This window comes from Capra hircus, chromosome 26 (assembly GCF_001704415.2).
Source record: "Capra hircus breed San Clemente chromosome 26, ASM170441v1, whole genome shotgun sequence".
Taxonomy (NCBI): Eukaryota; Metazoa; Chordata; class Mammalia; order Artiodactyla; family Bovidae; genus Capra; species Capra hircus.
Window position 1 is genome coordinate 36,359,590 of NC_030833.1, and position 57,997 is coordinate 36,417,586.

General features: G+C 38.6%; 1 protein-coding gene across 4 annotated transcripts; it reads left to right on the plus strand.

Annotated features, from left to right (window-relative positions):
* On the plus strand, nucleotides 17,836-57,793 carry LOC102177399 (protein FRA10AC1). Of its 4 annotated transcripts, none has more exons than XM_018041562.1 (15): nucleotides 17,836-18,078; nucleotides 18,185-18,254; nucleotides 20,009-20,085; nucleotides 21,691-21,786; nucleotides 21,899-21,944; nucleotides 24,956-25,032; nucleotides 26,068-26,151; nucleotides 26,728-26,812; nucleotides 32,455-32,500; nucleotides 34,395-34,508; nucleotides 36,258-36,300; nucleotides 38,558-38,676; nucleotides 46,269-46,307; nucleotides 55,390-55,468; nucleotides 57,606-57,793. In XM_018041562.1, exons 3-15 carry the CDS (start codon nucleotides 20,009-20,011, stop codon nucleotides 57,646-57,648), a joined length of 948 nt encoding a protein of 315 aa, XP_017897051.1. In that variant the 5' UTR covers nucleotides 17,836-18,078; nucleotides 18,185-18,254; the 3' UTR covers nucleotides 57,649-57,793. The 4 variants fall into 4 exon arrangements, 3 of the variants coding, with proteins under 3 accessions (XP_017897051.1, XP_017897052.1, XP_017897053.1); XM_018041563.1 differs by having other exon boundaries at nucleotides 17,836-17,995; XR_001917325.1 differs by lacking the exon at nucleotides 36,258-36,300.

The window sequence follows — 57,997 nt, forward strand, 5'->3', positions numbered from 1 at the left end:
AATGTAAAGCATCTATTGGTGGGCTGATAGTACAAAGACTTCTCAGGAAAATGTGCTTGATTCTCCCCCTTGAAATTCATGTTTGTCAAGTGTCTTTTATGAAAGTGGCACGGAACAAGGTGCTTTACATGCATTATCTCATTTAGTCTCATGTAAGCCCCTCAGTTGCCTCTGATGTAGCATCGTTAGCCAGCGTTTTCAGACGAGACAAAAGGGAACAAGGAAATGTTCGCTCAGGGCTCTGCAAGTGCTAAATCACTTCCAGGGGGTGAATACGCTTACGGACTAGTTTCTATTTGATGGATTTTCATAAATTTTTAAAATATTAATACCTATGTCACATTTGCAAAATCCTTTCAACTTTCAAAGCACTGTCACCTCGTTCACATGTCATCTGATGCTCATGCTCTCCTGTGCTGATCATGGTTGAGAACTATTTCATGGCTTTTGTTTTTTTAGCCTAAATCTCTGCAGAGCAGCTTGCTTTGGTTGCCATAGCTAAGGTTCAGAATGAAACCAATAGAAATCTTGCTTTCAGAAATCGAATCCACATTTTCATTTACAGGGTCTCCCTGGGAGGGTGTGATCGGTACAGCAACTCACACTGGTCCTCACCTACCAGAGCCGATTGCCCTGGTTACATCTGCCGCCTAGATTTTAGAAATTTAAGTGTCTTTACCACCCTGTCCTTGTTGGGATCTTCCTTCCAGTTTGCCCCAGTTAATGACAGCCAAAAAGAAAGAGAGAAAGAAAAATTAGAAGGAAAAAAGAGGTTTGTGTGCCTGTGCAATGAGGTGCATTTATTCTAAAAAAAAATCCAGAATCCAGCCTAAATGAAGTAGGGAGGGGGTGATGGCAGATGAAGCCTAAAGCAGGTGCTTGCTTAATTGCTGCATCTGGAGCCAAGTATTTGGCATAATTTTTCTCCTCATTTCCAATTATTGGCACTGGTGCCTACTTTACTTTTTAGCTGAAGCATCTGAGAAGAGTCTAGGAACTGCTCTGCCTCTCTTACTTGTACAGGCAGTTTTCTGACAAATATTGTAAGTGAACACAGTCCTGAGGTGTTTTTGTTTGGTTTGTTTTTGCCTCAAAATAACTCATGGATTATGGAAAGAGAGATTGGGCAAGTTAACATGTTATCTGATTCTGCCCAAATTGCCATGGGTTTAATTTTTAATTTGTTTCGCAAGACTTGACTCAACCTTCCAGACTCATCTGTGATTTAGATTTCAGAATTGTAGGTCTGAGTCCATAGCTTCCTCAGGTGTTTTCTTTTAAAAAGTAGGTTGTTAAATTCGCCAGTTGGGGTGGCACATCCCTTTTACTATTGGACTTTTCTTCTTTAGCTGAGGAAGGGAAATATTGCAAAAATATTAGATGCAAGTTATTTGATGCCCTGTCATTCTGCAAATGTTTAGGAAAGGGCCTCCTTGGAGACTGAGTGGGAAAGAATCCACTTGCCAATGCAAGAGACATGGGTTTGATCCCTGGTCCAGGAAGATCCCACATGCAACTATGACTGTGCGCCACAGCTGCTGAGCCTGTGCCCTAGAGCCCTCGAGCCGCAGCGCTGAGCCCACGTGCTGCAAGTTCTGAAGCCTGCATGTCCTAGAGCCTGTGTTCCGCAATAAATGAAGCCACCTCAATGAGAAGCCCATGCACCGAAACTAGAGTCGCCCCTGCTCACCACGACTTGAGAAAAGCTCTCGCAACAAAGGCCAGTTCAGTTCAGTTCAGTCGCTCAGTCGTGTCCGACTCTTTGCGACCCCATGAATCGCAGCACGCCAGGCCTCCCTGTCCATCACCATCTCCCGGAGTTCACTCAGACTCACGTCCATCGAGTCAGCGATGCCATCCAGCCATCTCATCCTCGGTCGTCCCCTTCTCCTCCTGCCCCCAATCCCTCCCAGCATCAGAGTCTTTTCCAATGAGTCAACTCTTCGCATGAGGTGGCCAAAGTACTGGAGCTTCAGCTTCAGCATCATTCCTTCCAAAGAAATCCCGGGGTTGATCTCCTTCAGAATGGACTGGTTGGATCTCCCTGCAGTCCAAGGGACTCTCAGGAGTCTTCTCCAACACCACAGTTCAAAAGCATCAATTCTTCGGCGCTCAGCCTTCTTCACAGTCCAACTCTCACATCCATACACGACCACAGGAAAAACCATAGCCTTGACTAGACGGACCTTAGTTGGCAAAGTAATGTCTCTGCTTTTGAATATACTATCCAGGTTGGTCATAACTTTTCTTCCAAGGAGTAAGCGTCTTTTGATTTCATGGCTGCAGTCACCATCTGCAGTGATTTTGGAGCACAGAAAAATAAAGTCTGACACTGTTTCCATTGTTTCCCCATCAAGCACAGCCAAACTAAATAATAAATTAGAAAAAATGTTTATGAAGAGTGAACACTGTGTCAGAGCCTTATGAAGAACAAACAGTTGTTGCCCCAAACAATGCCAAGAACCATGAGGCAAGCAAAGATAAATACTCTAAGCTCTTTTCCTTTCGGCAGTTTTGGTCCGTAAGAAAAGTGAGACAAGAACAAGGAGCAACACAACGCAACTCTGAGGGGAGGAACAGCAATACGATTAAGAAAAGCATGCGGATCTATCACTTCTGATGGCAGATACAGCACACAGGAGAAAGGTCTTCATTCCCGTGCCTTAAGGGAATTTAACTGTGTGGATGTGGTTCAATTACTGTATTTAAGGTGATATTTGATTTCTATGCATTTACCTGACCTTTACCCTTTATCTCCTTCTATTGACTCTAATCTATGTGTGAATATATATATATAATTGTATATATACATGGCTTCCCAAGTGGTGCTAGTAGTCAAGAACCCACCTGCCAATGCAAGAAATATAAGAGACTCAATTTTGATCCCTGGGTTGGGAGGATCCCCTGGAGGTGAGCATGGCAACCTACTCCAATATTCTTGCCTGGAGAACTCCATGGACAGAGATGCCTGGCAGGCTACAGTTCAGGTGTCACAAAGAGTAGATCGCAACTGCAGCCATTTAGCACACAAAATAGCACTAGATTTAGAGATCACTTGGGGGTTTCCCAGGTGGCGCTAGTGATAAAGAACCTGCCTGCCAATGCAGGAGATGCAGGAAACACAGGTTCGATCTCTGGGTCAGGAAGATCCCCGGGAGGAGGGCATGGCAAACTACTCCAGTATTCTTGCCTGGAGAATCCCATGGACAGAGGAGCCTGGTGGGCTACTCCTAGTTTATAGGGTCACAAAGAGTCAGACATGGCTAAAGTGACTTAGCATGCATGCAGACACGTGTATTTGTGTGTGTATACATACAGAAAGATATATAGTACAATTTTGAACTGAAATTTTTTAAAATTTTTGGAACTTTATTTCAGATTGTGCTTCAGGAAGTAGGAATGAAAGAGGAGAGAGAAGTTGTAGTTCAGAGAGGGCCTCAGGACAGCTGGGTTACGGGCTTGTTTCCACCTGGCTCACCTGTGTCCCCAGGTCCCTGGGGACTTAGCCTGGGTGACCCCCAAGGTCCCTTTCAGTATAAATGGTCTACATGTGATGCCTCCCACCCCGTGCTGATGGGAGCAAAGGATACTGGAGGCCCGAGGGTGTATCAGAGGTGCTGGAATTGAGACAGAAAGAATGGTATTTGGGTGAGACACCTCGGCCTCTCAGCTTCCTATTTAAATGCCACATCATTTGTAGAAAGCCGTTAAATTCAGAGCCACTCACTGTTTACAGGCGACTTGATTCCCTTTAGTTCCCAATGGCACTGGCCCTGAAGAGCGTAGAGCGTGGCCAAGCAAAAGCATGTCTAAAAGACCAACACGCTGGCCGAAGTCTGTGCTGAGTGAGGTCCACAGATAAGCCTTGAAGGCGATAAAGTGAGTTATGAGGAACAGACAGAAGGAAACTGGGGAAAGTGTGCCATGGGGGACAGCACGTCTCTCTGTGGTTCTCTCCTGTCTCATTTCACAGCCAGTAATCGGGCCCAGGCCCTAATCGGCCCCACACGCAGAGGTTGCTACCGGCCCCCCAATAACCCTCTCCCATCACACTCTTCCTGTCCAGTTCACACATCACTGTCCTCCCCCAAACAGTCCACTCACCCTGTGTGGTGATTTATTACAAGTCCCTGTTACCTGTAGCACCTCATCTCAGCCTGGGGTTCTGGGTCCTTTATCCAGGAAGCATGGTATTAAAACAGGTGACCTCGCCTTAGCCTTGGCCTTTGCAGCATTAAAGCTGTGCGATTATTGTTGTTGTTTCATCTCTAAGTTGAGTCCAACTCTTTTGTGACCCTATAGACTACAGCCCGCCAGGCTCCTCTGTCCATGGGATTTCCCAGGCAAGAATACGGGAGTGGGTGGCCATTTCCTTCTCCAGGGGATCTTCCTGACCCAGGGATCAAACCTGAGTCTCCTGCATTGGCAGGCGAATTCTTTACCACTGAGCCACCAGGGAACCCCTGGCTTTTCACAAAGTGTTAAACTCCCCTTGCCTTTATTTTCCTTATCTCTAAGATGACTGGGGACTGAGGTCTCCAACTGTAAATGATCTCTTGGAACTGCTGTTCTAGCATGACGGCCCTGGTCTCACACGACCTTGGAGTGCCCAGATTCTAATATGTTGGCTCACAAGTCCTAGGGGCATCTATAATCTTGGCAGGTCTTGGGTCCCAGGTTTTGGTTTGGGAGATGTCATTGTACTGGTTTTCAAGGCCATCTTCTGGTATTCTCCATAGCATTTCTCTGCTCCAAACGAGTCTGTGTCTCAGGAGCTCTGCATAAGCCTAAATGCTTCCATCCCGTCTGCTCTGGCTCTGTGCCACTGCCACCGCCAGAAAGCTGCTCGTGATCCCCTACACTACCCCACAGCAGTCAATTTCCAGATTAAAGCCCAGCTAATCCTGACACCCCTCACTGGGTACCTACATCTAACAACAGCCCCTTCTTTCCATGAGGGCAAGTCTAATGGCCATAGCCATGGCCTCAGGGGCCTTTGGTAATCTGTGGATTTAAAACTTCCAGTCATTCCCCCAAGAGTGCCTTTTTTCAAACATAATTGTCGTTGTGCAGCCATTCAGCATTGTATCATGGATCTTTTCTCTCATTGTCTCAGAGTCTTCGCAGGGTGTTCATGAATGCCTTGGGACTCTGCTAACTTTTCCCCTATTATTGTTAGGCAAATGCTTAGTCTTTCAATATCATAAATATCTCAGTGTGTGCGTGCGTGTGTGTTTCACTCATGCCCAACTCTTTGCAACCCTGTGGACTGTAGCCTGCCAGGATCCTCTGTCCATACACCCTGCTTTTTGAATACTTGGCATTATTTTTCTAGTCCACTCAGAGGCATTGTCATTGTAAAACCTAAACTTTGTGGTGTCTTGTAGTTTGGCAGTCCTTGTGTCTGACTCTTGTGTATTCACCTACATCAGGTGTCCCAGACCTCCTTCTCTGTGCCTTCAGCCTCCACTTAGTCCCCCCGCCGCCCTTACCGCTCAGCACGTGGTCTTGCCTAAAGCACTACATAGTTCTGTCTCAGACATCTCTGCCTTTTCAGCTATTCCCTGATTCAGGGGTTCTCAAACTCCAGGTGCACTGAATTGCCTAGAAGACTTATAAAGACACAGATTGGTGGCCCCTCCCTGAGTTTCTGACACAGTAGGTCTGTGCGGACTGGAGAGGGAAAGTTGCATTTCTAATAAACTGCGGTGTCCTGATGCTGCTGGACCACAGTCCACACTCTGTAACCTCCTGCGTGGATTCTTTCCTCATGTTTCAGGGGAAATGGGTTAGTTTCCCTAACTTGTATTCCATGCCTCCCACCCCACCCCACCCCTGACTACCTGCCCTCTGAACCATCTTCCCATCTTCTCCTGGACTAGTTCCTACTCTCAATCTCTTTTCTTCTAGTGCTTTCAATCTGCACCATTGAAACTTCCCTTACACCATCCTTTAAGAACCCTCCCATCACTGCTACTTTAGTAAGACCTTTCTCTTATTATTACCCAGTTCTACCTAGCAACCCAAATGTCTTTCCTCCTGTTGCAAATTTTTCCTGAGCTTGAACTTGATCTTCATTCATTGCTTCTACTTCTTATCCATGTATTTCCTTTCTAATTCCCAGAAATTTCCCAAGCTGCTCTACAGAAGCTATCTGGAAATTTTAAAATCGCCCTTCTTCCCAAATCAAGCGACCTTTCTTTGTTAAGTAATAATAGCAGTTAATGTTCATTGACTTCCACCTGTGTTCCAGGCATTGTACTAAGCACCGCATATATATATATACACACACACATTATGTATATATATACATTACATATATATATACATTATGTATATATATACACATATGTATATACAGGTATATAATCTCACGTGAAGATTATCCTTATATCAATTCTATGTAGAAGGTATTATTAGAGATTTTAAAAAGTTACAGCTCATAGAATTTAAATAATTTGCCCGACAGTTTAAGTGAAAGAACCAGAATCAGCTCTAGTTCCACATCCCATGTGCTTAAACACGACCCTGGAAAATACATCAGAATCTCTGAGCACCTAAAAAAATGACAATTACTAGCTCCAGTGACAGAGGTTCAGGTATGGCTGAGGCCTAGGAATCTGAATTTGTAAAAACACACCCCCACACCCCCACCCCACATGGTTCTGAGGTGGGTGTTCCCAGTGACAGATACATTTTGAGGTGCAGTCCCTCTGTATTGGCATAATTGGCCACTTCCTTTCTTTAAACACTTCCCTCAGTTGCTATGATACAACATTTTTCTCTGGCTCTGTGGGCTCTTAAGTCTGCCTTTCTTGTCTCCTGCCCAGATCAGTGCCCCAGCTCTGCCCTCCGCCTTCTCCTCCCTCTCCTGACTGTCCCTGTGAGCCCGTCCACTCGCAGCACTCAACTCGGGCAGATGGTTCCCAGCCTTGCCCTTCTTGTGCCAGCATCCTGGTGAGAGTCGTAGAGCAGCAGGACATGATTCTGGAACATGATGAACTGTTGCGCAGACCGTGGGCAAACGGGTGAGGCAGGTGACATTGACTACGGCGCTGCATCGCCCCACATCGCCCTTGGTCTTTCCTCTTGCCTCCAAGATCCCTATCCTTTATAGCTTTCTAATCAAACCAGTTCAGCAAAAGAGCTGGTTGCTTTACACAGTTGCACTAATATTTTACTTCTCCCACTCATTTGCATTTTTAAAGCCTTTTTTTCTCTTTTTGTTTAACTTGGGTTTAACTGTTGTTTGCATGATGAAGACATTTCAAGCTTCACTTAGCAGATGGGGGGATTTAGACGGAAACTGGGACCTAAGAGGAAGGGAGGAGGGCCCCTTCTCTTTGCCTTCAAATTGTTTGAACCTGAGATGCAAAGGCAGCTGAAAATACCACCGGAATGGCAGGCCTTGTCCTTTCTTGCCTCCTGTGTACCTAGGCAGGTGAAAGTGAAAGTGAAAGTCACTCAGTCGTGTCCGACTCTTTGTGACCCCATGGACTATTCAGTCCATGGAATTCTCTAGGCCAGAATAATGGAGTGGGTAGCCTTTCCCTTCTCCAGGGGATCTTTCCAACCCAGGGATCGAACCCAGGTCTCCCGCATTGCAGGCGGATTATTCACCAGCAGAGCCACAAGGGAAGCCCAAGGGGTGAACAGTAATTGCAGCTGCTGCAGACCTGTCCCTAGAAGAGCAGAAGGTATTTGGCTGGCTTCCTGCCACGCTCCACGCTCGGAATGGCTGACTTCTCTTCATCTTTCAAGTCTCAGCTTAAATGTTCTCTTCTGAGAAACTAGTCCTGACTCCCTCCTTACTTACATAGGCCCTTCTGGGTGATTCTCTGTGTTGGCAGCTGTTTCCCTTCATTGCATTTATCGCAGTTTGTAATTATTGTACTTATTTATTTACTTGCTCTTCCTGTCCCCATTTGGACAGTAAACCTCAAGAGGATAGAGACCAGTTGGCCTTGTTCCTCACTATGCTTGCAGCATAATGCAGGCTTACAGGAAATATTCAGTGTTTGTAGCCAGAGTGGCTGGATAGCTACACCTCCACCACCTGGCACTTAGTGATTAGTTCTTTACCTGAGCTAACTGCCCCCAGTAGCTATCCCAGTGCTGAAAGACTTGAGACAGTTGGAGAACAGCTGGTTCACCTCACCACTGGGATAACAATGTGGGGTGGCCTGGAGGTGGCATTAGGAAAATTTATGAAAGACTTTGAAAAAGACAAAATGAATTACTAGGTATCCTGTCTAGCACCCAATCAAGTTATGAGACTTTCAATGTCTTTGAGCTATTTTATACAACTTTTAAAGTCATGTAAAACTGATAGCAATGCAAATGATTCCTATCAGTAGTGATGTGAATGAATTTTGTCTGGTGGAGGTACAACTGATTATTGCCCTGTGGATATTAATCAGGCTTGCTTCCATGTGTAAATTTATATTAATTTTCCTGATTGCCTATATATGTGTTCTTTGCATTTTCCTTTGATCTGGGGGGTAATATTTTGCTTATTGCCTCATGACTTAGGTAAGTAAAATCTCTGATGTGTGTTCATTTTATATTTGTACAAGAGTCATGATTTAAGCCTTTAAAAATATCTTTTTCAATTGAATTTTAAGAAAAGCAAGAACTATCAGGCATCAAAAAATGCCATCAAGAAAGTGGAAAACAACCTATATGATGGGAGAAAATATTTTCAAATCATTTATCTGAAAAAAAGATGAATATCTGGAATCTATAAAGAACTGAAACTCAACAATAACAACAACAATGGACTTGAATAGACAGTTCTTCAAAGATATAGAATGATGAATGCACATGAAGTGATGCTTTATATTATTAGTCATTAGGGAAATCAAATCAGAACTATAATGTGATACCACTTCACACCTACTAGGATGGCTATAAATAAAAAAGAGAAGAAGAAAAGGGGGAAATAACAAGTGTTGGTGAGGATGCGGAGAAGGTAGGAATATTAAATGGTAGCTATTGTGGAAAACAGATGGTGATTTCTCAAAGATTAAACATAGAATTCCCATTTAACCCAACAATTCTGCTCTTAGGTATATATTAAAAGAATTCAAACAGGGACTCAATCAAATGTTTGTATACCAGTGTTTATAGCATTATTATTCACAATAGCCAAAAGGTAGAAACAACCCAAGTGTCTGTCAACAGATGAGTGGATAAACAAAAAGTGATATATATCGATAGATAATGATGAATATTATTAAGCCATTAAAAAGCTATAAACTGGGGCACATGAGCATGTAGATGGTCCTCTGAGCCATGGAAATGACTGATAGCATAAGGAGAAAGGAACACCCAGCCCCAACCCTGCAGAAAATCAGATCCTGGGAAGACATAGAATGAGAAAGAAAGCTGAGTGTGATATCATGGAAACCAAGACAGATAGCAACCTTGCAGCAGCTCACTGTCCAGTGACTTGGGGTCACTTCAGTGACTGCTTAATTCTTGTCCTGTGAGAGGGCATCATCCACTAGATAGTACTTCTGTTCATAAACAACATTTTCAACAGCACACTTTATTGTCAAAAATTGTGCAAGATAACATAGGATGCATAATGACATGGTCAAACACAAAACAAATCTGGACTTAGTTGGGAGAAACTTTTATTCAAAAATATTTTGCCAGGCAGGAAAGGGACTATTGTGATAGGGAAGGACTTGGTCTTGTTTTAATAGAGGGGCATGAACAGGGCTAGAGAGAAGCAAATGTGGGAAACTGGGGTGGAAGGGTGGCATGATCAGACATTAGATCAGAGAAAATTATATGCTGAAGCCAGTCTGTTCTCTGTGTGCTGCTTCAGACTGAGGGTGGGCCAAAGTTCAGGGGCTTGGAGGAAGGAAAGAATCTGAACTGAAGTTTGGTTAACAAGCATCTTGATCCAATTGATCAGTGGGGGTGAGCAGTTCAACTCATCATTTATGAGACAATGGGAATTTGGAGGGTCTGTGTGTAGCTTTGTCATAGGTTAAACAGGGGGCATCTAAGCCTTATCTAAGTCATATGGGAAAGAGAAGTTCTTTGCAGCAAGCTGTTTTCCATATCACAAAAACTGGGGAATTCCTTTAATTGGTACTGTTTTCCAGGAACAAAGGGCTCAGGCAAAATTCAGCATTGTCACTAAGCACTGGGATGTGAGTTCCACGTGCCCAGTCTGGGTGACACCTGGGGCTTCTCAGTTGGTGTACATGTTTCTGCCCAGGGATGTATAGATCACCTGTTGATGTGACTAGGCTGTGAGCCTCCTTTCCAAAGTGTTCCAAAGGCTTTTGATTCCTTTCTTGAAGGAGTCTCCATGCATGACTTACCAAGAGCCTGTTTTATTACCAAGAGATTCATCCAAGACAGACTCAGAACCTCTGCTTCCAAACTACCACCTCCAAAATGCACCATACACCTAATATACTAATCCATACACCTCCTCAGGTGTATGGATTAGTCCTTAGAAATCTCATCCCATGGGCTGCATTCAGCTCACAGAAGTGCTTTAGTCCAAAGTGTTTGCTTTGATTTTTAAACATGAATTAGATGCCAGTGTTAAAACTCAGAATACTGAATCTAAAAATTCAGCTTGCTAACTTCTCTAGAAAAATAGATTGCTCTAGAAATTCTGGCCTACATTACTATTTTATGCTTCCTATACTATTGAAAAAATTCCTGACAATAAAGTGTGCCATTGAGAAAGTTCTATTTATGGATCCCAGTATTACTTAGATTGCTCTTGCTTTTTATGTGGCCCAAGTAAGGAGAGGCATGAGCCACCCCCATCCCCCCATCTCCTGTTTACCACTGTTTCTCAGAACCTATTCAGTCGTTTAGGTTATCTGTCTATAAGTATTTGCATTTCTGACAATCAATTATCACCTTCAGTATCAGGAGAGCTAAAGGTAAAAAGGGTTTTACTTTCAGAAAATATGTTAATTAAGACATTATTTAGGAAAATTGCTTACTATTTCAGAGAAGGCAATGGCACCCCACTCCAGTACTCTTGCCTGGAAAATCCCATGGACAGAGAAGCCTGGTGGGCTGCAGTCCATGGGGTCGTGAAGAGTCGGACACGACTGAGCGACTTCACTTTCACTTTTCAGTTTCATGCACTGGAGAAGGAAATGGCAACCCACTCCAGTGTTCTTGCCTGGAGAATCCCAGGGACTGGGGAGCCTGGTGGGCTGCCATCTATGGGGTCACATAGAGTCGGACACGACTGAAGCAACTTAGCAGTAGCAGCAGCAGCTTACTATTTACATCCAGTTGCCTGACCACATAGTGATGATAGTGTGTATCCTTAAATACACAACATACGTACTTTCCTGGATGTTTCACTTGACTATACAACATGCTCTGTACACATTTAACTTGTGTTCATGGATTGTGAAATCATGTGATATGTATTCTTATGAAATCCTGTACATATGTACTTAAATATAACTTTCTCCTAGTAAACTATCTCATCAATTTAATGTTTAGGCCAGCCAGAAGAACTTACAAGGGTAGAGGTTTTCTTTCCCTCTTTATAGCCTCAATGAGTGGGGGGATTATGTTTCCCATGATTGTAGGCCCAGTCAGCCCTTGAAGAAGGATCCAGAGTTACAGCAGCCATCAACTTTCATTATTATAATGAGTCTCCCCACTTTGCAATTTCCTGAATGAGACCTGAATCTTGATACCAACAGATATTATATGACAAAACATAAATGCATCAGTTTTCCAGTGACATTAATATTCCTGGTCTCTGCTTCTCATCTCATTGACTTGGTAAGTGTCTCCCTATCTCTTAATCAGAAGCCTCCTTATCCACCACTACCTCGGAGAGGGGTTTTATAGACATCCTGTCTCTGTTCTTACCTCCTGGGAGCAGGCCTAAAAATGACAATCAATTCATTTGGCTAAGCAGTATGTTGCTGTCTCTCCACTCTGCTTCCCATTGTCCATCCAGCCACAGTATTCGTGCTCCGGTTGCCTCTTCCAGGCACTTTCACAAGTGAGTGGCTGACCTTTGACTGCATTGCAAAAGATAAGTATTAGATTGGGTCTCAGTTCATGGGCTGAGTTGTACATCGGAGGTTGCAGAGTTGCCTTCTGCCAGATCCTGGCTTATAAGTGTACAGGAAGTACAGCTGACTGTGCCAAGTGTTCAAGGCCTGGGTACTCTCAGTCCTTTGGGTGCTGACTAGAGTCTTTCTCAGCACTTACAGAGCCCCCTGTCTGTCTCCATCTCTGTGCCTACAGGAAATTCATCTCTGACTACGCAAGCATTTATGTGGTATGAATTCTGAGACCCCAAGAAAACCCATCTATCTACTCCCCAGCCTGTTCTGCCATGCCTGAAATCACTTTAATTGCTAAAATTTCCATTGATCAATTAAAGTTTTACAAACCTCTAAGAACAGTTAAATTTTGTAAATATAAACTCTTTATTGAAGCATAACTTGCAAACATAAAGTACACAAGACATAGGTAGAAATGAATCACTCATGCAGTGAATGCCAGGGTCAAGAAACAGAATATTAATATTGCCATTTCCCCAAAAGTCCCCTCCCACTACTGCCTTGTGCCTGCTTCCAGTCACCTCGTGTATGCCCACCAGGGGAATCATTGTCCTAACTTGGACCAGATTACTTTTGGTCTTATTTTTTATATGAATAGGATTGTGTGATATGTATTCTTTTGCATACACAAAGCTTCTTTCGTTCAGCATCACACTGATGAGATTCATCTATGCTGCTGCATATAGTTGCCATTTACTTGTTTTTATTGCTGTATAGTATTCCAAGGTGTGAATACGTTATTTAATTATTCTAATCCTGCTGACCGTTTGGGTTGCTTACAGCTTTTTACTTATAAATAGTGCTAGTGCTTTCTAAGTCAGGTGCTTTGATGAATATATGTACACTTTTCTGTTGAAAGTACACTGAGGAGTGGAACATATGAGACATAGGACATATGTATTTGGCATTAGTACATACTATCAAACATATTTTCCAAGGTGATTGTACCAATTGACATTCCGACAACAGCATGCAATTCCTGTAGTCCTACCATATCTCCATCAGTACTAGCCTGGTCTTCTCCAGGTAGTTATTCTCTTAGGTGTGTAATGGTGTGCACTGTGTTCCTAATTTTCATTTCTCTGATAACTAGTGAGAATGAGCACTTCACTTTATGTGCACTGGCAATTCAGACATCTTGAACTGTCTGTTGAAGCCTTTAGCTAGCTTTTCTACGGTTTTTTTCCCCTTATTTTTCAAGTTCTTCATATAATCTGACAGTTTGTCTACTGCAATATATTCTCCCACTCTGTGGCTTAACTTTTCACTTTTTAATAAAGTGTTTTAAATGAACAGAAGCCTGTACCTTATTTTTGTGCTTTGTGGTTAGCCCTTTGTATATCTTATGTAAGAAAATCTCTCCTGCCCTAAGGAAGAGATCCTGGAATATCATGAAGAGGTTTTCCTACCTTATTTTTGAAGGTGACTAATATGTGTGGTGTGAATCAAGTTAGGAATGAGGGGTTTGTTTTTTTTTTTACCATAATATTAAATTTGCTCAGAACTATTTACTAAGAAGTTCATACTTAAACCGATGCCATTAATCATGATATTATATAAACGTGGATCTGTTTCTAGGCCATACTCCAGAAGCAGTTAATTGTTAAATCACAAGAGTTTCCTCAGGAACTTCCCTGGTGGTCCACTGGTTAAGACTACATGATTCCAATGCAGGGGGTGCGGATTTGACCACTGGCTTTCCTGATAGCTCAGCAGGTAAAGAATACCACTGCAATGTGGGAGACCTGGGTTTGATCCCTGGGTTGAGAAGATCCCCTGAAGAAGGGAACGGCTACCCCTTCCAGTATCCTGGCCTGGAGAATTCCATGGACTGTATAGTCCATGGGGTTGCAAAGAGTTGGACACGACTGAGCGACTTTCACTTCACTTCAGGGAACTAAGATCCCACATGCAGCCAGTAAGTTAAAAAAAATAATAATTTCCTCAGTAAATGCTACTTTCCTCAAGTAAAACATTTATTATATTCTTAGTATGAAGTATGCATCATTCTAGGCATTTTAGCTGCATTGTTTTGTTTCAAACCTCATAACCCACTATGAGATAGGTAGTACTATTATTTCCATTTTATAGGTGAGGAAATTAAGACTTAATTAAAAACTTGCCCAAGATCTCCTGGGCCTCCCTGGTGGACCAGTGGTAAAAGAATCCACCTGCCAATGCAGGAGAGGCATATTTGATCCCTGAGTCAGGAAGATCCCCTGGAGAAGGAAATGGCAACCCACTTCAGTATTCTTGCCTGAGAAATCCCATGAACATAGGAGCCTGGAGGGCTACAGTCCATGTGGTCACAAGAGTCAGACACAACTGAGCGACTACACAACAGCAACAACCAAGATTTCCTAGCTAGTAAGTGACAGAAACCTGACTTGATTGTGGCTCTGGTTGACTTTGGCATTCTTTACTATACTGTTTCTCAAAGCAGCATTCCCACCACCCCACCCCGCCGTCAGGCATTGGGAGCGGCAGGGAATAAGGGTGTGTGTGTAGGGGAGAAGGGTGACGGAGTGGAGTGGGGACCAACTTCCCTCACCCCCACCACATACCTATTGTAGTGTTTTTGCTTTGAGTTATACAACATTGGTGTCCATATAAATTTTCATATTCATTAAAACAGCACATTTTATAGATTGGAAACTATAGGTTCATGCCATTTACCAGGCACTTCATATTGATAGACTATTTTGTTGTTATTTTTCTATATATTCTTTCCTTGTTACTATTCATCCTTGGAGAGTAAGGAGTGACTTTCACGTATTTGTAACCCTGATGACTAGGACAGTGCTCTGTCCAAGCAGGCACATGATAAATATTTGTTGTTTTTTTTAGTTGTTGTGTTGTAATGGCTAACTTGAGATTTCCTGATCAGGTAGGTTGTCTCTCCTCTATTAATTGGTTTTAGTTCAGATTATGTGATCTGTCCCTAACATACATTTTCTATTTTCTCTCTTTCAATAACTGCTGCCTCAAACAGAGACATGCAAATCTTTGCCTGAATGATCTGGTAACAACAGATCTGAAATTCTTCAAATGTTAGAACCAGAAGCTATTTCGCATACAATTCAGTTCAGTTCAGTACAGTTCATTCGCTCAGTCGTGTCCGACTCATTGCGACCCCGTGAATCGCAGCACTCCAGGCCTCCCTGTCCATCACCAACTCCTGGAGTTCACTCAGACTCACGTCCATCGAGTTGATGATGCCATTCAGCCATCTCATCCTCAGTCGTCCCCTTCTCCTCCTACCCCCAATCCCTCCCACCATCAGAGTCTTTTCCAATGAGTCAACTCTTCGCATGAGGTGGCCAAAGTACTGGAGTTTCAGCTTCAGCATCATTCCCTCCAAAGAAGTCCCAGGGCTGATCTCCTTCAGAATGGACTGGTTGGATCTCCTTGCAGTCCAAGGGACTCTCAAGAGTCTTTTCTAACACCACAGTTCAAAAGTATCAATTCTTCGGCACTCAGCTTTCTTTACAGTCCAACTCTCACATCCATACATGACCACTGGAAAAACCATAGCCTTGACTAGACAGACCTTTGTTGGCAAAGTAATGTCTCTGTTTTGAATATACTGTCTAGGTTGGTCATAACTTTTCTTCCAAGGAGTAAGCATCTTTTAATTTCATGGCTGCAATCACCATCTGCAGTGATTTTGGAGCCCAAAAATGTAAAGTCTGACACTGTTTCCAGTTTCCCCATCTATTTCCCATGTGCACAGTACATCATGAGAAATGCTGGGCTGGAAGAAGCACATGCTGGAATCAAGATTGTCAGGAGAAATATCAATAACCTCAGATATGCAGATGACACCACCCTTATGGCAGAAAGTGAAGAAGAACTAAAGAGCCTCTTGATGAAAGAGAAAGAGGATAGTGAAAAAGTTGGCTTACAGCTCAACATTCAGAAAACGAAGATCATGGCATCTGGTCCCATCACTTCATGGGAAATAGATGGGGAAACAGTGGAAACAGTCTCATACAATTAGTGAGTTAAAAAAGAGAGAGAGAGAAAGACAGATTTTGATAGAGAGAGAGAAAACTGGGTCTTGTAGAGAAATAAGTATTCCCAGTTCTAACCCCTCACCAGGCCTGTGGCTCTGAGTTTTGTGCTTTTATTTTTTAGGTGCAAAATGGGGCTAATAATACTGCAAGCAGCACAGGTTGTTAAGAGTGAAATGAAGCAACAGACAAAAGAATACTAAGAATGGTAGAAAATGCTATTAAAGATCAAATATTGGTAGAAAGTAAATTGAATACCAGGTGGTGCTAGTGGTAAAAAATAACCTACCTGCCAATGCAGGAGACATAAGAAATGTGGGTTCCACCCCTGGGTCTGGAGGATCTTCTGGAGGAGGGCATGCCACCCACTCCAGCCCATGGACAGAGGAGCCTGGGGGGCTACAGTCCATAGGGTTGCATAGAGACCAACTCGACTGAAGCAACTTAGCGAGCACACACAGTTGTGTTCGGTTTTATCAATAATAAATAAAAGAACTGAGTAGATATTTCAGATATTTACTAAAAAAGGAACTTCTTGACAAAATAATTCAATATAGTTTAATGTTAAATCATGAAGCTTCCTGCTGCTTTAAATATTTTAAAATTTATTTGTAATTGGAGGATAATTGCTTTACAAAGTTTATTGGTTTCTGCTGAACTGCTTTAAAATTTTAATAAACATTTTACTGAAGTTTAATCCGATTGCATTTTGAAATTGAATTTACAATAATTTAAGTTACAGATTTTTTAAGATCATATTCATTGCATGTGTAAAGCAGGATGAATCTGTAATTACTCTCAGGGATAGATGTGGCTTGAACGGATAGATATTGTTATCTACCATTTAGTTCAAAAGATGTAAAGTGGTGAGAGTTATGTGCTAAGGTTTTCGCTATAATGAGCCCCTCGGGAAAGTCAGTGGCATGCCAGTTCAGTTTTCAACAAATATCTAATTGACGCGCGTAATTTCCAAAGAACCGTGTTGGGTACCAAGGAGGACGCAAAGATGAATAGCATGAGCCGGAGCGGGGATAAGACACGAATCCAGTAACTAAGCTGCAAAACAGAATGGGGCATCAAAATTTAGAAAAGGTAAAACACAGGGAAAACACGACAGAGCTTAAAGTGTTTCCCGTCTGCATTTTTTCTTTTCTTTCTTTTTAAAGTAACTATTTAGATCCCTTTTCACCTGTGCCAAGTCACTTGTCTGCAGAGAATTTGCGAGCCTGTGCAATCGGCCCTACCCGCTCTTTCTTCTTTCTCTCCTGGCATATTGGATGAGCTCCTCTGCCATCAGGACTACATTTGGAATGGCATCTACTGTGTGGGTGGTGAAGCGATGAAAAGCTATTTTTGTTCTAATTATGAGAACTGTTGCGGGGGGTGGGGGTGGCGGGGAAGGCAGAGACTGAGACGCTCAGCGAGGGTGCTGAGAGGAGGCGTTACTAAGGTTACTAGAAAGAGGACGGCAGGTAATATTCAGGAAGAGTTTTTTCCTACAACGAAACAAATTTTCAAACGAGGGGCGTGGGCTTAGTATGAGCAGTGCCACGCGATATTAGATGCTGGGCTCCCAGAGAGAAATGAAAAGAGGCCCAGGAGAAAAAAAACCAATTCTGGGACTTCGGGGAAGCCGGAAGCCTCTGCCTTCCCTCCCGGCCCTGTTCTTCCAGTGCCTTTGTTTCCCGGGGCTGTTCTAGCTGTAGCACAAGGTCTGCGCGCCCGGGTACGGTGTCATTTAAGTGAAACACGCAGCCGAGCCGAGCCGGAAGCAGCGACCAGTCGGGACCCGTAGGGAGAGGCGGGAAGCGGCGGCGGCGTTGGCGCTGACTGTGGTGGCTGTTGTGGAGAGGCTTCACCGCAGGGGCGACGCGGCTGGCGCTGCAGCGGCTCGCTCAGGCCGTGGGTTGTCGCTGCAGACGTGGGCAAAAGAGGGAACGACGACTCAGCGAGCGCACTTGACAGAGCAAGGAGGAGGGGAAGGGGTGTGTGAGGCGGGCCTTGAGTGTATTTGGGGTCGGGGAGAAGGACCTCGAAACTTATTCCTCATATGTTACTAGTTGATTGTTGTTTTCTTTTCTTTAATGGTAGATTTTGGAGACACCCCGCGTCTTCCTTCTCGAATTTCTCTCGGTCCTTGTCAGTTGACTCGTAGCCTAAAGTGAGTGAGCTTTTTAATGCAGTCAGTGAATTCAGATGGCAGTGCGATGGATGAGGATAAAAGACGAGACGGGGTGCAAGGGTAGGGGGGTGTGGGAACAAGGTGATGACGGTAATAGTAATTAACATTAATAGGGTTTTACTGTACCTGACACTGTTCTAAAACTCGTTATATATGGTAGCTCATTTATTGACTAACCCTGTGAGACTGGTACTTTTACTAGCCTCACTTTATAGAGGAGGAAACAGGCTCCCAGAGGTTAAGGAGCATGCCCAAAGAAAGATATGAAAAGTGCAGAGACAGGATTTGCCTTCTGGCAGGCTGACCCTAGAACTTACCTCTAAGCTCCCGACAATATTTCTCCCCTATCAGGGTGTGAAGAAAGCGAGGCCATAAGCAGTGAGAGGCTGGTATGGTTTGAATCTATGTGATAGAACAGCTGAAGCAAGTAGTTTACATGATAAAAGGTGTGTGAGATCCAGATGTGTCTTATATGTAAGCAAGAGTAAAGTGGAAACTGACCTAAACCATCTCAACCTTGGCTAGGGCCTTCCTCTCTATAGAGTTCTGTGGGACAGGGAAGAGAAATATACACCCATACACATATGTTTGAAAATGTAATAATAAAGATCACACTCAAAGGATTTAAAGATTGTTTGATGCAGCCACCTTATTTAGCAGATGAAGCCCAAAGAGATGAAGTAATTTATTCAAGGAAGCCGTGAGGAGAAACTTATTTTTTGTCTTGGATATAGTGCAATGAAGATTAGGAAGTTCTTTCCTTTTTCTACTGTACTTGTTGTAGTGAATATTAGAATTGTTAAAATTTGACATGTCATTTGATCTGGACTGGTTTCCTCATATCTGTATGAATTGATATTTATGACAAATAGTCAAATAATCTGTTCCTCCCCTGTTAATTTACGTTCCAAATTCAATGTAATGCCGAAACCAGGAGCTGCTTCTAACATATCTGAGTGACAATTGAAATCTTTTAGTATTCCTAAGAATTTTTATTTAAAAATGAATAGAAACAAGAGAAAGTTGTCTAGAGCGAAGGACAAGGTGGTTTACCTTGAATAAACTAGGTTTAAAAGAAAAAGGAACTCATGAAAGTAGTTGAATTTTTTTTATCAGTTGCTCATGTACTGTTCGCAAATCCAGTAAGTCTAATGGAATGTAGTAATCAAAATGCTAGCATATTCCAGACAGGCAGTTTATAATAGTTTGAGATCGTAGGCTTGAGAATCAAGTAGATCACTTTAGCCATGCCATATATTTCCTCTGTATAATTGATTTGCTTAACTTTGTCCTTGATTTCTTCATCTATAAAATGGAAGTTACAGTTCCTAACTTGCAGAATTAGAAGCAGTGTTTGTAAAGAAACTAGTATAATGTCTGGAACAAAGTTGATGATAAATACACAGCAACAGTTACTCTGAATCAAATAGAAGTAACGCATTGCTGAATCTTGTATGTAGTGACTTGTCAGCTTCTAGACCTGGTTTTAAAGGGAAAGGTAAAAGAGTAGCTTCCCTTGTTGGTATTAAGGTGAAAAATATTGATTCATTTTCTAAAGGGTAAGTCTGTTATTTCAAAATGAATGAGAGTTTTAGATGGCTAGATAGCCCCTGATATACCTACCACAATCCTTTAAAACTATTGTGGCTTTTAAGGATAACTTATATTTGAACTTTTCTGTTTCCAAAACTATGTATAACTTAGGTTCTAAGTAACTGACTACTTCTTTATAGATGCATGGTCACGGAGGCTATGACTCTGATTTTAGTGATGACGAACACTGTGGAGAATCTAACAAAAGGAAAAAAAGGTAAGTAATTTTTTATTGATCTATATTGCCAGTCCTTTCTAGATTGATATGCTGCTGCTGCTGCTACTGCTGCTAAGTCACTTCAGTCGTGTCCGACTCTGTGACCCCATAGACGGCAGCCCACCAGGCTCCCCCATCCCTGGGATTCTCCAGGCAAGAACACTGGAGTGGGTTGCCATTTCCTTCTCCAGTGCATGAAAGTAAAAAGTGAAAGGGAAGTCGCTCAGTCGTGTCCGACTCTTCGCGACCCCATGGACTGCAGCCTACCAGGCTCCTCTGTCCATGGGATTTTCAAGGCAAGAGTACTGGAGTGGGGTGCCATCGCCTTCTCCGAGATTGATATGAGATATAAACAAATAATATTTAAAGTTTTTGGATTGTGTTTACATGTGAAGACAGCAATGCTCTCTACTGAATGCATTTTTATTCATTAAACTATAATGAATTGACTCTAAAATTTGAGAATACTTGTGTGAAAGATAAAATAATATTTATGTTGTGAAGGGATTTGTGGAAAAGGAAACAAAGGAAATCAGTTAAAGCTTTTAAATTTCTCTATTGCATGTATATTTCATTCAACTGTCAAGGACTCTACTTGTGACTGTCATAGCTAAGAAGGCACTTGGTGGTGGTCCCATTTTTAGTACTTGACTTCAAAATGAGGTTAGTGTGGAGGATGAGATTGTGATGCAGTGCGATTCTTAAGATTCTGTGAATGAGCAAACTTAAGTGGCCAGAAGAAGGAGTGCATGGAAGTTTTTATTGAATGAAAGGGATAAAAACTGGTAGCAGATAAAGCCTGAGCCTTAAAAGGAGGCTATGTCTTGGTGGAGTAGCTGTGTTTAGGGGTATTGTGTTCAGCTTTCAGTGCTTAATGGATCATAATTTTATCTGTTAACTTAGGAGTGGTTGACTGATTCATGTTAACCAAACTTAACAAAAATTGGTTTATTATTTCACACTGAAGCAGTATATTAAGCAACTAATTGGGACTGGACACTTTTGTTGGTACTCAGTCTTCATGGATAACCAGAAGAATGGAAATAATTATGTAATCAATTATATTTTTATGTAATGAAAATGCTTTGCATTTTCAAAATTTTTCATTGAGAAATATTTTGTTAGAATAGAATTTGAGCAAATTAATTGGATAGTCTTGTGTACTCTAGGATTATACCTGTTTATCTAACTGGGGCTGAGCACCTATAATGTATATCATCTATAATCAGCCCTTCTTTTTTCGTGTTATCAATTATTGAAAGCTTTATTATCTCTACTTTGCAAACAAGGAAATTGTGGCACACAAAGATTTAAGTAATTTAAGATAGTAAAAGACAGAGCCAGAATTTGAACCAAGGACCCTAGATGGTATGGCACCAGAGCACATGCATTTGTTAGTCTCATCTTCTCCCTTTTATAGGTATTAGATATTTAAGTTATTAATTAAACTGTTGAAGACATAAGAAGTATCATTAAAGATCAATGAATCTTTAATAAGAGTTGAATTCTTTAAAACATGTTCCAATTAGGAAAATAATAAAGAAACAGGAAACACCCTTGGCAAAGAATGAACTCTTCTAATAATTTTTCTTCTTAACAAACCAGGACAGTTGAAGATGATTTACTACTTAAAAAGCCATTTCAGAAAGAAAAACATGGAAAGGTGGTTCATAAACAAGTTGCAGCAGAATTGCTGGATAGGTATGATACTTCAAATTAAATTACTTTTTTTTCCCTTTGTTTAAGATGCTGGTTGTTTGCTTATATTAATTAAATACAGACATTTGAATTTGTTTAAAATTTTTCTTAACAGGGAAGAAGCAAAAAATAGAAGGTTTCATCTCATAGCTATGGATGCTGTATCCTTTTTATATTCCTAGATTTTATGACTAATACAGTTTTTAAAGTCTGCTGCTTTCCAGGCAGCTCAGATGGTAAAGAATCTGCCTGCAATGTAGGAGAGACCTGGGTTCGATCCCTTGGTCAGGAAGATCCTCTGGAGAAGGAAATGGCTACCCACTCCAATATTCTTGCCTGGAGAATCTCTTGGACAGAGAAGCCTCGCGGGCTATAGCCCACAGGGTTGCAAAGAGTTGGACATGACTGAGCAACTAATATTTTACTCATTTCATAAAATCTTGTGAAGTTAGATGTAAATTTTATAAGATAAGTATTTATTGATGTAGAATTTTGCCTTTATACTTTTGAATACAGTTCTCTTTTTACTAATATGTAAGAAAGATTTAGAAACAAAAAATAATAAAATATATTACTAATTTCCTATAAATAGGTTTACAAAGTCCATGAATTTGCATTTATTTTTCCAACCTGTTTTTGCCAAGCTATCGACATTTCTCTTCTTTATACTATTATCTTTAGTCTCATCTTAACTCATTCTTTTCTGACCTGGTTCGTAGCTCTTTAAGTTCTTATAAAACTGATACTTAATAATAGATCTGTTTGTGAACTATCTCAGGCCTGTTACGGCTTCAGTTTCAGACATGACTTAGGGCTGTCTTTAATCTATACCTTGTTTCCCTGTTATAGCTATGTCTTAGCCTAACTTTTTGGTAAGACTGGGCTTAATTACACTAGCTGCTCCCACTAGATATCCATATTACTTTTGGAAGTATTGGAGAATGAAAATATTTTGGGATATTTATAACTATTGTCAGGATAGAGAGAAGGAGACGGTGGCAATTAGATATACTTGCTATTCTGTAGATACCGCTTTCACTTTATTTTTCCTGATCGTTTAAGTTATAGAAGTTCTTTTCACCAAGTTATTTATTCCACTTATCTCCTAACCTAGTAAGTTAGCTTTCACATGGATATCATCTGCCCCTTGGTCCTTTAACTTTCAACATCTGCTATGCCTTCTATTACACACCATTCAGTTGGAGGTGTTGGGGCATCTAGTTACTGTCTGATGGGGTGAAAGTCCAGATCCCCTTTTCTGGAGTAGGTGGAGGTCGGGGTCATACATTTTCTGAAATGTTTGGCTAGAGTAGAATAGTTATTGCCTACAAATTATCCTGTTAGGCTGCCTCTCTCCTGGTTATTTTGTTAGAGGGAACAGCCTTTTGTTGGATTTTTTTTTTTTTTTGGTATCTCCACGTTGCCAGCTTCTTTGCCTCCAAGTCTAGGATTTACTAAGACAAAAGAAAACCTGGGGAACTCACTACCATGTCATACCATGAATCCTGAGGTTCTTAGCTGGTCTGCCTTCTCTTTACCTTTCAGAGTCTTCTTATGTTTGTTTTATATATAATTTCCAAAGTATTTAGTTCTCAGTGAGAGGAATAGGAAGAAGTGCAATTGACCCTTGAACAACACAGGGTTTAAACTGTGTGGGTCCACTTATATAAGGATTTTTGTTTTACTGTATTACTTATGTAAGTAAGGGTATTTATTTTACTGTGATACTAACGATCTGCTCTTAGTTGAATCTGCAAATGCAGAAGTCTAGCTGTACGTTATATGCAGATTTTGTACCTAGCAGAGGTAGGTACCTCTGTCTGTCCTGTTTAAGGGTTAACTATGTATCTTTGCTCCATCTTCCTGGATGCAAAGTCCCACCTACCACTTGTTCTTGTAAATAAAATTTTTTTTTGGAACACAGCTATGTTCATTCATTTAGATGTTATCTGTGCTTGCTTTCATGCTAAAATGGCAGAGGTGAGTAGTTTTGACAGAGACCATATGGCCTGCATATTTTACTATTTACAGAAAAACTTTGCTGACCCAAGTCCTGAATGATTTAGTGACTCACCGGCATCACATGACCAGTTAGTGATAAACTGAGAACTAGAACCCAGATCTCTGGGTACTTGGTTTTTCTTTTTTTCTTTTCGGAAATGTTAATTGCTTTGTTGCCCATTTTGGAATTATGTTTTGATTCGCTATTCTATTAGTATACATTGTGATCAATTAAATCACTGTTTATCTTTAGTATAATAGGGTGTGAAAGTGAAAATGTTAGTCACTCAGTCACTCACTCACCCTATTCTTTTGTGACCCCATGGACTGTAGCCTGCCAGGACCCTCTGTCCATGGAATTTCCCAGACAAGAATACTGGAATGAGTTGCCATTTCCTTCTCCAGAGGATCTTCCTGATCTAGGATGGAACCCACGTCTTCTGCAATACAGGTGGATTCTTTACTGCTGAGCTACTAGGGAAGCAAACATAATAGGATGTCATCACAGACAGTATTATGTCAGTTCTGCCATGTGTGTGTTCAGCTCTAGAGAGAATACCATTGAGCTTTTTTAAACAAGAAGTAAAATGCTCATACATCTTGTTATATTGCCTTGAAAATAAACATGAGTGTAGCTTACTGGATATTAAAAGAGAGCATAAAAAATAACATCTAATTTCTTATATTCTTTTGGAAAGCCTCAGGAATTAATATATAAAAGTTATATCTTCTATTTTGGAGTCTTTATTGTTACCAAAATAGCTAAATTATATTTTACAATAATGGAAGTTAAATTCTACTCCTTGCCTTTAACTTTAGAAACTATAATTTATTTTTCATATCATGATGATTAAAATGAATGGTGGTGTGACACTGTATGCAGTTCAACAATAGAATAGGAAACTGTCTTTCTCCCCAGAGTTATTGCCTGAAAACGTTCGAAGCAATATAAAGATTATTTGATAGAAAGTGAAAGTCCCTCTACTCTAGTGTTCACTCTTAGCAGTTTAATATTTACCCTTTTAGATTTTTTTATTTATAACCATCTATAGTATTTGCATATTTTAAAAAAACTAAGTGGACTCATTATGCTTTTCCCCCTACTCACTAATATGTCATTGACACAGAACTACTCTTGAGCAAATAAAATCCTTAATTTTTTGCATTTCAGTATCAAAGGCATACAAAGTTTGTAAATGACTATATTTTATATTATGGTGGCAAAAAAGAAGACTTCAGACGATTGGGGTAAGTGTCATGAAGTGCATTTTACAATGGGAAATGGGTGTGAAGACTCACAGCTACTATGTCTTCTCATTTTCTCCTGCCTTCCATTTCGGTTTTGTTGTTTTATCGTCAGTGGAGAGGCCATCCATAGCTTCTAGCCAACCAGCTCATTGAGAACTAATTTCTCTGGCAACAGGCCTTGGGCCAGATCTGGCCTGCTGAACCAGATCTGATCGGGCAATAACAGCATATGTGAGGAATACTCATGTGCCTGATTTTCAGTGGTTTTTGTTTTCCACAAGAATTTTTGAAATGAACTTCTTAAACCTCAGGTTTGGATTGCTTTTTAAAAGGTAAGGCAAACAAGAGACCTCACTCTAATATTTCCTACACATGAAATTTCTTCTTTTATCTGAGGCTCTTCTATCAGAGCCTCTTAGTTTTGTGTGGATTTTACTCTCTTGGTTTAATATTTTTCTGAGTTGGTAAAGCCCTAAAAAACTCCATACCAGCTCACCTATTCCAAACTTTTCTCTCAATTTAGGCTATGTTCTCCAACAATCCCTTTTTCTACCCCTAAACTGCTGTCATCTTAAAAAACCATCTTTAGATCTCTTCCTTCTTTCCTCAGTCTTCGTAAGCAGCTGTAGTAAAATGAGGTGTGGAAAAGTTCTTCATATATTTTAAAAATTAGATCTCAAAAGGATGGTGTTGCTGACTGATTTCAGATTTTGAAACTTAAATTTTCATTTATTTTCCTTGTCCATTTACTGTTTATCCAGATTTCTCATTCTAGCTTTGGAAATTTACCACCCTTTGTATAATTGAACCAGCGCTCGAAATGGGTGGATCCCTTATGCATTCAAGTTGTTTGTGTAGCAGCACATTTTTTATAACTGCCTTTTGAAAATACTGAAATACTTTAAATAAATATATACATATATATGCTTCATATAAAACTATGTATCTTATTTTTACTCAGATGCTCAAATCCTTACATAACTGTTTAACTTAAATTTGACTAATTTTGTGTTCCCATTGAAATTGGTTTTTCAGGGAAAATGATAAGACAGACATGGATGTTATACGAGAAAATCATAGATTCCTATGGAATGAGGAGGATGAAATGGACATGAATTGGTAATTGTAGCCATGTGAGACATAATAGATCAAATGCTATAGTCCTGTCTCTCCTGCTCCCTGAGTGTTTTCTTTCTTTGTCCACCTGCAAAACATTTGGCCCCTGAATGGAACAGTTCTGATTTGAGAACATAAAACCATGCTTCCAATTATTGAATTTGTTTTGATTCTTTTGGGTAATTGTTAACAATTTTAACTTCTCATTGCTTGACTTTGTCTTTAAAAAATAGTTTATAACATGTTTACAGTATTATTTGTTGTAATATGCTTCTTTTAAAATTTTTTAAATATTTTGGGAAACTGTAAAATCCAAAAATGGTTTTAAAAATTCAAACATTACAGAAGATAAAAAGTAAAGATTAAGTCTCCTTCTCATCTTTGACTATCAGCCTTCCAATTTCCCTCCCTAGTGCCCACCACTAATAGTTAATATTCAGATATTCTATGTACATGTAAATAATAGACCTCTTCTAAGACAATGTTTATATCATATGCCTTTTTTGACATTGCTTCCAAGTAGTGAACAGGGGTTGAATTTCTAAATATATAAGATTTATATTTTTTTAATGAATCTAGGGAGAAGAGACTTGCAAAGAAATACTATGATAAGTTATTCAAGGAATACTGCATAGCAGATCTCAGCAGATACAAAGAAAATAAGGTATGCCTTCCATGTATTTATAGGTTTTTAGTCATATACAGTATTACTTTTTAATATACTGTTATGCCCCATATTATTATTTTAAGATGCTAATTCAAGTCTAGGTGGTTCTGCATCTTTGAAATACCAGTTGGACCATTTAATCTCTCTACCAATGGAATTTACAAAGGGCCTGTAAGGCAAGGGTGCCTCTGTGTGAGCTGACAATGAAAAGTCTAAAATTAAACACAAGTGGCTACTGGATCTTGTTTTATCCTGACTCTAATCCAGAGCCCTTAGTGATTATAATGAATGATTTGACAGTGCACAGAATTGTCTTGTTTCACAAATGATGTTTGAAATTGGTAGGCTTTATTTTTCAAACTGATCACCATTTATAAAGCAGCAGAAGCACATATTCTTTTATATTAATGTCTTTGTCTATTCTAGTAAAACTAGCTCTCATCATTGTCAGTAATGACAATTTGTCCTTCCTGCTTTATATTTTATTTTAGTTAATATTAAAGTAATTTTTTAAAAATTGAAGTACAGTTGATCTACAATATTGTATTTCTGATACATAGCAAATTGACTTGGTTTATATATATATATATATATAAAATCTCAGTTCTTTTGTGTGATAGCTTATTATAATATATTCAATTTAGTTTAATAGTTGGATACTATCCATCTCTGTTGCTGCAAATGACATTCCTTCATTCCTTTAATGGCTGACTAGTGTTCCATTCCGTGTGTGTGTGTGTGGTGTGTGTGTGTGTGTGTGTATGCATGCACCACATCTTTTTTATCTACTCAACTGTTGACACTTAGGTTGTTTCTGTGTCTTAGCTGTTGTAAATAATGCTGCTTTGAACATTGGGATGCATGTATCTTTTTGAATTAGAGTTTTTGTTTTTTCTGGATAATGCCCAAGAGTGAGATTGCTGGATCATGCTCAATTTTTAGATTTTTAAGGAACTTCCATAGTTTTTCCACAGTGACTGCACCAATTGGCATTCCCACCAACAGTGAAGGAGAGTTCCCCTTGCTCCACAGCCTCTCCAGCATTTATAATTTGTACGTTTTTTGATGATAGCCTTCCTGACTGATGTGAAGTGATAACTAATCGTAGTTTTGATTTGCGTTTCTCTAATGATTAGTGACGTTGAGCATCTTTTCACGTGCCTGCTGGCCATCTGTATATTGTCTTTGGAGAAGTGTCTGTTTAGGTCTTCTGCCCATTTTTTGATTGGGTTTTTTAGTTTTTGTTACTAAGCTATATGAGCTGTTTGTATGTTTTAGAAATTAAGCTCTTGTTGGTCTCATCATTACAAATATTTTCTCCCATTCTGTAGATTGTCTTTTCATTTTGTTTATGGATACCTTTGCTTTGTAAAATTTTTAAGTTTAAGTATGTCTTGTTTGTTTATTTTTGTTTTTCTTTTTCCTTGTGAAACTAACCTAAGAAAAGTTTGTTACAATTTACTTCAAAGAATGTTTTGCCTATGTTCTCTTCTAGGAATTTTTTTGGTATATCATCTATATTTAAGTCTTTAAGCCATTTTGAATTTGTTTTTTGTGTGTGGTATGAAGGAGGACTGTTCTACCCTCATTGATTTACATGCAGCTATCCAGTTTTCCCAATACTTTTTGCTAAAGAGACTGCCTTTTCTCTATTGTATATTCTTGCCTCCTTTGTCAAAGATTAATTGACCATAGGTGTGTGGGTTTGTTTTCTCAGGATTGGTTTGGCAATTCTGAGTCTTTTGTGATTCTATATAAGTTTTAGGATTATTTGTTCTAGTTCTGTGAAAAATGTTGTGAGTAATTTGATAGGGATTGCATTAATCTGTATGTTGCTTTGAGTAGTATGGCCATTTTATCTATATTAATTCTTGGGGGATATTTTTCCATTTTTATTGAATCATCTTCTATTTTTTTTGTTAATCTATAGTTCTAAGCATATAAATCTGTTCACTTTCTTGACTGTTTATTCACAGTTTGTTTTTGGATGTGATTTTAAGTGAAATTGTCTTTTACTTTCTGTCATTTCATTGTTACGATGAAGAAATATAGCAGATTTATGTATGTTAATCTTATATCCTGCTGCCTTGTTGAATTCATTTATCAGTTTTAATAGTTTTTGTATAGTCTAGGGTTTTCTGTATAGAGTATCATGTTATCTGCATAGAGTGACAGTTTTACCTCTTCCCTTCTGATTTGGATACGTTTTATTTCTTTTCCTTGTCTGATTGCTGTGACTAGGAGTTCCAGTTCTGTGTTGAGTAGAAGTGATGAGTGTGTACATCCTTGTCTTGTTCCAGCTTTAGCAAGAAAGCTTTCAGCTTTTCACCATTTAGTATTATATTGGCTGTGGGTTTGTCACAAATGACTTTAATTATGTTGATGTATCTTCCCACTATACTCACTTTGGTAAGTTTTTGTCATGAATTGATGTTAAACTGTATCAGATACTTTTTTTGCATCTGTTGAGATGATCTTGTGGTTTTTGTCTTTTTTGTTGATGTATCAGCTTGATCGATTCACATATGTTGAACTGTCCTTGTGACCCTGAAATGAATCCAACTTGGTTATGGTGTGTGGTCCTTTTTATGTGTAGTTGGATTCAGTTTGCTAATACTTGGTTGAGGAATTTTGCATCTATATATATAAATGTTCCTCAAAGATACTCTCCTGTAATTTTCCTTTTTGTAATGTCTTCGTCTGGTTTTAGTGTCAGGGTGATGGTGGCTTCATAGGATGGCTTTAGGAGCATTCCCGCCTCTTTAGTCTTTTGGAAGAGTTTGAGAAGGATTGGTGTAAGTTCTTCTCCATATGTTTGGTGAAATTCCCTAAAGAAGCCATCCAGTCCTGGACTTTTGTTTGCAAAGAGTTTTTAAAATTACAGATTATATTTCACTTGTAGTGATTGGCTTGTTTCTTAATTCAGTTTTTGCAGTCTATTTCTAGAAACTTGTCCATTTCTTCTAGGTAGTCCATTTTGTTTGTATATAGTTGTTCATTATAGCTTACTTGATTTTTCTTTATTTCTATAGTATAAGTTATTATTTCTCCTTTTTCATTTCTTATTTTATTTATTTGGGTCCTCTGTTTTCTTCTTGGTGAGCCTGGCCAGAGGTTTGTTGATATTGTTTATCCTTTCAAACACCAGCTCTTGGTTTTCCTGATTTTTCTGGTGTTTTTTAATCTCTAATTTTGTTTCCTGTCTGATCTTTATTATTTCCTTCCTTCTGCTAACTTTCAGTTCAGTTCAGTCACTCAGTCATGTCCGACTCTTTGCAACCCCATGAATCGCAGCACGCCAGGCCGCCCTGTCCATTACCAACTCCTGGAGTTCACTCACACTCATGTCCATCGAGTTGGTGATGCCATCCAGCCATCTCATCCTCTGTTGTCCCCTTCTCCTCCTGCCCCTAATCCCTCCCAGCATCAGAGTCTTCCAATAAGTCAACTCTTCACATGAGGTGGCCAAAGTACTGGAGTTTCAGCTTTAGCATCAGTCCTTCCAATGAACACCCAGAACTGATCTCCTTCAGAATGGACTGGTTGGATCTCCTTGCAGTCCAAGGGACTCTCAAGAATCTTCTCCAACACCACAGTTCAAAAGCATCAATTCTTCGGCACTCAGCTTTTCTTCACAGTCCAACTCTCACATCCATACATGACCACTGGAAAAACCATAGCCTTGACTAGATGGACCTTTGTTGGCAAAGTAATGTCTCTGCTTTTCAATATGCTATCTAGGTTGGTCATAACTTTTCTTCCAAGGAGTAAGCATCTTTTAATTTCATGGTTGCAGTCACCATCTGCAGTGATTCTGGAGCCCAAAAAAATAAACTCTGACACTGTTTCCACTGTTTCCCCATCTATTTCCCATGAAGTGATGGGACCGGATGCGATGATCTTCGTTTTCTGAATGTTGAGCTTTAAGCCAACTTTTTCACTCTCCTCTTTCACTTTCATCAAGAGGCTTTTGAGTTCCTCATCACTTTCTGCCATAAGGGTGGTGTCATCTGCATATCTGAGGTGATTGATATTTCTCCCAGCAATCTTGATTCCAGCTTGTGCTTCTTCCAGCCCAGCGTTTCACATGAGGTACTCTGCATAGAAGTTAAATAAGCAGGGTGACAATCTACAGCCCTGACGTACTCCTTTTCCTATTTGGAACCAGTCTGTTGTTCCATGTCCAGTTCTAACTGTTGCTTCTTGACTTGCATACAGATTTCTCAAGAGGCAGGTCAGGTGGTCTGGTATTCCCATCTCTTTCAGAATTGCCCATATGACTTTAGGAAGAAAATAAAAAAAAAACAAAAACGGGCATTTCCCTTGTTTCTGAGGACAGCCCGTATCACTGTGAGCTTCCCTCTAAGAACTGCTTTTGTTGCAGCCCATAGATTTTGTATGGTTATATTTTCATTGTTGTCAATCTTGATTTTTTTTTAAATTTCTTCTTTAATTTCGTTGTTGATCCATTGGTTTTTAGTGGCATGTTGTTTAGTCTCCATGTAAACATTTTTTAAAATTACGCTGCAGGCGTTTTTAATTTATTCATTTTAATCGTGATTCTGATGGGTCTTTTGTTGCTACACACAGGCTTTCTCTAGTTGTGGTGCCCAGGCTCCTCATTTCAGTGGCTTTTCTGGTTGGAGTGCATGGGTTTCTTAATTGCAGTGACCTGTCTTGTTGCACAGCACGGGCTCTAGGGTACATGGGCTTCAGGAGCTGGGCATGAGCTCAGCAGTTGCAGCTCGTGGGCTTTGGTACACAGGTTCAGCAGTTGTGATGCACAGGCCTAAGTTGCCCTGTGGCATGTGGAATCTTCCCAGCCCAGGGATCAAGCCCATGTCCCCTCTACTGGAAGGTGAATTCTTAACCTCTGGACCACTAGGGAAGTCCCTGCATGTACTCATGGCAGAACCATGCTCTTTTACATGTACACCCCCAGTTTTGGTCTGGATCATACTCCAGGCCCTTCAGGCTCCTCCAAACAGCCAAATCAAGTCCAGGTGATAGAAAGAAAGAAAGAAAAGAAAATGAAGTCACTTAGTCATGTCCAATTCTTTGTGACACTATGGCCTGTAGCCCGCCAGGCTTCTCCAGCCATGGGATTTTCCAGGCAAGAATACTGGAGTGGGCTGCCATTTTCTTCTCCTTGGGATCTTCCTGACCCAGGGATCAAACCCAGGTCTCCTGCATTGTGGGCAGACTCTTTACCCTCTGAGCCACAAGGGAATCGCAAGTGGTAGAACTAAGACATAAACCCAAACAATCTGACTCCAAAGACTGTACTTTCTTATATTCTAGTATACTGTTTCTTTATTGTACTGTACTTCTTTTTTCCTATCAGTGTTATAGAACAATATCTATTTTTTATTCGTTTACATACCTTGTGCCTAGCACCTATAACTTTAAACAGGAAGTTTAAAAGAAGATTGTTTCTTAACAGGTTGGTAATTATTCAGATGTATTTTTAAGTACTGGGAATCCTATAAGGAAAGAAAAAACTATTGTTATGGGAATTAGGTTTACTTTTTAGATAAGTATCATATTGTCAGTTGTTGGCTCCATGTTAAGATTTGAATATGGTTTAAATAATGTTTAAGTTTACCCTGGCATACGTGTATTTTTTTTTTCCTCATCAGTTTGGATTTAGGTGGCGAGTAGAAAAAGAAGTAATTTCAGGAAAAGGTAATTTTTTTTTAATTTCAGTTTTTAATAGGATACAGTTATTTTGTTACTGAGTTGAAGTCATTGGGTAGGATTATTCCTATTGTGATTGTCTACAAAATACAAAGTAAAAGTAGAGAAGGTATATTAAAGATATATTGCTGACAAAGGTCAAAATATAATCCTTTAGTGGTTTTTACCTTTAGAATTTTTGCTTTTAGGATATTAAGTTGCAGATAAGTAGAAAATGTTTAAAAGTTAAAAGCTTCCTAGCAAGGAAACTGTCAATAGATGAAGACTTGAGTTTTTCTCCTAATTGATTTTTGGAGTAATGAGTTGGTATTACTGTATTGTAGTCAAATCTACGTTTTGCAAGTAGAAATTAATTTGAGTCTAAATATTTAGTCTTAGAACAAAAGACCAAGCATTTTGTAGACAATCAATCAGTAGCATTTTCTATGCATTGTAATCTGTTCATGAAATTTTTCTGAAATGCAGTATCTCTATACTGTCTCATGTTATAAAATTAAGTCTATTGAGCATTGCGTTCTAAGTGTTAATGCTTCTGAAAACTATATAAGAAGATTCATTAAGAAAATGATTTAAGCTAGTAACTTAAAAATCTCTTAAACTGAAAATAAAGGTTTCATTGTTAAATGATAAACATTTATGCCATCAGTGTGGTTTATATACATTTTCCATAAATTATAATCAGCCTGAAAGGTACTCTAGAGGAGAAGGAAAAAGAATCATTTTAAAGCTATTTTTTAACTTTTCTTAGCATTACATTTTAGTTTGTGTTTTTACCTAATTGAAATGTCTGTCACAATTTTAAAATTTGTAGTTTTATTGAGTGGAATTTTAAGTGATGATAAATAATGCTGCCTTTAAAAAAAATTGATGGACATTCTCTAAATTCATATAATTGAAAAAAGTTTTAATTGAGAAGGGGAAAGAAAGCCATTTGCTGTGATTCATTAAGTTATAATCTTGTGTTTTAACAGTAGACAAATTGCTCAACGTGTACAGATTTAATGAACTATTCATTTGGAATGAGTAAAACAATGACAGTTTAGAAAAGTTATCAGCCTTTGGACTGATCATTTTCAAAATTAATTTTGTTAATCTCTTTTTTATGGAAAGTTCAGATTTGTTCCTGTTGGTACAATTGATTTAGATATAAGTGCTTTTTTTTCATGTTGTACAAATAAGTTTGATCTTGTCTTTTTCTGTTGAAGTCAATAATTAATTATTGAGTAGTTTTTTTTTTCCCTCTTGGATCATCAATAGTCCTTTTTTACAGAGCTTTTAATATACAGTGAGTATGTAATGTTGATTTTAGTGTCAGGTGATTCTAAAATTTAGAACATTGAGTTTGATTACTTATTCTACTTAATCTCAAAATGCTATAACACTTTAAAATGTGCTTTAAATGTTGTTTTATGCTGACGCTTAAAATAAATACCATATGTTAATACCTTAAAGTATCAATGTTAATAATATTGAAAAAGGTTGACCCAGGTACAGTGCGTGTACTTTGGAAGATACATTTTTTCTTTTAAGGTATTAGTGAGTACACTTTTTTTAGTGCTTCCGTTTTCCAAAGTGTAAGATTCCTCCACTCGGAGTCACTAAAAATCTGTTTTTAAATATAAACAGTCAACTTGATAGTCAACTATTTATCAAGTAAGAATTCCGGAACTGATTTTTTTTTTTTTAACAGTGCATTCAGCAACTTGATTTGACTGTTGAACATACCATAATTATTGTGTTCAGTTTTTTGATGCTGACTTTATAAACTAGGAATTTATGTCATGTATGTAATGTATGTTGAATAAATTTCAGAGATAATACCTGATTGTAGATAACTATTGTCACCAACCACCACAGCTAATATTCCTTCCTTTATTTGCAGGCCAGTTTTGCTGTGGAAATAAATGTTGTGATGAAAAAGAAGGCTTAAAGAGTTGGGAAGTTAATTTTGGTTATACTGAGCATGGTGAAAAAAGAAATGCACTTGTTAAATTAAGTAAGTTGACTTTAGATGGGTTGTGATTGATTCCTTCAAAGTTTAGTAATTTAGATTGAAAATGTATAGGCAATTTAAGATTCAATTTAAAATGCTTAAGGTATCTTGGAAACTCTCTTTTTCTCAGAGCTTGCTAAAGTTGCAAAGAACTTTTGAGCCTGAAACTTTATTCTCAGCATTTCCATGACATTTAGATGAAATAGTTCTAATGCCAAATGTAAACCAGTAATTTGTAAAGTGAAGACCTCTGTCTGTTAATTTGAGAATGTCAGTGTAGATTGAGATGCCATGTGGGAGTCAGAGTGATAGCAGAAAAGGCACTGTGAAATCTCACATTAGTTAATAGCCATATTGTTATGGTATAGATAATAAATCTGCTCTCTTTGTGTCAAAAAAGAAAAAAAATTTAGGAGGGCAAAGTGTTTGCAATATCTGTCTTAAAAGCTGAGGATTATAATCCAGAATATAGCATTTTCTCTTAATAGGCATATTTTAGAATCTGTTGCTCATCCTTTTTTTTTTCCTGAGCTAGTCTTTTGTGTGTCAGCATCTTCTCTGCATCATGTTAACAACTTTCTCTGGTTCCTGAATAAGTGTGTTATAAGAATGTTCTGCCCCCTCCAGATAGAGGTCAAGGATTTCCCCATATGCTACTTCAGTTCAGTTCAGTCGCTCAGTTGTGTCCGACTCTTTGTGACCCCATGGACTGCAGCACGCCAGGCCTCCCTGTCCATCATCAACTCCCAGAGTTTACTCAAACTCATGCCCATTGAGTCGGTGATGCCATCCAACCGTCTCATCCTCTGTCATCCCCTTCTCCTGCCTTCGATCTTTCCCAGCATCAGGGTCTTTTCAAATGAGTCAGCTCTTCGCGTGAGGTGGCCAAAGTATTGAAGTTTCAGCTTCAACATCAGTCCTTCCAGTGAATGTTCAGGACTGATTTCCTTTAGGATGGACTGGTTGGATCTCCTTGCAGTCCAAGGGACTCTCAAGAGTCTTCTCCAGCACCACAATTCAAAAGCATCAATTCTTTGGCACTCAGCTTTCTTTATAGTCCAACTCTCACATCCATACATGACTACTGGAAAAACCATAGCCTTGACTAGATGGACCTTTGTTGGCAAAGTAATGTCCCTGCTTTTTATATATGCTGTCTAGGTTGGTCATAACTTTCCTTCCAAGGAGCAAGCGTCTTTTAATTTCGTATGCTACTTAGTACACTCCAGTGAAGACTGGTTTCCAAGTTCCTCCTGTAAGTGCTTATGAGGAAGAGTCACCTAGTGTGAACTGAGATTAAAGTAAAAAAGAAACAACAATTGTGGAACTTTTTCAAAAGCTCTTTTCCATTTGAAAAACTCTTAGAGTACTTCAGAGGAGGTGACTATACTGTTACTAGATGTCTTTGATTTAAGATACACATTAAAGCTGCCTGTGAATGAAGCAGCTTGCTTTTATTTTATTTTATTTTATTTTTTTTAGCAGCTTGCTTTTAGAATAAATTGACAGCATAGTTTTCTAAAGCAATGGCAGAATATTTTCAATTTCTCAAGCATTCTAATACAGTTTTTATTATATATATATATTTTTTTGAAGTGGAAGAGAATCAGATTGTTTTCTTCAGATTATTTTTTTCACCTGTTACAATGAAAGAATGTAAAGAAACATGACAATTTATGATATTAAAGTAGCAGTGCAGTGATAAAAAATTTAGCAGTTCAGTGGTGTTACTCTTTTTTCCTTTTTTTTTAGGATTATGCCAAGAATGTTCCTTTAAATTAAATTTTCATCACAGGTAATATGATCTTTTTAAAATGTGGTTGTTAATTTTAGTAGTCTTGGATGTAGTCGTTACCTGCACTAGCTGTCTGAAGTAAACTTGAGTAGTTGATGGTTTCATTAGTTGAGTGTATACACAATCCAGCATTGCCATATGACCACATAAACCAGGGAACTGTTCGTCATGCCTAACTCTAGCCAAGCAGTGTTAAATGTGAAGGCCTGTGCAGAGTAGCAGGCAGATGCTAGAACTTTTGTTTTGAAATCAGTGTTCAGATACTGAAATATTCTTAGAAACTATATTGTAAATCAGGTCTTCATAATGTGATTCCTACATCTCATTTAAACAGAGTTTATCATTCTTACAAAGGATTATACCTCTATATTCATTTCAGTGTTTAAAGTCAGGCTCCAGAAACAAGAATAAATAAATAAATAAAGTCAGGCTCCTACTGAAGGAGCTAGACTGCCTGCCATATTGAGTAGGGGAGGAGGATCAGTGCTCTGAAACATGCAGCAGATACAGATGATGGGCTTTGAAATCAGACCCCTGTATATTCCTCTCAGCTGCTCTACTTATAGTCATATCCTTGGAAAACTGCTTAACCTTTATAAGACTCAATTTTATTATCTCTAAAAATGAGGATACTAAGTTTATTGTGGGGATTAAATGAAAATGCATATGAAATGCTTGACACAGTGTCTGGCATATGGTAAACAGAGCCTAATGAAATCCCAGGCATTGAAGATGCTCAAGCGAAATCTGTATGACCTGGCATGATTGTGGCAGTTGGGTTTCATGTTCTGAATAATGCTTGAAAGTCTTAACATAAGATTCTGCAACTTTATAAAATGTGTATATATTTATTATCAGCTGTGTTGTGAATGACCCTTATCTAGTATTTAGCTATTAATAAGTAAAAATTTTTTTAATTCTTAAAATTAGCAATGTTCTTCAGATTTCTCTTCTCCCTCAATGATTCTGAAAGATACCAAAGATGTTCTTTTGACCTTGAGTTTCAAACTTCATTTCAAAATTGAATTATTCTTATAAGAGACAAAAAGTTATTACTGTCTTAAACAGTATTGTAATATTTGGTATAAGTATCTTAATTTGAAAGCTTTGATAAACAAGTTTCTTGAAAGTAATCCTCTCTGTTGTCTCTTCATCCTTTTTCCCAGTCTCAGTTTCAGCATTATCACCTTTTCCTCTTTATGTTTCTTTTCTTCGTCATTCAGTCGCTCAGTCATATCCGATTCTTTGTGACCCCTTGGACTGCAGCACACCAGGCTTCTCTGTCGTTCACCATCTCCCAGTGTTTGCTCAGACTCAGATCCATTGAGTCGGTGATGCCATCCAACTGCCTTATCCTCTGCAGTTAACATCAATCACTTGCCAGCTATGGTACTGACAGCCTTATAAACCTGGCCTAAAAAAAATAAGGGGTTTCCAAGGTGTTTCAGTGGTAAAGAACCCACCTGCCAGTGCAGGAAACACAGGGTTGATCCCTGGGTCTGGAAGATCCTCTGGAGAGGGAAGTGGCAACCCACTCCAGTATTCTTGCCTGGGAAATCTCATGGACCAAGGAGCCTGGCAGGCTACAGCCCATGGAGTCACAAAAGAGTGGGACACGACTTAGTGAACAACAAAAAAGGTAAACCTGTAGCAGTGAAAAGATAAGTAAGTGGTCTAAAGTAGACGTGTGAGTTAACAGTAAGCCCTTCCATTCTCATTCCTTTATACCTCTATTTTATTCCCCTTTATTATTAAGAGAATAATTTTCTATTTACTGGTTTAGAACTGTACAGTGGCTTCTTTTGTTCTATGTGTTTTTCAAAATGTAGATAGGTAATGAATTATGTGGAGGGAAATGAGATTTGTTTTTGTAATTTTTTAGAATGGCTAAATGATAGGGTCACAGAGTCAGACACTACTGGGTGACTGAACAACAACAAAATGATAGAATCTAAAAAGGAAATGAGTAAAACTATGATTACATTTACTAAGGTTTTATATAGAGCTTATAAAAAATAATTTTGTCTCTGAGTGCTCATTACCTTACATTTGTCTCAGACTTTGTAATCTTATAGAAGTGTCTAAAGTAATATACTAACCTACAATATTTACAGACTCATTTAAGCATTCCTTATTATGTAAATTACATTTTAAATGAATACTTCAACTAATTTAACTTTTTTTGCCCATTGATTTTTATTTTTTGTAAAGCTTAGTTGAAAAAGTTGTTTTTAATTTTATCTTGTTAAACATAAAGGAGGAAAGAAGTCAAGTCAAAAAAAAGAAAAGATAAAGCCAAAAAAGATTCCGAAGAGTCAACACACAAAAAATCCAGATTATCTTCTGCAGAAGAGACCTCTAAGACAAAGGATAAAGGTAAATGGGAATTAAAATATAATATTTATTCATATTTCTGAACATAAAGGATAATCTGCTGTATGTCTTAAATTAAGAATTTAGTGAATGCATTTACAATTCTGTTTTATAGTATTTGAAAGGAAACTGGTTGGAGAATTTAGAGACAAATTTATAGTAACTTATAGAAGTTTCAAGAACAAGATCGGTTTTGATTCATTTTTGCAAATGGTATAATATTGTAACAGCACTCTGATTTCTGGATTTGTTAGTTATAGACCTGTTACATTAAGCAAGTTACTGAATTTCTTGAGTTTTACTTTCCCCATATACCTACATAGTAATGATGTGACTACCTGGTTTCTGTACTGCTGGTGCTTATGGTGAAGAATCAAAAAACGTGAAAGGCATTTGAACACTGTAAATCAGTACATAACCTATAAGTCAGTATAAAATTATAGCATTGTGATTTCAATTATCATGGTCTGTTTGGTTTTTCTCCCTAGCTAATGGGCTTCTTGAAATGATAGAGATTGATATATATGTGTCCTCAGCCTAACATGGTATTGTGCACATACAGTTAGTAAGTAATTGTTAAATTCAAATCCAAGTCAACTGCTTACTTGCTCCTCAGCAGTCCTTAAGCTGTGCCTTAGTTTAGGCAGTGGTCGTGATAATTGTACCTTAGCTCAGATAATGTATGTAAGCCGTTTGCATAGTACTTGGTACATAGTTATTATGAAGGTTGCTGTGGGTTGTTTTCTCAGCCCATAATAGAGTCAAATTAACTGTAACTTAGAGTGAATTGGATTAAATTAGGTAGGTAATGGTAGATTGAATTAAATTCCAGCCAGTGTTAACATAATACTTGAACAAGAGAGGGCTCCCTTGCTCCAGCTCTGAAGATCATTAGACATGTTATATTCTTATGTACATCTTTTCCTTCCAACATGTCATGATACGTTCAAACATACAGTATTGCCAAGTTTTAGACTTGGTAAAATTGATAGATGATTAGAAGAAAAATACTGGTATTCTACTGTTTATTGAGAAATGGTATTGAAACAGAATGTCTTTTTTGTCTATAAATCATGTTCTAAACTTCAAAATAAATTTTAATTAATAAATGTGAGAATCTCATTTGAGATTTTAAAGTTTTTTATTTATCCTCATGTTCCAGTAAAATATTTAATGTATTCTACTTGAGGATTTTGTAACGTTGACTGTTACAGAAAATGTTTATGTCATAATATGACATCATGTTAGTCACTGAATATTCCAAACTAAAGAATTAATTCCTACAGTGTAAAGTTTATTCAGTACCTCCAAAACAGGTAATTACGTAGCTGGATACTTATGACTAAGGATGAGGTTGCATCCCTCAAGTTACATATTCATGTGATCTTCCTTAGAAGATGTTTTTCCTTTAGTGTTCTATATTTCAGTAGCGGATACGTCTGTTAACCTAAAAGCTAATATCAGAAGTCTGGAAATTATCCTTGTGTGTGTCAGTTGCTCAGTTGTGTCCAGCTGTTTGCAACCCCACGGGCTCTAGCCTGCCAGACTCCTCTCTCCATGTTTACGTAAATCCCATCAGTTTTACCCCAGGTTATGTATTTCTCAAGTTTTCTCTACTCTCCTCCAAACTAACCAAGTTTTCTCATCTAGGCTACTACTATATTATCCTTACTGTTTCCACCACTGTCTTGTCATCCCACCTCCCTTTCCTTAATCCATTCTCCATCTAGCAGTGATTTCCTATTGTTCTTAAGCTATAACCAACATCTGGACAAAGCCCAAAGGCTCTAAATGATCTAGCGTACAAGGCTTGTTTCTCACTACTCTTCATGTTACTTTCACACTCCACCCACATAGCCTTTCAATTTCTAGAAAATGCCAAACTTCTTTACATTTAAGGACTGCATAGTTGCTGCTTCCTTTCTCTCTAAAACCTCGAGGCCCATCCTAACCCATCCTTCAGTTCTAAGCTTAAATGTCACTTCTTCAGGGATCCTTCTCTAACCACGAATCTAAATTAGGACTCCCATTTATAATGCTGTCACAACCCTAGAACTTTTCCCTCATTACACATATGACAATTACATAAAAGCACAAGAGAGCAGGAATTCTGTCTGCTGTGTTCATTGCTCTATCCCCAGCACCCCACTAGCACATGTTAGGTATAATTAATAAAGAATAAGGAAATGAAACATTTTGAAGACAGAAAACCCAAGCAAAGCAGAATTGAGACATCTTTCTTATTTATTCTTTATTTGGACATCTTTGATAGGGGGTATAGGATATAGTTCTTTGTTTTTCAGCTTTGGTATGAAGCAGAAAATGACAAAATTTTATCAAACTTTACAAGGACCATATAAACCTCTTCAATTTTTTGATATTTGTGATTGATCGTCTGTAACTAAGTCGATCTTGATGTGATACTTTCTTGCCAGGCCACCTTAATTTGTCCCAAACTTGAATCAGTTCAGTTCAGTTCAGTTGCTCAGTCGTGTCCAACTCTTTGCAACCCCCTGAATCGCGGCACGCCAGGCCTCCCTGTCCATCACCATCTTCCGGAGTTCACTCAGACTCATGTCCATCGAGGCTGTGATGCCATCCAGCCATCTCATCCTCGGTTGTCCGCTTCTCCTCCTTCCCCCAGTCCCTCCCAGCATCAGAGTCTTTTCCAATGAGTCAACTCTTCGCATGAGGTGGCCAAAGTACTGGAGCTTCAGCTTTAGCATCATTCCTTCCAAAGAAATCCCAGGGCTGATCTCCTTCAGAATGGACTGGTTGGATCTCCTTGCAGTCCAAGGGACTCTCGAGTCTTCTCCAACACCACAGTTCAAAAGCATCAATTCTTCGGCGCTCAGCCTTCTTCACAGTCCAACTCTCACATCCATACCTGACCACAGGAAAAACCATAGGCTTGACTAGACGGACCTTAGTTGGCAAAGTAATGTCTCTGCTTTTCAATATGCTATCTAGGTTGGTCATAACTTTTCTTCCAAGGAGTAAGCATCTTTTAATTTCATGGCTGCAGTCACCATCTGCAGTGATTTTGGAGCCCCCCCCCCCCGCAAAAAAAAAAGTCTTACACTGTTTCCACTGTTTCCCCATCTATTTCCCATGAAGTGATGGGACCAGATGCGATGATCTTCGTTTTCTGAATGTTGAGCTTTAAGCCAACTTTTTCACTCTTCTCTTTCACTTTCATCAAGAGGCTTTTTAGCTCCTCATCACTTTCTGCCATAAGGGTGGTGTCATCTGCATATCTGAGGTTATTGATGTATATCCCAGCAATCTTGATTCCAGCTTGTTCTTCCAGTCCAGCGTTTCCCATGATGTACTCTGCATAGAAGTTAAATAAGCAGGGTGACAATATACAGCCTTGATGTACTCCTTTTCCTATTTAGAACCAGTCTGTTGTTCCATGTCCAGTTCTAACTGTTGCTTCCTGACCTGCATACAGATTTCTCAAGAGGCAGGTCAGGTGATCTGGTATTCCCACCTTTCTCAGAATTTTCCACAGTTGATTGTGATCCAAACAGTCAAAGGCTTTGGCATAGTCAATAAAGCAGAAATAGATGTTTTTCTGGAACTCTCTTGCTTTTTCCATGATCCAGCAGATGTTGGCAATTTGATATCTGGTTCCTCTGCCTTTTCTAAAACCAGCTTGAACATAATGGAGTTCACGGTTCACGTATTGCTGAAGCCTGGCTTGGAGAATTTTGAGCATTACTTTACTAGCATGTGAGATGAGTGCACTTGTGCGGTAGTTTGAGCATTCTTTGGCATTGCCTTTCTTTGGAATTGGAATGAAAACTGACCTTTTCCAGTCCGGTGGCCACTGCTGAGTTTTCCAAATTTGCTGGCATATTGAGTGCAGCACTTTCACAGCATCATCTTTCAGGATTTGAAACAGCTCAACTGGAATTCCATCACCTCCACTAGCTTTGTTCATAGTGATGCTTTCTAAGGCCCACTTGACTTCACATTCCAAGATGTCTGGCTCTAGATTAGTGATCACATCATCATGATTATCTGGGTCGTGAAGATCTTTTTTGTACAGTTCTTCTGTGTATTCTTGCCACCTCTTCTTAATATCTTCTGCTTCTGTTAGGTCCCGACCATTTGTGTCCTTTATCGAGCCCATCTTTGCATGAAACATTCCCTTGATAGCTCTAATTTTCTTGAAGAGATCTCTAGTCTTTCCCATTCTGTTGTTTTCCTCTATTTCTGTGCATTGATCACTGAAGAAGGCTTTCTTATCTCTTCTGGCTATTCTTTGGAACTCTGCATTCAGATGCTTATATCTTTCCTTTCTCCTTTGCTTTTCACCTCTCTTCTTTTCACAGCTATTTGGTAAGGCCTCCCCAGACAGCCATTTTGCTTTTTTGCATTTCTTTTCCATGGGGATGGTCTTGATCCCTGTCTCCTGTGCAATGTCACGAACTTCATTCCAGACTTCATCAGGCACTCTATCTATCAGATCTAGACCCTTAAATCTATTTCTCACTTCCAGTGTATAATCATAAGGGATTTGATTTAGGTCATACCTGAATGGTCTAGCGGTTTTCCCTACTTTCTTCAATTTGAGTCTGAATTTGGTAATAAGGAGTTCCTGATCTGAGCCACAGTCAGCTCCAGGTCTTGTTTTTGTTGACTGTATAGAGCTTCTCCATCTTTGGCTGCAAAGAATATAATCAATCTGATTTAGGTGTTGACCATCTGGTGATGTCCATGTGTAGAGTCTTCTCTTGTGTTGTTGGAAGAGGGTGTTTGCTATGACCAGTGCATTTTCTTGGCAAAACGCTATTAGTCTTTGCCCTGCTTCATTCCGCATTCCAAGGCCAAATTTGCCTGTTACTCCAGGTGTTTCTTGACTTCCTACTTTTGCATTCCAGTCCCCTATAATGAAAAGGACATCTTTTTTGGGTGTTAGTTCTAAAAGGTCTTGTAGATCTTCATACAACCGTTCAACTTCAGTTTCTTTAGCGTTACTGGTTGGGGCATAGACTTGGATAACTGTGATATTGAATGGTTTGCCTTGGAGACGAACAGAGATCATTCTGTTGTTTTTGAGACTGCATCCAAGTACTACATTTCAGACTCTTTTGTTGACCATGATGGCTACTCCATTTCTTCTGAGGGATTCCTGCCCCCAGTAGTAGATGTAATGGTCATCTGAGTTAAATTCACCCAATCCAGTCCATTTTAGTTCACTGATTCCTAGAATGTCGACGTTCACCCTTGCCAAATAGTAATTAATAAATGCTTAATATCTCAGCTGCCTTTGGACTGCTAACATTCCTCCAAACAATCTACTTTCTTGACTTTTCTTCCTGTCTTTTTGGTCTCTCCCCAGATGTTTTAGGCTATAGTTTCTCCTCAGTCTTACCCTTAGGTGTTGGAATTACTCAGGGCTCTTACAGACCTTTTTTCTCTCTGTTCTCCCTGTGTGATCCTGTCAACTCCCATAACTCGGGTTACCATCATACAGAATGTTAAATAGGTAAATGGGTAGATAATTGGATGGCTAGATAGCGGAACCAACAGATAGAGAAAATGTAAGAAAGATCAATAACTGGACTTTGAGGACCAGTCTTCTTTGGCAGGTATGAACACAAAGGGATATTTAGGTAAACTCTCTTGGCAGAAAGTTCAAGATCTTAATCTTCCACCTCCACCCTGCCCCCAAGATCAGTTCCTTGAGTAGGCCTTGTCTGATTCCATTCACTCTACTTTTCCAGGCAAGGCTAGTTCCCTGTTAGCACATTCTGATAGCACCCTGCACTCTCCTTTAGAAATACATAACACTCTCGGAATAATTTATTTTCTGTTAAGGAAAGGACTATGTGACTTACTTAATTCTTTCTCCCCAGTTCCTAAGCACAGTGCTTGAGTGAGTCAGTGAAGTCAGCCAATTTCTGTGTTGCAGGGAACATCAGAAATCAGCCCTGGAAATCATGATTGAAAAGATATTCTGTGGTTTTGCCTTTTAAAATATGGTCCTCTGCATTGTCATCACTTGGGAGCTTGTTAGAAATGTATAACCTCAGACCCTTGCAGATGTCCTGAATTACAGTTGACTTCAAGTTCCCAGGATGACTCATATGCACAATAAAGTCTGAGATACTCTGCTCTTTATCATGTACTTGCTCTGCGTTAGCTTCAACACCTCCAGCGGAAAAGAACCCATTATCCAAAATATTCCTTTACATTTCAGATAGTTGTAATTGCTAGCAGGTTTTTCTTAACATTTAGTCCAAACCTACAACTTCTTCCTTTTAGTTCCAACTGTGTGCCATTTTTAAGATAATAGACACTTGGAAGCAGGTATCATGTTCCTTACATGTCAGAGAAAATGACAGAGGATGTTTCTTTTGCTACAGGAAGGCTAACCATGTTTTTATTTGTTTTTTGATGACTGGGAAATGAATAGGAGTAAAGACACAATAACATAAAGCACTTGCGGCAGTCCAGGCCTTGACTTTCTTTGGAATCTTTATCCTGTGTCTCTCACACCCTCTTGTCTGGCCTTAAGGGATCATTTGTGTGACAGCTTGGACTAATTATGAGATCTACCTAGAGAGGTGGGCTTCCCTGAAAGCTCAGTTGATAAAGAATCCTCCTGCAATACAGGAAACCCCAGTTCAGTTCCTCGGTCAGGAAGATCTGCTGGAGAAGGGATAGGCTACCCACCCCAGTATTCTTGGGCTTCCCTTGTGGCTTAGCTAGTAAATAATTTGTCCTCAATGAGGGAGACCTGGGTTGATCGCTGGGATGGGAAAATCCCCTGGAGAAGGGAAAGACTACCCCCTCCAATATTCTGACCTGGAGAATTCCATGGACGGTATAGGCCATGGGGTTGCCAAGAATCAAACACAACTGAACGACTTTGACTTTCATCCAGAGAGGTTGGAGGAATTGTTACTCTCCATCTGTTATGTTCTTTTTTGACTTAGTAGCCTTCAGAAATATTTCCCCTGAGGTCTTCCAGCAGGACACTGTATATATAATGATAATTTTTTTTTAATTAATACATCATCAGTACTTTTCTGTTTCTCTCACTGGGTAACCATTATGGAACTCAAATATTGTTTTATGATATAATTTTTTGTGTGATTTTCAGTTACTGTGAATTCTTGCCTGCATATGATCTGCAAAAAAGTATTAAGAAAAACTATTTATTTGTAAACTGCTCTTGGATGTTGAAAATCTATAGATAAAATATTTGTTATGTTGTAGGTAATCTATGAGCTTTTCCCCCACTTAGCAACATGAGATATTTTTTATAGGTGTTTATTATTTTTTAAGTTTTATGCTAGGTATTCCGGCCTGTACAAGAGCTTAAAATACCCCTGCCTAAAAGGACCTAACATTTTAATTAGGGAGATAAGTCAAAGGAATAGGGAAGATTAGAAGACAGTGAAGTGCTTTCCTGCAAGACTATAAAGTAAAGTTTACTGGACTATAAAGTTGACTAGAAAGTAAACTAGACTACTCGTAAGAATTCTGGTTATAGCTGTGGCTGTTACACCACTGCAAAGTGATTCTTGACAAAACAGTGCTGGTTTGTTTTAATCACATTCATTTTTTGTTTTTCCCAGCGCATTCATCCTCAGTGAAATCAGAAAGTTCTGTCAACAGTAAGTATCAAGTTTTCATTTAATAAAAATATATAGATTCAAGTTATTTGCAATTTGTGTTTCCCACAAACTGTGACTTGTCCTATAATTTTTTTTTCTACTGTGTGAGAAAAATCATAGGAAAAAACCAAAAGTGTATTTCTTCCCCAAATTAAATCATTTAAAATTTCTGATTTCAAGTATAGAAGAGCACAATTTTTTTTTTTTTCAGTAAGTAGAGTGGATACACATTTTGATTTCACATTATAGAGTGTGAAGGAAGAGAACCAAAGGGATAAGATTGGGACAGAAAAAGAATTTGAGGAGATGGATTCACATTTAAGTAATGTTGCTTATATTGCACAAGAATGGGTGATCTCTCCTTTGGTGATTTTGATTAATCAAATTAAATATCTCTGTTTTGTGCATAGAAAGCAGAATGTTAGCAACTCGTTGTTACTGGTCAATTTTTTAATAAATCCTACAGTTTTCACCAGATTGGATTTCATTGAATATTTGCTACAAATTTATTATTGTTTTTTTCCCTGCAGCATTCCAAAAAGTATTCACAATGGTTTACAATAAAATAAGATGTTTTATAAAGATGAAATCAAAATAATGGAAAAATAAGGTAGCATAGGAAAGTAAAGCTAGAGGTAAATTTAATACAGAGAATTGTTTACCAAAAAGCCTTGCATAATTGCAAAGGTAGATCACAAATTTGTCACTGTTCTTCCTAACAACCAAACCAAAGAAAGGAGAGTAGAATGATTAATTGTACCCATACAATATTAAAGAGAACTCACAGGGAGTTTAGCTTTTTCCAGGCAGTTTTGAGAGCAGAATCTCCTGTGGGTTCATAAAAGGGGGCATCCATTTGTATATAACAAACAATAATCTTGCATCTCAACAGTAATACAATCTCGAATTTTTCTTTAAGACCTTACAGTAAATAGGCTTAGGGTCTAAAAGTAAAATGTACTTCAATAGAATATCTAATTTATTTGATAGTATTTAGACGTATAGACACGGGGGAGCCTTTGGGCTCCTGTCTGTGGGGTCACACAGAGTCAGACACGACTGAAGCAACTTAGCAGCAGCAGAAGTATAGAAATTCAGAGATTTGAGACTTCCTGGCTTACTTGTAAATTTTTAAACTTGTTTTTTTTTCTGATTTTCAAGGAATATGTCTGTGTGGCAAACTCAGGAAGTAACTACTGTAAATCCCACCTTTCAAATTAAGTATTAGCATTTTAGTATATAATTCTTAAGGGGAATTTTTAAGTGTTCAGTAATCAGAAATTTTTTTTAATAAAATTTTTAAGATATTCATTGTTTAAAAATTTACTGAAGAGGGAGATATCAGTGGAGGCATTGCTCTAGTTTAGGAATACAACATATTCTTTATAAATTATTTTGCTAACACCATTTTGTTTTCAACATTTTTGAAGTGTCGTAAAGCAATGATACTTCCTTTCTTCTCATGTCAATCCTAATCTATACGTAGCTGCTGCTTCTAAATTAGGTTAAGTTTTCTGACAATGTATAGAACATAGCCAGGCATGTTAAGCTATCTGAGGATGGGGTAGTAAGTATATATATTTTTAGAAAGCATAACAAGTTAAAATGGCAAAATTTCTAGTTTTTGCCTATTTCCAACTATACATTGTGGTTAGAGGTGTGAAGTCCAATTTAATGTAGAAAAAAAGATTGTCCTTTTCCAATTCCAGTTTTTCATTATTAATCTTTGGGGAAAAGGTCTTTACTTGCCATTTATATTCATTCTTTCATTTTGTCTTCATTCCTTCTCCCTCCCGCTGCTCTCCCAATCCCCCATTTCCCAGAAAGAGCCTTAAGTCTGTCAACTCTCCTCAGCTAGGTCAGACTTCTAGTGGTAGGGAGAATACTGTGGTCTGTCTGAACAATATCTGCCTTATCTTGGTTCTTGAAGTAGTACCATTTCAAGTAGGAGACAGGCACCTTGTTAGGGTTTGTCAAACCCAGATATCTTCTCAGGTCATCAGTGACCTGTCTTAGGTGGTTTTGGCAATTTTGGAACTCAAATTTTTCTGTTTCTGTATTTCATTTCCATTTGGGAAATATTCAGTTACCCTTTTACCCCCATGTAACATACTGATTGTTAAAACCAAGTCTAAAAAGAAAAGCCCAGTTTCTATGGGGAAAAAGAATTTTAACTTGCTTTTGTTCATTGTCTTAATCGCAAGTGGTTGTGTACCACATTTAATTTTAGTAATGGACACATAATATCCCATTTTGTAGATAAAAGCAAGACCCAGAGAATTTACATAAATTGCCTAAGGTCAGATAGCTGGTTAATGGCAGAGCTATGATTAAACACAGGTTTATAACACCAGAGTGTATGTCCTTTTACCTATATCATCAGTAACTTTCATCAGTGAAGTAAGTCCACTCTTTATACCCCAGTTTTGACACATATATTATACAAATTCACATTGAATGATTTGATCTGTGTCTCAGTTCTATCTGTAAAATGGGTGTAAAGAGGCTTGACGTCACTGGATTATCATCAGAGTCAAGTGAAATAATAGACATGTAAAGCATGTTCTATTATAAAGTACATCTTTGATAACTTGTAGCTATTATTGTTATATCATAGAAAAAGAAAATACTGGACATTAGATTTTGTGTTTGTTTTCTGCAGTAGGTCGGATCAAAAGTCTGTGAAAAGTCTGACCTGTCCATTGTTTTCATAGTTAGAGACTTGCCACTTCTTCAGTAAGCTGAGTTATTTAGGTATATAATATTCATAAAAACCAAGATGATGGTCTTGCTTTTATTATTCAGAGCATGTAGGGGAAAATTATATGCAGTTTGCATTACATTCTAAAGGGAACATTGAAAACTTAAAGCAGGTCAAGAATAGAACAACCAGCATTGCCAGAACTTGAAATGTTTTTATAGGAACAAGGCTGAAGGAGCCTTAGATGTTTAGCTTAGAAAAAAGTGAAGAGGAAGGGGTAAGGAGGTAGACATAGAAAACTGTAGATATTTGCAAGACTGCTACTATGTAGGAGACTTATTTTTGGTGGCTGCTTGGCAGAACTAGAGTCTGTGGATAAAAATAGCCCATGGACAGATTTTTGCCTTAATTTAAGGCAAAACTTGTCAATTAGAACTATCTGAAGAATGGAATGGAGGGATGGGCTGCTTCAGGAAGCAGTGAGGTGTTTAAGTATAGATTAAACAGCCACTTGTTACGGGAGTTATTACACTAAGATGTTCATTCATTGGTAAAGAGGTGGACCTCCAAGCTCCCCTTCCAACACAGAATTGGTGACTTAAATTGTGATCGCCACTTGCCAATAATTACTGTGCAGATTTGATGCTGACACAAATGCAAGCATCTGTTTTATGGTGCCCAGTCTTCTAATTGTTATTTCCTTATCAACACTTTTCCCACCTCTGGCAGGTTGTAGCAGTTATCAAAGAAATGATTTGTAGTTTCTGTCACCCTCAGGGAACTAGGTATTTTAGATTCATGTGTGTGTCTGTGTGTGTATATGCACATGTGCTCAGTCGGGTCCAACTCTTTGCAGCCCCATGGGCTGTAGCCCTCAAGGTTCCTCTGTCCATGGAATTTTCCAGGCAAAAATACTGGAGTGGGTTGCCATTTCCTACTCCTGGGGATCTTCCCGACCCGGGGATTGAACCCAAGCCTCTTGCTTCTCCTGCATTGGCAGGCAGTTTCTTTACCACTAGCACCAGCTGGGAAGCCCTCATAGGGCTAAAAGGGACCTTCAGTCTTGTAGAATTTGATTCTCTCAGACTTTATTTTTGGGGGCTCCAAAATCACTGCAGATGGTGACTGCAGCCATGAAATTAAAAGAAGCTTACTCCTTGGAGGAAAAGTTATGACCAATCTAGACAGTATATTCAAAAGCAGAGACATTACTTTGCCGACTAAGGTCCGTCTAGTCAAGCCTATGGTTTTTCCTGTGGTCATGTATGGATGTGAGAGTTGGGCTGTGAAGAAAGCTGAGCGCCGAAGAATTGATGCTTTTGAACTGTGGTGTTTGAGAAGACTCTTGAGAGTCCCTTGGACTGCAAGGAGATCCAACAGGTCCATTCTGAAGGAGATCAACCCTGGGATTTCTTTGGAAGGAATGATGCTAAAGCTGAAACTCCAGTACTTTGGCCACCTCATGCGAAGAGTTGACTCATTAGAAAAGACTGATGCTGGGAGGGATTGGGGGCAGGAGGAGAAGGGGACGACTGAGGATGAGATGGCTGGATGGCATCGCTGACTCAATGGACGTGAGTCTGAGTGAACTCCGGGAGTTGGTGATAGACAGGGAGGCCTGGCGTGCTGCGATTCATGGGGTCGCAAAGAGTCGGACACGACTGAGCGACTGAACTGAACTGAACTGAAGGATATTTGGTCACTTTTCAGCATGTCCTCTATCAAAGAGAGTTATTTTACAATGTTATTCTAAACCGATTGTATTTTTTTAGTAAAACTGGATTGTCTGATAGCAGAAAGCTGATGTAGGAAAGCTTGCATATGATAAGTACTCTTGAGCGGGAACAAGAGAACAGCTGGTGGTAAGGCCTTTTGAAATTAGCTGTCCACTTTCAAAAGCCTGGTAGGTTTGTTCTCTGACATCATTAACAGGATAATACCATAAATATAACTTTATTGGGCCTAATTAGTTTTTCTGTGCTTTTGTTAGCTCAGTTTCAGTTCAGTCGCTCAGTTGTGTACAACTATCTGCAACCCCATGAGCCTCCGCACACCAGGCCTCGCCATCCATCACCAACTCCTGGAGTCCACCCAAACCCATGTCCATTGAGTCGGTGATGCCATCCAACTATCTTATTCTCTGTCCCCTTCTCCTCTTGCCCTCAAATTTTCCCAGCATCAGGGTCTTTTCAGTGAGTCAGCTCTTTGCTGAAAGAGCCAAAGTATTGGAGTTTCAGCTTCAGCATCAGGTCTTCCAATGAACACCCAGGACTGATCTCCTTTAGGATGGACTGATTGGATCTCCTTGCAGTCCAAGGGACACTCAAGAGTCTTCTCCAACACCACAATTCAAAAGCATCAATGAAGGAAAGCTCAGCTTTCTTTATAGTCCAACTCTCACCTCCATACATGACCACTGGAAAAACCATAGCCTTGACTAGACGGACCTTTGTTGGCAAAGTAATATCTCTGCTTTTGAATATACTATCTAGGTTGGTCATAATTTTCCTTCCAAGGAGTAAGCGTCTTTTAATTTCAGGGCTGCAGTCACCATCTGCAGTGATTTTGGAGCCCAGAAAAATAAAGTTAGTCACTGTTTCTACTGTTTCCCCATCTATTTCCCATGAAGTGATGGGACCGGATGCCATGATCTTAGTTTTCTGATTGTTGAGCTTTAAGCCAACTTTTTCACTCTGCTCTTTCACTTTCATCAAGAGGCTTTTGAGTTCCTCTTCACTTTCTGCCATAAGGGTGGTGTCATCTGCATATCTGAGGTTATTGATATTTCTCCTGGAAATCTTGATTCCAGCTTGTGCTTCTTCCAGCCCAGTGTTTCTCATGATGTACTCTGCGTATAAGTTAAATAAGCAGGGTGACAATATACAGCCTTGACATACTCCTTTCTCGATTTGGAACCAGTCTGTTGTTCCATGTCCAGTTCTAACTGTTGCTTCTTGACCTGCATACAGGTTTCTCAAGAGGCAGGTCAGGTGGTTCTGGTATTCCCATCTCTTTCAGAATTTTCCACAGTTTATTGTGATCCACACAGTCAAAGGCTTTGGCATAGTCAGTAAAGCAGAAATAGATGTTTTTCTGGAACTCTTGCTTTTTCAATGATCCATCGAATGTTGGCAATTTGATCTCTGGTTCCTCTGCCTTTTCTAAAACCACCTTGAACATCTGAAAGTTCACGGTTCATGTATTGCTGAAGCCTGGCTTGGAAAATTTTGAGCATTACTTTACTAGCATGTGAGATGAGTGCAATTGTGCAGTAGTTTGAGCATTCTTTGGCATTGCCTTTCTTTGGAATTGGAATGAAAACTGACCTTTTCCAGTCCTGTGGCCACTGCTGAGTTTTCCAAATTTGCTGGCATATTGAGTGCAACACTTTCACAGCATCATCTCTCAGGATTTGAAATAGCTCAACTGGGATTCCATCACCTCCACTAGCTTTGTTCGTAGTGATGCTTTCTAAGGCCCACTTGACTTCACATTCCAGGATGTCTGGCTCTAGGTGAGTGATCACACCATTGTGATCATCTGTGTTGTGAAGATCTTTTTTGTTAGCTCAGTTAGTGAATTTTTATAAATATAAAGAGCAGGAGACTTTTGTCTTTTTCGAATATGGTTTTGAGACATTGGCAGTTCCAGTGCTGGCTGTCATTGGGTTGGTGGTGCTAGTGTTAAAGAACCTGCCTGCCAATGCAGGAGACATATGAATCAATAATATCTAATTAGTGGATTGCACTAGTGGTAAAGAATCCTCCTGCCAGTGCAGGAGAAGCAAGAGACTAGGGTTCGATCCCTGGGTCGGGAAGATCCCCTGGAGTAGGAAATGACAAAGCTTACTCCCAAAGCTTTATAATTTTATCATCTTTGTGTGTAGATCATTAGAAGTACAACCCCTCCCCCTACCTTTTTTTTTTTTTTTTTCTGTTTTTGTTAGAATTTGTGCTAGAATCAGTTAGGACCAAAGTTCAGATACACATGTTGATTCAAGGATCAAAGTCCAACAGATAAAAGGCTAGAATCACCATGGCAAATCAATGCTGCTTTATTTTTGTGTTGTTTAACTAAGGGACATTCTATGTCAACAAGACAAATTGGTGTCAGTTCTTTTCCAGACTAATGGTCATTATTGGAGAGGAATTATTTACTGGCATAATTATTTTGTGGCATATAATTTTATTGTCTCATGATATGTGTTGCAGTATTTGATAATTTTTAGTTGATTAATATAGGGTGATTCATTTGAAACATCTGTTTTGTTGTATTTAAAAAATACAAGTATCTGTTGTTTTTACTGGTCTTTAAAGGTAATACATGATTATTATTTAAAATAATAATAAAAAATTTTGGAAGTGCCTCTTGAGAAACCTGTATGCAGGTCAAGAATCAACAGTTAGAACTGGACGTGGAACAACAGACTGGTTCCACATAGGAAAAGGAGTACGTCAAGCCTGTATATTGTCACCCTGCTTATTTAACTTATATGCAGAGTACATCATGAGAAACGCTGGACTGGAAGAAAAACAGGTTGGAATCAAGATTGCTGGGAGAAATATCAATAACCTCAGATATGCGGATGACAGCACCCTTATGGCAGAAAGTGAAGAGGAACTCGAAAGCCTCTTGATGAAAGTGAAAGAGCAGAGTGAAAAAGTTGGCTTAAAGCTCAGCGTTCAGAAAAGTAGGATCATGGCATCTGGTCCCATCACTTCATGGGAAATAGATGGGGAAACAGTGGAAACAGTGTCAGAGTTTATTTTGGGGGGCTCCAAAATCACTGCAGATGGTGATTGCAGCCCTGAAATTAAAAGACGTTTACTCCTTGGAAGGAAAGTTATGACCAACCCAGACAGCATATTGAAAAGCAGAGACATTACTTTGCCAACAAAGGTCCTTCTAGTCAAGGCAGTGGTTTTTCCAGTGGTCATGTATGGATGTGAGAGTTGGACTGTGAAGAAAGCTGAGTGCCGAAGAATTGATGCTTTTGAACTGTGTTGTTGGAAAAGACTCTTGAGAGTCCCTTGGACTGCAAGGAGATCCAACCAGTGCATCCTAAGGAGATCAGTCCTGGGTGTTCATTGGAAGGACTGATGCTGGAGCTGAAACTCCAGTACTTTGGCCACCTCATGCAAAGAGTTGACTCATTGGAAAAGACTGATGCTGGGAGGGATTGGGGGCAGGAAGAGAAGGGAACATCAGAGGATGAGATGGCTGGATGACATCACCGACTCAATGGACATGAGTGTGAGTGAACTCCAGGAGTTGGTGATAGACAGGGAGGCCTGGCGTGCTGTGATTCATGGGGTCGCAAAGAGTCAGACACGACTGAGCAACTGAACTGAACTGAACTGCGAGAATAAAAATATCCCAGGCCTACATGTAATATAATCACTGTTAAGTTTGGTTATTCCTTACAAACTTATAATTTATATATATATATATAAAATATATATATGTATGTAGATACAATGTTTTAATACCTATTGTTTATACTATGCATGCTTTCTGTACCTTTTACAAATTTTATATAGCATACATATTGTTCTATCGCAGATATGCTAATGGTTTACAGGTGTTTTTTTTAAAAAAACAGCCATATAATATTTATTTAACCAAATCCATAATCCCTAATTGGTGGGGATTTAAGTTGTTTTCTTTGGTTGTTGCTATTATACAATGAACATCTTCATATACATATGTATATATATTTGAGGAGCTTGTTTATTCTAACAAATTTCTTAGAGCATCATTGCCAGTCAAGGGTCTAAAGTGATCTATATTGCCAGATTTTCCTCAAGGAGAGGGTATTTACTCCTAACATTGTATGAGAACTGTTTCTTCATTGAATTGGACTTCTAGTTAATATAATCAGCATTAGTTTTTTAAAAATCTGACAAATTTTTTTTTCATAATTTTACTAGCTAGTCCTGTATACTAGTTCAGTTCTTGAGGTCTTGATCCTAATGTAAATATAGTCTCTACAAAAATCTTAACCTGCATGTCTTTTGTATGATCAATAAAAAGAAGAAACGAATTTAAAGACAACTATATTGCAAGAGGTAATATAACTCTATTTCCCTTTATAATATAGAGTTAATATTGGAATTGTTACTTTAACTCACTATAACTTAGAGAAGTTTCCCATGAGACTTTAAATCCATGGTCTTTTTGCTGAGGCTCTTTGGTATATCTCAGCTTATTATTTTTCAAAATAATTCATTAGTCTGGAAAAGTGAATTAAATTTTCAGAGAGACATAAAAATTGAAGCTAAACCAGTTAAATCCAAAGTTAATTGCATTATTGGTGGATAGTTCAAAATGTGTTTTAAATATAATATGCACATTTTTAAAAAATCTCTTTTAAATAAACAGGAAACTCTGATGAGGAAGAAAGTGCTTCAGAGTCTGAACTTTGGAAGGGCCCACTACCAGAGACAGATGAAAAATCACAGTAAGTCCTAATGTTTATAGAAAATGATATTGCATACCTTCTACAGTCTAGAAAGCTATGACCACAGCCATTTTTTGATAACTTAATGAAAAATTTAGCATCATGAATGTTGATTTAAAGCCAAGGACCGTGAGATCAGAGTTTATTCCCAGCCATTGTTTATGGCCATGAACAGCCAACTTACCCAGCTCCCTCTTGGTGAGTAATTCTTTCCTCATCTCCCCTTAACAGATGACCCCCTAGACTTCGCTTAGGTTCTTTCAGAGAGGTCCTGTTTACTAGCTTCTAGAGTCTATCCATGATGTTCTGATTATCATAAACTTGTACAGAAGAATTCCTCAAAGATATATACAGGTGTCAAAGTTTTCTTGCCCCCAAAGACAGACAGCTTGACACATGCATTGTTCTCTGTTATTGCTTGGGAGAGCTGCTGGGATGTAGGCTGGAATGTTATCAGCCCTTACATACTGGGATGTTCACCACTTGAGCTTTATCTGTTGAAAGAGGATAAAATAATACCAACTACATAGTTTATTGTGAAAATTTAATATAATTAAGAATATAAAGCACCTGGTACAATACCTACCAATATAATATGTACTCAATAAATTTTAGTCCCATTTTGTTAATCCTGTCTTCTTAGTTCATAATAAGGGATTTATTGAATCAATCATAATTCACTAACTTAAGTTGATGATAAAACATCTTGCTAATTGTATAATATGTTCTCAGTGTAATAGAATTCAAGTGTGTTGAAAAGAGGCCTTAAAAAAAAAAAATTGTTTTCTATGATCTTTTTTTTTCCTTGCCAAATAAAGAATTCCAAAATGAGTGGTCATTATAGATCAGATTTCTAAAAAGGTATTGCTATCCTAGTCAAACTATCAACTGAATTTTGACCATAAAATTTCCCCTTGAAGAGCTGAAAATGAAAGAATAGGTCTCAGAGTCCACTCACCTTTATGGCAGTAAAGATCCATAAGTAAAGCCTAAGAGGGGTTCCATAATCCAGAGCTCTTTGTGACCTTAGAAAAACTTGACATCATGTACTAACATCTGAGTACACACAGAGGTTCAGCTAATTTCATACGTCTAAGTTTTTATTAGAGTTTTTAAAATTCAGCTGCATTTTGCTGTCATGCTTGGGAAAGGGACAGTAGCACGTAGAATACCAAATTGTAGGTAATTCTTAAATCAGCTGTATCTGATTCTGTAGTTAATTTTTTTTTAATTTGAATATGGTTGTGGGGGTTTTATCCATCACAGTCACTTAAAACAAAATGATGGAGTCTCATTGTGAATTTCTAATCTAAAAGAACATTTTTTAAAGAGATTGGTAGGCAGAATTTGTGTAGCTTGATTCTCTGTTCCCAGAAGGAAGAAAGGCAACTGTACATACACATAATCTTCACAACAGCTCTTTGAGGAAATGTAACGTTCTTTATTATTATAGATAAACTGAGCCCAGAGAAGTTAAATAGCTTGCTCACCTAGCTAGTAGCTGACAGAGCTAGGACTTAAATACTGTCTGACTTGAAAACCTGTGTTATTTTCATTGTACTGCTCTGGGCTCCTAGCACTAATATTTATTTAGTACTTTAATTTTCATATTTTAATATAATTTAGTATCTCCTTTCAGAGTTCTGTTCTTTACATATAATCTCCACTGCTACAAATACATATTTACTCTTCTCAGAGTAATAAAACCTGCAGCCTAAGCAGATCGCCCCTATTCTTAGGAGTAAGACTTGTATTTTTCCTTAAAATAGTTTTTTCATTCATTTGAAATGAGAATGAACAGAGTAAGTAATAAAGTCAACCAAAAAAGTAAAGAGAAGCAATGATATAACACAAAGTACTTCAGAGTAAAATCTTAGGTATAAATATGTTTAGGGATACATGCCACCATATACAACACTTTAATCATCTGGGCATAGTTATGATTATTTTAGAAGCCAAGAATTACTTGATAGCTGAATCATGAAATATATATATATATATATGTATATATATATATATATATATAAAAGAACCAGCAAGTATGTTGGTTTGAATTACCTTAATTTCATATAATGTGTCACCTAGTAATTTTTTTCTCTTGATTTTAATCAATATGTATCCTTTTTCTTTTAAATAGGGAAGAAGAATTTGATGAATATTTTCAAGATTTATTTCTGTGAGATGAAAGAGGGATGCCTACATTCCTTAATGTGAAGTATACTTTGAAATTCTTCACAAAAGTTTTGTCTACAAGTTGCAACTTGAATGTTTGTCTTTGGAAATAAAAGATCCATCTAGGATGGATTGTCAGATGCTTTGAAAGTATTTTCAGTTCCGTTGGAGATACTTTTCCCTATCTCTTATATATTTTTTCAGTTGCTTACCTATAACTCTGTTCCATCTGTAGCTAAAGGATGAACCTAGTACACGTCACAGAGATCCATTGTTCCTATTTTTATGGGTTTTTATGTTTTCCCCACCGATTGCACATTTATTTTCCCTTGCCTCAATTAGTTCATTTAAACTTTT

Bases quoted from the DNA above. Each gene is read 5' to 3' on its own strand.
- LOC102177399 (XM_018041562.1), top strand. From the start codon at position 20,009: ATGCATGGTCACGGAGGCTATGACTCTGATTTTAGTGATGACGAACAC. The intron at 26,813-32,454 runs GTATGCCTTCCA...TTTCCTCATCAG, and splicing joins GCAGATACAAAGAAAATAAG to TTTGGATTTAGGTGGCGAGT. The intron at 38,677-46,268 runs GTAAATGGGAAT...TGTTTTTCCCAG, and splicing joins CTCTAAGACAAAGGATAAAG to CGCATTCATCCTCAGTGAAA.